The following is a 53,900-nucleotide window of genomic DNA, read 5'->3' as shown; positions in this document are numbered from 1 at the left end:
TATTTTGTGTCTTTTGCTAGTTGTTCTTCAAATTCTTTTTTGGCCTTTCTAGTTCTATTTTTACACTTGGGTTGCAAGAGTTTTCTTCTTTCAATTTGATATCCAATTTTTAAAGATGTCTCTGTCTCTAACCACCTCTTTTACCCTGTTGTTTAACCAGGGGGCATACAAATAGTTGAGCCTCTATTTATGGTGTTTTTTAAAAAGTTTCCATGCAGCTTGCAGGCATTGCACTCTTGTGACTATTTCCTTTTAATTTCCATAGAACTAGCTTCCTCATGTTTGTGTCATTCCCCTTTTTGGAGTTAAATGCTACTGCTATGGTATTTCCCCCCCTCCAACAATGTTAAATTTAAATCACATTATGGTCACTATTACCGAGCGGTTCAGTTACATTCACCTCTTGGACTGAACCAGATCCTCTGCTCCATTTAGGACTAAATCAAGAGCACTAAAAACTAAACTATCCAAACTAAAAACTATTTACAGATTCAAAGAGCAGAACGCTGGAGAGTAGAAAAACAGACACAGGAGGTTCTGGCCCAGATGATGAGCAGTAGAAAAGGAACTGCAGAGGCGGTTGGTCTATGCTGCCCTTATACCCTCACTTTGAGCCAGGGCCGGCTCCAGGGTTTTGGCCGCCCCAAGCAGCCAAAAAAAAAAAAAAAAAAAAAAAGCGCCGCGATCTGCAGCAGCACTTCCGCTCGGAGCAAAGGACTTCCCGCCGGAGTGAGGGACCGTCTGCCGAATTGCCGCTGAATAGCTGGACCTGCCGCCCCTCTCCGAAGTGGCCGCCCCAAGCACCTGCTTGCCAAGCTGGTGCCTGGAGCCGGCCCTGCTTGGAGCACAAGAAAATGCTGGCATGGACCACCAGGCACAGCTGTTGAAGAATTTCTGGTCTTGGGCACACAGAGCACATATGCGCCCACGGTGAATACCCATAGGGATTAACACTCGAAGAAAAACCTAAATTTTTAACAATTGATTTAGCTGACATATTGTTAACAACCCCAGGCAGTTAATTCTTCATAGAAAATATTTAAAATATTTTCCTAATGTAGACCTGGACCAAAGGGATAAAAGTAAATTATGAGAAGTGTGCTGTTGAAAATGCAAGTGAGTTACCGCTGGTCGCTGAATCTTGGAGCTGCTTCCCTATGGGGATGGTTGGTGCAGGCCTTTGTCTCTTTAGGGCATAGAGCCTCTATGAGAAGAGTGGCTCAGACTTGACCCCTTCTGTTGCAGAAAGCAGAGGACCGTGCAATTCTGCTAGCTTACATAGGAGCTGTGATTTTTGGTTTTAAAAAAAAAAAAAAATTTTTTTAAAGAAAGTTGCTGCACCTGCCCAAGTGCCCAGATGATGGCACTGCACCGTCAGGAGTGTTTCAATGAGTAAGATACTCCTGGGGGGATTCTGCGTGACTGCAGAAAATGGCAGGGAAGTAAAGGGAAGATGGGCTGAGCTGGGGTAAGGGGGCAACCATGGGTGCAGTTTTTTGGGGGGATTGCCCCCCCAACCACAGGCAATGCATGGGGGGGGGTATATGGGGTTATGTGCCACTGCCCTTCCCCCCCCCATTTCTGCAAGTGCAGCGCTGCCCAGCTGAAGGAGGCTGCCAGTGGGCACTGCTGACTCTGCAGCTGAACGCCACCTCCTCGGTCCTAGTGCCAGTCGTGCTCCCCTTCTGCGTGCTGGGAGCCTTCCTGTTTTCTGTGCAACAGTGAGTGGCCATGATGGGGCTGGGTAAGGGGGGGGGAAAATGAGGTAAGGGGGGTGAGGGGAAGAGGCAGTGGGGAAGGAAGGGGGGTAGAATAGTGTAGGGGGAGGGGAATGTGGGACTGAGGGTGGGGGATAGAGAAGAAAAGGGGATGGGGGAATCGCAGGGGGGGGGGGAAGTGGGAGCCCAGCATGCAGTGTCCCCTTGGCAGCAGCTGGGGCTCCCCCATTAAGCAGGCCCATTGAACCCCCATCCTTACTAGCCCTACCCCTGCCTACACCTGGACCCCTGATGAGCCCCCCATACCCTGACCCCCACCCCACTGATCCTCAACCAGCTGCACCTGGACCCTCACCCCATCAAGCTCCACTCCCCCCAGCCCCCCACACTGAGCCCCATCTCCCCACACCCAGTGCCCCCCTGAGCTCCACCTGAATCCCCTGCAGAACCCCATTGCCTCTGTGCATCCAGATCTCCTACTGAGCTGCCCACACCTAGATTGCCCCCACACAAACCTCTCACCCCACACCTGGATCCCTCCCCACTTGGATCCTGCTGGGTGGCGCCTGCCCACCCACACCTGGCACAGAGGGGCAGGGCCCTGGAGTGTTTCTGGAGCAGGCCCAGCCCTTGCACTGTGTCAGGATCAGGTGCAGCCTTACTACCGAGTCCCTGTACTGGGGGAGGTGGGGGCTTCAGGGTGATCTCCCATCTCAATGCAGCCAGTGGCCTCTGCTCCCCACGACCCTGCTGGAGCCACATTTATTTAATCGACAAAATTTGCAGAATTTTTAATTTTTGGGTGCAGAATTCCCTCAGAAGTAGCTACTGTTTAATACAGGGGTGGCCAACCTGTGGCTCTAGAGCCACATGCGGCTCTTCAGAATTTAATATGCGGCTCCTTGTATAGGCACCGACTCTGGGGCTGGAGCTACAGGTGTTCACTGCTCAATCCCTGGCTCTGCCACAGGCCCTGCCCCCACTCCCCCCCTTCCCTGAGCCTGCCATGTCCTTGCTCCTCCCCCTCACCCCCAGAGCCTCCTGCACGCCACGAAACAGCTGATCAGGAGGTGGGGGGAGGGAGGGGAAGGCGCTGATTGGCAGGGCTGCCGGTGGGTGGGAGGTGCTGGGGGGGAGGAGGGGGAAGAGGACTGATGGGGGAGGTTGCTGATGTATTACTGTGGCTCTTTGGCAACATCCATTGGTAAATTCTGGCTCTTTCTCAGGCTCAGGTTGGCTTCCCCTGCCTTAATAAATCTATTACAGGTCCACCAGCAGGCTTCTTAGAGTTCTATAGGCCTTGTAACGGGGAGATGGTAATTTAAAAAAAAAAAAAAAAAAAGGGGGTATGGGGTAGGATTAGGTAAAGAAATTGCCAGCAACCATTTAAATAAACAACTTTGAAACAAACACCTTAAGTTTATTTTTAACTCTGTGGTATAGGTTGTATTGTTGGATTAGGGAGGTGGTAGAAAGTTACACACCCGAGCAAAGCCATGACTGCTTACCATATCTAGGGTATGACTGTAGGAAATCTAAAGGGTGAGCGGTGTCCCATCTGATACAGCACCAGTCAGTGCAAAGTGGTTGGTGCTGATTTAAGAACCTAGACGACAGTTAAAAAGGAGCCACATCATTTAGAATGTGAAACAGTAACAGTGCCCACTGAGTCCATCGCAGCTGATGTTAAGAATGCAGGGTGAGCAGAACGTCTCTGCTACTCAAATCAGGGAGCAAACATACTGGTCATTCTGAAAATGCTGGTACAGCTACTCTGCAATAAGCTGTACAAAGAGGGCAGTGTATTAAAATTGAGCCTCCTGAGCACAAGGAGGGGTACAGCTGTTTTGAAGTCAACATGTTTTAAGAGCAGGTTAGACAAACACCTGTCAGGAATGGTTTAGATGATACTTAGTCCTGCCATGAATACAAGGGACTGGACTAGATGACCTCTTGAGGTCCCTTCCAGTCCTATGAGTCTGAAATATTTTCATATCAGTCCCACATGGTTCTTCAGAGAATGGTCATGACTGAGACACAAAGATTATTAACAGGATTCACTACGGTCAATCTCATTAACAAGCAGTGACCCAAACTAGGCACAAGTGTCATCTTAACAACTGCAACCTATCCTGCATGGAGTTCTATATAGCAAAGTTGACCTGAACTAACTTTAAAGAATGTAACTACATAAAGTAGTATAAATAATCTAGAGAGTTTATTTTAAAGCTGGGATATATATATCCACCGTGACACAAGATCACTTTGTCAGGCAGCTACTACACACTATTAGCTCAACCGTTAGCTCAATATGTAGAAATATGCCATTGTAGATTGTAAAAACTGACCTTACAGTTTCTTTAGAAAATCTAAACTTTTATTATACAGACTGTAGTACACTGAAAATACGTACCCGAAGACAGAAGATCTTGAATTTACAACTGTACAAAAAACAATAGAAAACATATGGGCTATGCTATAGAATAGATGTAACATTTTACAAAATGACATTTCTTGTTAAAGGCACCAGATTCCCAGTGGGCTCTGGCTTAACATTTTTCAGTCTTTTTTCTAGTCAGATCTTGCTATGGAAGTGCGAGCCAACCTCAAGCTCTACAATGTCAAAGTATCAAGCTGCTTCTTTCTATGTAAGTGGTCTGCACTTTGATGTGATTAAGTGGGGGAAATTAGCAACTTCACATGGGCCTATTTTATTAACTATTCCAAAGAAGATTTTCCCCGTCACATCCAGCATCCTATTTTATTTGACTGAAAGGTTAATAGCAAACCTACAAATAAAAACTGATCCAGAACTACAGAGTTAGTCATCCTAAGAACTGGGCAGTGTTTTGGGGGGGTTGGATGGGAATTACTAGAGAATGCTTTGTCAGGAAAAGGTGTTTCCTCACCTCAGAAGAGATGAAAGCTAGGGGGAGAGAAAGGAGCCATGTTACCTGTTTCTATCCTATACTTCACCTTAGAATCCTAAATAAGAGAAACTAATTCTGAGTGGCCCCTCAGTAACCAGGCTGGGGGGGCTTTCACAACCTTAAAAAAACAAAAAACAAAAAAACAAAAAAAAACAAGAGGTCTCCTTCTTGCTCCCAGCGTAAAATTCCCCAGGGCATTCGTTTGCTGAAGCTGCCCCACAATGCACATGTGAAGTTCTGGCTCACAGACTAGGGCCTAGAATGTTGGGCTACAGTAAAGGGAAACAAGAAAACGGATTTTAAGAACGTTAGCCCTGAACAATGTGCGCCCCTCCCACGCCTAGTTAGTGGGGGCTTCAGCACATTATTCTAGAGTTAACTTGGGTTTTGTTTAGCTTTGCAATGCACTGCTGAGCCTCATGTACAAAATCCACCTAGCATCTAAATGACTGAAAAGTTAAGACAAAGAATATCAAGCTCAAGGAGTCAGTTTTGCCTTGTAAAATAAAGATTAAGTAATATACAGGAATTCAAGTGCTTGCTTTGCTGTTTCCTGAGCTGTCTGGCACTAGCTGTACTCTTCTCAAAGTACTGGTTCAGTGTTTCCAAGCCATGATGCAGGGCTCTCCATGTAGTTTAGTTTCTCAGCAGTGTAATGATTCTAAAAACATTTAAATGGCTACTGTCATTTCATTTTTTGTTTTTTAAAAGGACACTAGATACACAGAGCTAGTTGAAATAAATTTGCAGTCCTTAGGGCTAGATCCAGCCAAGAGAAAGAAGCTTTTGTATTTAAAAATAAGACTGCTAATTATTTTAGCAATGTTAAACTGTCTCAGTTCTAGTGAGAATGAATTTAAAATATTTTGTTATTATTTAAAAACTAATTGGTTTAGTGCATATGACTAGTCTTAGCTGAATAGGCTTGGAGAGTGAAGTCTGTCCATCAATACAGTAAGTACAGAGCAGGTAGCAGCAGCGTAAGTTTCCCCCATCCTGCTTCATTCTAATGCTTCAACTGAGTTCTGGAGGGACTACTTAGAGAGAGGGGGCATCTCCTTGCCCATGCAGTCCTCGTCCTTGCTGCTGATAGCTGAATTTTGGGGATGTGGACGTATGTCCACTAGACACTGGACTGAGAACCCCAACTCATCTCATGTAAATTGAAGAGCCATCAAATGACAGCTTCTGATCACTACCAAACGGGGCTGAGTTTTGAACCAGTAACTTGGGATGGGAGTGCACATCCCCTGAGGTGTCCAGTCCTCTAAACACTGATTCTTATAAAACAAAACAAACCCCTCATCTAATTTCTGATTAGATTTCTAATTAGCAGAAGACAAAATGTATTAAAGCAGTAGCAGTTAAGACAGAAGTGTCACACTGGTTTAGTTTATAGAAAACTAGTTATCACATGGACTATTTTAAAACCTGAAAGCAAACGAGATTGAAAAGGAATGCAATTTATTCCTTACACATTTTTAAAAAGACAAATACTTCTTTCATACTCTGACTTTAGCCCTTCACTTGTAATGTATTAAGTCAAAGAAGTTATAACCATTGTGAATGCACCTTAGTGAATTCATTCTAAAAACTAAAACACTCATCTTAACTTATTCCTGTTGCTTGTTTGGCTGATTTCTATCAGTTGGAAAATAGTCTACCTCGCTGCAGAAATGGAGTAATTAAGTAGAGGGCACTTTCCAGAGTGACAGTTATGCTGAGAAGTTCCATGCAGGTACCAACAGTACAACTCAACCACTAAGTGTTAGAATAGTTAATTTAGGATATTCTGGACCTTAATTTTGTTGGAGCAAATATACATACTTTTGATCAAATCACAATAAAATGATGTAAATACATTTCCTCATTAATGCTCGCCCTGTTCTGATAGGCACATAGCTGGATAATCTGAAAATAAAAATGCCCAATATAAAAATAAAAATCTAAATGACAGTATCTATAGGTCGTGTCGGCACATGGATGTATCACTTAGGGGATATTTGCTTTTATCTTAGAAAAAGATCTTGTGTTGGCCTAAAAGTCACAGATTAACATTCCTTTTTAAGACCAACCCTGAGTCATCACAAGGCCCCATGTCAGTCTCACACAATGCTATGTGACTTATCTTTGTACTTCTCCCTCCCCAGCATCGCTTTCCCAGGCAAGTGCAACCCCACACGAGATTGGCTGAAAGAAATTTAAACATGAACATTTAACGCAAGTCTCCATTAAGGGCCAAATTCTGAAGTCACTACTTACGCCTGGTCTACACACAAGCTGTACTGCTTTAACTGTACCAGTTCAGTTAAAGTGGTACAATCCTCCTAGTTTGGTACAATTCTATTGGTATGTGTGCATGTATGGTATAGCTATTCCTGTATGGGAAAGGGAATAAGCTATACAAGCACAAGACCTCTTTATGCTGGTATAACCGCATTCATGCTAGAGGTTGTACTGGTATAACTAGATCAGTTTTCAAGAAAGTCACACCCAACAGTTGTGCCAGTACAAAAACTGTGTGTAGCCCAGGCCTTGATCATCAAGTGCCCAGTGGCTGCTTAGTGAAACTTGCACTGAAGAAGAAAAGGGGGAAGAAAAAAAAAAATCCGGAATTTGCCATAAAGGCAGTCTCGCTAACCTTCCACATTCACAGATGTGACAGTAACTCACTTTGTGGCTGGAAGAGCCACTCTTAAGACTGCAGTAACACTCAACTGCTCTTGAGAGGCATGTAAGCACAAAACAAGAGAAAGGTATGTTGCCCAGGAGGCCTGCTGTACAAAAGCCAGAGATTAATCTCCACTGTGCACCTCATGTGGTAGCAAAGAGCCAAAATCCCTAAGCAGCCCATAAGCAAGGTGGGAATTTTTTTTGGCAATCTTAAGTTTGACACTAAAGGAAGTTATAAATTTTGCTCCATAAAAGGTTAAGATATTCAGTTCCCCTCCATCTCAATTGATTACAGATTAACTCGTGCTGGGCATTAATATTCGCAATACAGCAAGATTAACAAAGCTTCTCAAACCCACCCTCTGACCCTGGAAAAGACAAGCTAAACACACAGTGGGTGCCATTAGACATCTACCACTCACAGTAGTTAGATTTACTGCAATTAAATTGCACGAATAACTGCAAATACCTGTGGTGGTGCAAGTGTCCATATGTAGATGGAACCCATGTAGTCCAAGTAAATATTTCTGCAATAAAATCTGTGCCCTTGCTTAGTGGTAAACTGTGATTCTGTAATTGTCCTTTCCTCAGTGCTTGGAACTGAAATGCTCTCAAAGTGAAAAGCAAATTTTCAGCTGTGATCTCAATTTCTGGCACCTTGAATCACAGAACAAATGTTAACTTTTCCGCCACCTTAAAAAAAAAAACACATCTGTCAGTTTGACAGTATCTTCGTACTGCATTCACCTGAGCTCAGTTAGTTTGGACAGCCACAACTTGTCTTCTGGAAGGGAATAAGAAACCTACACATGAATGCCATTTTGTACGACTGACGCACTCTACAGGAGCTGGCGGATTCTAGTCTTGGTTTGGTCCGCAGTTTGTGGTTACTGAATCTCTTAGGAAACATTCGTTATAGGTTTGTACTTCTTGAGTCTGGTCCACTGGCCTGTAGCATAGTTCATTTCAAAGACTGTGTCAACTAACATGGTGGTGCTCCCAGTGCCATCGGCCTTTGGTAAAACTTCTGTATGCTCGCTAAGCTTAATCTGAATGATGTCGCCTTGCTCTTGGCAAGGATTCTCTGTGGAGAGGAGAATAAAAAATAGTCAGACTGCAAGTTAAGACATATTTCAACACAGCCTGTTAGCAAAATTAAAGGGTAAGGAAAAGCTTTGGATCTGCCAGGGCCAGAGGGAGGAGGAAACCAAAAACCTGACGAGCTACAGTATCACTAGCACCTGGAACAAGGCAGGAAGCCACATGCTTTCACAGATCATGGTTTGAGTTCATGAAGTGTAACAAAGGGAACTGAACCCCGAGGGACCAAACTAAGGACGGGGGGAACAAGGTTTGCAAAACTTTCAGTGTGTCATTCTTATTTCTGTAGGTAATGATTTGGCTTAATGAAGAGATCTTTGGGAGCTTAATGTCAGTTCAGCTTTAAGCTTCAGAAAACTAAGAAAATTATTATAGTGCTAACACACACAGTTTGCTGCAAGTCTTAACAGATTTCATTTGTTTTGGACGATGGGATGAACATTGCTTCAGTGAAAACCTCTCTCAAACCAACACTGCAGTACCACCAGTAGGAAGAATATTGCATGTTACATTTATGCCATGAATTGGAGAGAATACAGATAGAAGCTAAGAAATATGGTCATGTCGTTTGCAGCCACTTAACCAACTCCATTGTAAAGGTCAGGTATCACTACAGAATATACATCTCCAAATAGTTTGCATCCTATTATAGATACACAATAACTCCAGCATTGCAAAAATTGTCCATGAAGCTCAGTTTGGAGGTGCTCTACAAACGAATGCCATTTTGTACAACTGACGCACTCTACGTGAGTTGGCGGATTCTAAACTTGATTTGGTCCGCAGTTGTTACTGAATCTCTTAAGAAACATTAGTGGTAGGTTTGTACTTCTTGAGTTTGGCCCACAGGGAGCCTCTTGTTCCTGGAATCCCAGGAGCAGGCTAGGGCCAAGAGCACCTTTCCTCCCCTGTGCCTGGCAAGGTGCACAAGACTTTCTTTCAAATCCAGTCCTCACCGCAGTATTTCATACCTTTGTCATCTTGAGACAGGATTACTGTAATGCATTCTACATGGGCTACGCTTCAGAATGCTCACACTATGGGGATGAGAGCCTTATGTACTAAGACAGAAGTTACACCTGGTGCAGGAGGTGAAGTTAGCTCACGGACAACTGCATCAGTTCTCAAGAACTGCAGTGGCACTGAATTCTCCTCTGGGTACTATCCAAGGTGTTAACTTTTGGTTTATAAAGCCCCGTATACCTTAGGACCAGGCCTGCTCTCCCTGAGATTTATCATAGCATTTGAGGTCACCTGATGTGCTTGAGTCAATATTTGCTACATTTAAAACATTAAATAATTGGTGAAGAGGCTCTGTACTCTTTAGGGTTACCATATTTAAAAAATAAAAAAAGAGGACACTCCACGGGGCCCCGCCCCCACCCCTTTCCCGCCCCTGCCCCAACTCCGCCCATTCCCCGCCCCTTCCCCAAAGTCCCCGCCCTAACTCCCCCTCCTCCCTCCCAGCCACGCGAAAAGGGCTGCCCAAGCGCTACCAGCTTCACGGTTTGCCGGGCAGCCCCCAGACCCTGCGCCCCTGGCCGGCGCTTCCCCAGCGCAGCTGGAGCCCGGGAGGGGAAGCGCCCAGCCGGGGACGCAGGGTCTGGAGGCTGCCCGGCAAACCGTGAAGCCGGTAGCGCTCGGGCTTCGGGCAGCCCCCCTGCCTCCGGACCCTGCGCCCCCGGCCGGGCACTTCCCCTCCCGGGCTCCGGCTGCTGTGCTCCTCCCCGACTCTTCGGCTCTGTTTAAGAACCGAGCTGCCCGAGCGCTCCGGCTTCGGGCAGCCCCCATGCCTCCGGACCCCAGCCGCCGGAGCCCGGGAGGGGAAGTGCCCGGCCGGCGGCTGGGGTCCGGAGGCAAGGGGGCTGCCCGAAGCCGGTAGCGGTTGGGCAGCTCGGCTCTTAAACAGAGCCGAAGAGTCAGGGGAGGAGCAGAGCAGCCGCGGGAGGGGAAGTGCCCGGCCGGTATTTTTCCCGGACATGTTCGGCTTTTTGGCAATTCCCCCCAGACGGGGGTTTGATTACCAAAAAGCCGGACATGTCCAGGAAAAACTGGACATATGGTAACCCTAGTACTTTTGAGCTCCCTCCTTATCCTGGTCTGACAGCACCCACTCTCACTGACCTTCTGAGCACAGCGCAAGGCCTATTCACAAGTATTTTCACCTGACGAGAGTGTGGACTAGTTTGGTCTGTAGGGGTGGGTGCCCCCTGAGGTCCACCACATGCTTGTGTACGAGCAATGGTATTATGGTTATGTGTTATTTACTGAAGTATGTGCATGTCCTGAAGGGTACATTTTATAACTACAAAAATACAGTTTGTCAGAGCAGTCAGATGTCAGCACCCCTCCAACCACCACTCACAAGACTTTAGACTTCAGCTGGTATGTTGACACAGCCATGCCATGCATTGTTGTAGGGGCAACTGAATAGTTCAGCTGTTGCAAGAAAGCGCAGTGAGGCACTCCATACCTTTAGAACAGACTCTTTCCCTGCTCCTCCCAATTTTTACATTTAAGCCATAAAATAAGATCCTGCCCAGATTATCACTAAAGCAGCACATGTTTACATTTTAGTGGTGCTTCATAGCATCTACTGGTCCTCAAAATAACGCTAGTTGTAATACATGCCTCTGGATCCTGCCATGAACCCAAGGATCAGAGCCTTTTCTGGCCTGGTAACTTTGTTTGCAGTCTTGAACATTTCCTGCGCGGCATACATTTGCTCCCTCTGCAACATATTAAAGCAAGTGTATATTTCAGTGGAGAAAGTGCTATTGAAGAACACAGTAAGTTACATTCAACATCCAAAGATAAGACACAGGCTACATGGTGATCTTTAGTCTTACAGAAAATAAGTCCACTCATTCCTTTTCATAACAGGCACATAGTGGCACACATTGTTGCGGTTGCAAAAGAGTTCACATTATAAGCCCCATTTTCACACAATTTTAAGGCAGTCACTTTTTGTGACAGAGCACAGACCTCCCAGGGACACCTCCGCTCCACTTTTCCTTAAGGACTACCCCAACACATTTCAAACTTCAGCTGCTTCTGCTGTAAAAGTTTTTTAAGGGGAAAAAACCCCATGTGTTGAAGAATTTCTTTTTTATATGGCGAGGGAAGAGTCCGCTTCGCTGACTTGTGTGTGTGCAGAGGTGGCAAGGGAACAAAGTGTTAAAATTGTATGTGAATGAAAAAAAATCACTGAGGATGTTCAGGAGCATCTGCTTCTTCCATCCCTTTTGTGACGTTACAGATTCTTCCTACCCAGACTGGCAGGCCATGGGGCTGCTGCTGGGACAGCTTCCATTAAAGAGATTTTTTTAAGAGAGACTTAATATAGCAAAATCATTGAAAAGAAAGGGGGGGGGGAAATAAAAAATAAAAGGTCACACAACCCTTTCTTAAGGCTATGATTCTTCCAACACTTATGCACATGCTTAACTTAACACTGAAGACCTAAAAGCTCATGTTTGAGGGCTTCAGCCAGTCACCTGCAGGGTTCAGGAAGGAATTCCAGCTCCCAACCCCAAATATACTCGGTTTTGTTTGATCTCCTACCTCCGAAGCATCAGAGAGGGCCACAGCTGGAGGTGGGACACTGGATGGGGGCAGGCCTGTGCTCTGAGGTGGTACTGAACATTTTCCCCTCTCACATGCTTAGCTGGCCGGTTCTTGCTGAGGGTCTAACTGATTGCCATATGTGGGGTCAAGAAGGAATTTCCCCCCAGGTTAGAGAGAGAGAGAGAGAGAATGTGTCTCTCTGTCTAGCATTCCTCTGCAGCATGAAACGTCACTTGCCCAGATTATCTGGGTCTCTCTCACTTAAACCATTTCCCTTCCATTGCAGGGGTCTTGGGTATTGATGCACCTTAGTCCCTCCCATTCTGCCTGTGGCACATAATAGTCTAGTCCCCTTGTAGGCTGTAATACTTTGGTCTAAGTTTAGTTGTTGGGTTTAGCGTGCAGCTGCTGGATGGTGTTGGTGGTCTGTGACATACAGGATGTCAGACTAGGGATCTGATGGTGCCTTCTGACCTTAGAACCCTATGACCTGGGACTACTCATGTACTTAACTTCAGGCATGTGCATTAGAGTTTACAGGATTGTGACCTTAATCAGCATCAGAAAAGAGATGTAGTCCAGCAATTTGAGTGTCTGACATTTCCTGTATTTTACAATATCTGACCATTCAAAACTTTCACTTTAGGACGATCAATTGCTATCTTCTTCCACTGTACAGTCACTGCCATCTGTGTCAGTTTATATTATAAGTCCTCTTCAGACAAACATGAGTACCAGTTATGGTGGAAACACACCCCCATCCCTCACCCCATTTGTCTCAATGTGTGACTGTAACAACCTCACTGGGACCATATACTGTTACGAAACACAAATGACAGGTTTTGTTGTTTTTTAAACTTAAAAAACAAGGAAATAGGGTAAAGAAATCTACCTTACTGAACCATTATGTTTGCACAGATAGAAATCACAAGACACATGAAAACATCCAATAGCAATGTTAACTAGATGGCAGAGCACTTCTATTTTCTTTGGTTAAAAGATGTACTTTCCACAGCCTCCTGAATCCCAAAACCCAGCATTTGCCAACCCATCAAAGAAGAATTAATATACTACTGAGGTTAATAGTAAAGATTTGTGATCCTGAATGAAAACTGCTTTTCATCTACAGATACATTATTACTTACCGTGAGAGAAAGGCTTTTCTTGGGTGGTGGCTGCTGCGGAGTTTGGGGGGCTACTTGTGGAGGTTGTGCGGCAGGGGAAATGGCAGGAGGCGTAGTAGGTGTTAGGGGTGAAGTAGGTGTGGCTGCAGCTGGATTTGAGTTACTGTTATACATGGGTGTTCGTTGTTTGAACTGAGCAGGAAGAGGAGTAGTGTTTGGAGCTGTAGGCTCTTCGGGTTGCCTGTTAGTCTGTATGGCCTCTCGCACAGATCCAGCTGCATGAACAAACATAATTAAAAAAACCACACCTGCAATTGGATAAGGGTCTCAGAGACATTTAAAGATTCTTGGAAGAGAGAGATCTATGCAACTTCCAATGATAGTAAACCAAAATATTTGGTCTTCATTATATGTACTTTAATTAAACAAGACCATGTTAAACTCCCTGGCTACAAAATACAGATATCACACATGATCCAAAAGGAATAGTTAGAAAGGAAAAATAAAATGCAACTAGCAAGGCTCAGAACTTCACGTGAGGTTTTTTCTGCAGTTAGATACAACGCTAATACAGAAAATAACACTAGCAGCTGACACTGCTGATGCTTCAGGCCATGTACTTTCCAGAGCTGCCAAGCTGCAGCCAGAGAGATTTATACAGGGCTTCTGAGAGATTTGGAACTCTGTTTCTGAGCCAAGCTTGTGTAAATTCTACATGTGCCCGTCTGCAGTGACCACTGTGCCAAAGTTCCTGAACTGAAAAGTAAACATTGCTACGGTAGGAATCTGTACACAGGCACCAGGGTAAAGAATGTTGCATATAATTGAAATGTCAGTTCTTTGTTGACTGTGAATTTATCCCAAAGTGCTTTGTTAACGAATCACTATTATTTAGGTGCAATAGATATCTTACAGACCTGTATGATGACAAGTACTTGCTCCGTTGTGCGTGTGGGAGGGAGGGGGAGTGTTAAACCTTTTGATCCCATGGCTAATTCTGCACTTATTTTAACCCTTCCCTATTTTCTATTATTGAATGTAATTTGATTTTTGAAAAATTTAAGCACTCAACTGTACCTAATAGACCTTCATAAAAACGGAAAGGAAAAAGGTGAGAGTGTGGACAGAAAGATAGGTTGTGGTTGAACACCATGTGTTAAAGTAGTAAGCCTTTAATAATTTATACAATTATTGTTTAGCACTTGAGAAAGTACCTCTCTCTCTTTCACACACCCAGGCCACAAGGCAATCTTTGGACTACTGTACATTGCTAATGGCTTACAATCAGATTGCCTATAAAAAGGCCAAGCAAACGAACCATTTAAGGGGATAAGAGTACCTTAGCCTTAGTCAGATCTATAATTAAAAGTGATTTCATAGCTACTTTTAAAGTAAGAATTTTCTTTTAAAAATAATGTAAATGATGTGTCTTTTGTTACTAAAAACTACAAGCCTTCTCCTGCAACCCTTACACAAATAGTCCTGTTGAAGTCAGTGAGAATACTTACACCAGGGAGGGTTGAAGGATTGTGTCCTGCATTTGTAATTACAAATGAATGGCAGCGAAAATATATACGAGAACCAATGTATTAATAAAGTGCCAGTAGCAAAAATGATTATTTTACCTGGCTGCACTTCGGAGCTTGGGATATAGGAGGAAGATGGAACCACGCTGGGGGTTGCAGGCAAATAGCTTGTAGAAGGTAGTGCAGACTCATTGTTCAGAGGGCCAAGTTTCTGTAAAACAGTAAATGGTTTTGCAGTTTTGCAACCATATATAACATGACTGCATGGAAATTCTGACCTTTTACATACAATGTCAACTTTGTCATTTCTCCATTAGCGCTTTCTTTTTTGGCACTTGCTTAAGAATTTATCTACATGGGAGATTTTTCCAATTATAGTTAACTGCTATAATTATATATCAGGAACTCCTCCAGAATAAGAGCGCCTTATCTTAAATGGCTTCCAACGCAATATAACTAAACTGGAAAAAGGCACTCTTATTCTGGTATAACAGTGTCCATACAGGGACTTATGCTGGTGTAACTAGTGCAGTTTGAATTCACAGCCTACCTTTTACTGGTATAATTTCCCTGTGCAGATAAGTCGTAGAACACCAGAAACTCCCTGAGATGTTGTCAGTCATTCCAAGTTTATACAGAATTAGCAGCTTGCAATGATAATCCACCTTTCGGCTTCCACAAACTCCTCGCATCCCCTTCTAACCCTCAGAAGAGAAGATCGACCCTAAAAGCTCTCACTAGTTTTCCTAGAACACATTTAAGTGTTCATTCTGCATTGTATATGGTTAGCAAAAGACATCAAGAATAGAACAATATTTTGTGGAATCATTACACAATAATTATTCACTTAGAGGTAAGCTTTAAAGGTGATACAGAACTAGCCTTTAGAATAAAATATCCCAGCATTATGCAGCACAATTTCACTGCAACTTAAAGTCTTACCTGGGTAGACACAAGGCCAGCAGCATAATCTGGAGTTGCATTTTCCACTACTGTTTCCTCTTTGGCTTGTTTTTCCACCACTTCTGTATCTATTGGATAGAAAAGATGGAGTTAGTTCAAGTTAACTTTCCTAATTCCTGAACTAAATTTTTTTAGAGTGATCCATGTAAAAGATTAAAAGAAAATTTTGACAAAAATTACTTAAAAAAAACCAAAAAACAAAAACAAAACAAAAAAAACCACGTGTTACAATGCTGGTAAAATCAACGTTTTTCATATAAAATATCCAAATGGTTTCATAATCAAGCTGATGCTTAAATTAACCACAAAATTTACATTTCACCAAGATACGGAATCTGAGCAATCAGACAGAACAGGCCAGCTTCAGAGAAATCAAGCACAGCTATCCATCACAACACTTATTACAATTGTGATTTCGTTCATAAAAATGTATTTAACTTGTTTTGTATCTTACAAAAATGAATTGAGATTTGTTTTCATTTAGCAAATTGCAAAATAAAGAAAGTGTTCCAGGAAAAACTTGCCACCTAATTTGTTTTCTGCATGTGTTTAAGTAGCCCAGTCTTTTCATTCAGGATGATTATTAAATAATGCTTAACATGTTTTTTCATTCTTTTAAGATCATTCAACATAAATCTTGAAGACCCTTTATATCATATAGATAATGATTCAAAATTAAGCCTTTAAAAATTTCACTTAGTTATGCAATAACTATAGAATACACAAAAATATTTCAGAACTTTTTTTTAACTGCAACACAAAAGGAAAAGCTAATGTCATTCATCTTTGTTGAGATGTTTATATGTTCACAGGGGCACAGATAGTTAGTTCAACCCTCTCAACATATTTCAAGGGCACATGGCATTTTAATTAGTGGAAATCAGAAACAAACATGGCTACCTTTAATTCTTCAAGTGCTTGCCCATGTCCATTCCAAAGTAGGTGTGTGCTCACCCCGAGCACAGCCACTGGAAAGTTTTTCCCTCAGTGGTATCCGTCAGGTTGGCTTCGGTGCCCCCTGGAGTTGTGTGCTCATAGCGCCGCTATAAAGGGTTCTACCGATCTTTCTTACCACCTGTGACAGTTGCTGGAACTTCAGCTCGTTCTTGCATTTCCCCACAAGTACCCCTCTCAGTGGATTTTGTTCTTCCATCGTACATAATTATTTGTAGTGGTTAAGTTTCAGTTATTTAGATTACTGTACCCTGCCTAGCAGTTTTGCAGTTTTGCAACCATATATAACATGACTGCATGGAAATTCTGACCTTTTACATACAATGTCAACTTTGTCATTTCTCCATTAGCGCTTTCTTTTTTGGCACTTGCGTGCACTAGCCTACACAGAAAGACTAAATCATTTAAAAAAAAAAAATCTACTTGGCTTTATGTAGCCATTGCAGACAGAACAAAAGGCCTTCTAGTCTTGGCCCAGAGAATTTTATCATCACGTATCCACACATGCTACGACCTGGCAAAGGTCCCTGCTTCTCCTGCCCTGACGGCGCATTCTACGAGGGCTCAAGCATCTTCGATGGTGTCTGTAGCTCCAGTTCCTAATCAGGACATCTGTTGAGCGGCAATGTGGTCGTCAATTCACTATTTTGCATCCCATTACGCCATCACCCAACAGGCTAGAGATGATGTGGGTTTCAGCCAAGCAGTATTAACAATCAGCATGCCAATAAACTCCAAATCCTCCACCTGCGCCATGGCTTGGGAGTCATCTTCTTTGGAATGGACATGAACAACACATCTCAAAGAACAGTTATGGAAGGTTAGTAGCCATTTTTTCAAAGGGAGGAACCTCCCCTCAAGTTTAAACCCATCTGAGTTGATGTTAATTTTAATTAAAAGTTGGATTTAAGAAAATGAAATTGATAGGATATATCTGGATCTTGTTCTCAAGGTAGTTTCAGTTATTAACATTTATACACCTTACAGACATGCTGTACCAACCTAAAGTCTTTCTTCTTCTCTTTGCTTCACGACCAGCACCAACCATATCCAACTCTGAGATATCTAGTAGCTACCCAAAAAAAAAAAATTATTATTGAATTGAAATGCCTTACAAAAGGTATTTCATAGAATCACAGAAATGCAGGGCTGGAAGGGACCTTGAGAGGTCATCAAGTCTAGTCCCCTTTGTCAAGGCAGGACCAAGTATACCTAAACCACTTCTAAAGGGTGTTTGTCTAACCTGTTCTTAAAAACCTTCAATTCCACAGCCTCTTTTGAAGAGTATTCCAGAGCTAAACTATCCTTACAGTTGGAATGTTCTTTCTAATATCTAATCTAAATCTTCTTTGCTGCAGATTAAGCCCATTACTTCTTGTCCTACTTTCAGTAGACACGGAGAACAATTAATCACTGTCTTCTTTAAAGCAGCCCTTAACATATTTGGAAACTTATCAGATCCCCTCTCTCCCGCCCCCCGTCTTCTTTTCTCAAGACTAAACTTGCCCAGTTTTTTAACCTTTCATCATCGATCAGGCTTTCTAAACCTTTTATCATTTTTGTTGTGGATTCTCTCCAATTTAGCCACATCTTCCCTAAAGTGCGCTGCCCAGAAGTGGACATGATACTGCAGCTGAGATCTCACCAGTGTTGAGCACAGCAAGACAATTACCTCCTGTGTCTTATCTAGAACATTCCTGTTAATACACCCCAGAATATTAGCCTTTTTTGCAACTGCATCACTTTGTCAGCTTATATTCAATTTGTGATCCACTACAACCACCAGATAGATCCTTTTCAGCAGTACTGCAACCTAGCCAGTTATTCCACATTTTGTAATTGTGCATTTGATTTTTCCTTTTTAAAAGAGTAGTATTTGATTTGTAGTATCTGATGAAATACTTTGGAAACTAACAAAAAAATATTAACTGCTCTATAACCCATGTCAGCAAACTATAGTTCACTTTTGATTAGAGGTTGGGGACTAATGGGAAAATGCAAGAGTATTTAAAAAGGCTATTACCTACCTTCACTCCTCTTTCTTTGCGCAGAGGTGTTCTTGAAGGAGGTATAGGGGTTCTGTTTCCAGCAGGGCTAAATACACTAGGTGCTGTGGGACTCCTGAATGGAGCTTGTTTTGGTATTCCTTTGAGCGGGGCTTTGAAAAAAATAAATAAATCAGCAACATCAGTTGTAATGAACGTCCACTTAGTTGAAAAGAATGATGAGATCTGGACTCCTAGAGACTTCTCATTTCTTGTACTGTAGCTTTAAAAGCTTCTTGGATGGAATTGACTATAGATATACATCAGATGCACCTCAGAGGTTTATTTTAGCCTGCAAAAATGTTAATAAAAGGAGTTCACTGGGTCAGAGTTTGTGACCCAAAGGTTTAAGGATGAGCCACTATTATTACACAGTTAGGTGCATACAGATATCTTTTCATGCACAAGAATTTAAATAAAGCAGTCTATTAAAAGAGACATATTGCTACCGAACTACATCAAGCTCTGCTTACTGCTAAGGGCTGTATTTAATCAAGGTGAATTATAGGCGCAGCTGGTAGCACCTCCTATAGTTAAGACTGCCTGACATTTTCCGTGATAGGATGAGTTTTCAGTTGCTTATAACTTGACCATGCTTTAACCTTTTGAGATGAAATTTACCATGTTATTTGTGTATCTCTGGTTGAACTACACAGGGAACTGCAGGAGCCAGAGGATGGGGAGGGTCAGAGGGGTGCAGCAGCTGGTGATGAGGGTGGATAGGAGCAGAGGCTGATGGTGGGATTGCATAAGAGAAGAGGTATAGAGGGAATGTGGAGGATAAAAGAAACATGGAGTGACTACCCATTCCCTGAATGAGACCGAGACCCTGTGGAAAATAATAGTATGTAATCATGTAATTAAAGTCTAAATCATAATGCAAGGGTGCCAAATGAAGCTTTAACACAAGCAGCTTTAATTCGAACATTTCCTAACTTTTGAGTCCTTGACTTTGCAACCTTAATATGCTTTAAGATGTGTTTTGGATGCATATATAAATAAAACAGGAAAGCACTTAGCTTAATTTTCATAAGCTATTAAGAAGTTAAGCTATGGGAAGGGGCAACGTATTGGTTAGCAACTTCCCTCAAACAAGCAGTTAGAAGCCATCTTGAGGTCTCCAACCTTCCCCTTTCTTAGAAAGAGGACAAAAGTAACTGGTGTTCTACTTGACTTTCCTGCTTTCAATCAGGTTTTTGGCCTGGATTTAACAGAGTGTACCCATTCATTTTGTTGGCTGATTATCTTCTTCTATGGATGGAGGGAACTCAGGTTTCCATGTAGAGATTTTATTTTAATTGTCCAGCGACCTTTGATGCTATTGACCATAACCTTTTGAGACTCTCCTGCAGATCCTGATGATGGGGGTAGATAAGATTGCATTTTGATGCTTCTCTTCTTTCCTCTCAGAGATCCAAGCATGATTTTGAGAAGCTGTTCAGATGTTCTGAAGGTTCTCATGTGTTATGCAGAAGTCTGTTCTATCACCTTCCCTTTTCTTGTGAGGGCACTTGGGCAGACAATAACATGTCTCTACATCTCCCTGTCACCAGACACTGCCAATGCAGCCTCACTGCCTTCCAACTGCCTGGTTGAGAAAAGGCAGATAAGAGCACAGATAACTGTAGTTCCAGAAAACATCTATTGTAGGTAGGAGAGGAAATAGAGATGGAGAAACTGCATTGCCTGAAACTGCTTCCAGCTGCATAGATGTTCCTGAAGGTGTGAGAGGGTGCAGTGTGCCTCATTAGCTACATAGAGGAGAATAGGTGTTTGTCTCTAACATTCTATCACTGTTGAAAAAAGTTATTGAAAGTAACTATGCCAAAAACAACCAGCTGTATTTAGCAGTGATGATAATCTGTCAGCCAGAGTAATCCTCTGCGAAGGAGTCTACACCATCACTCGCTTCCTAAAAAATGCCACAGCCTAACCTGCACTTCTGGAAGTTGCATACAGGCAGGAGTGGCTGCAGGAGCAGGGTGCATGTCTGCACTCCAACAGCAGGTCTGGCTACCATGCTCCTTCTCTGGATGCATCCTCAATGTGACCCAATCTGAAGCACACCTCTCTACCTTGGTCTCCTACACATACTGGTAGAGTTCACTCGTCTGGTTTTATATGAGGCAGTCCTCTTTTTGGCTAGTTTGTCCCCCATCCAGTACTGGGACAAAACTGGACATGGTTTTGTCTAGTGCTGGATGGGGGATGCCATTTTGAAGAGTGCGCCACTCCATCCCTGCCAGCGTGATCTTGCATGCACTGTGAATGCAGGGTCACACAAGCAGGGGTGGGGTCATGCAGTTCCCAGAAGTGCTGGGATGCCCAGTATTCTGGGAATCTGTGGATGGCCACATTAAGTGTGTGACACCAGCACTTAACATGTGACAAATGCCCAAAATGTTTACTAAACTTTCCGCCTCAGCAGTTGTGCGGTGTGACCCAGGACGTCTTGGTGCCAACTGGCAGAGGGCAAAGGGGTGCATAAGTGATACAGGGATTCACTGGGTCTTATGTCTTCATATTAGTTTGCCAAGGGTGCAATGTAACCCTAGTGATCATAATCACTGTGAAATGTATACATGGATAATATGTAAGGAGTCATATATATATATATATATATATATATATATATATATATATATATATATATATATATATATATATATATATATATTTTATTGAAAATTAGGTTCCTAAGGTTTGTGAATTGGAGCTGGTCACCAGAAGGTGATAAAGACTTTTCTTTCAGGCAAGAGATGTTTGTCTGTCTGGCTATATGTAAACTGAGTATTGTGTGGTTCACAATGGATACCCATTTACAGTCTGAGCTGAACAGTAATGAAGGGATTTACAGGAAGAAATAACCCAGCAGAAGGGAATCCAGTTTACAAGTGAAGACAATAGATTTTTGGACTAGAACTGTAGAAAGAGGAACTCACTCTGCATCCTTCATGTAGGAAGTAAGCTGACAGCATGTGTGCTTTATGAAAAAAAGATCACAGCCAGGCTTCATTGAAAAATGCTGGGAAGACTTTGGGGTGAACTAAACTTAGACACCCCTTGGCCAATAAAGTAAGTCTACGTTCTAGAATGCATATTATGAACTTTGTTATATGTAACCCTTTGCTTCCAATATTTCTACTTGCTATCACTTGGATCTGTTCTTCGTTAAATAAATATCTTCTTTTTACTGTAAGCATATCTAACTGCTGGGTGTTAAGGAGAGCTGCGATCTAAGGTATAACTGGTAAGCTGAGATGTACTGTTCTTTTGGGAGCAGAGGCTCTGGGAATTCTGTGAGCATCCAGAGATCAGAGGTTGGGCACTCCAGGGGGACACGTGGAGAACTCGGGGGTTGGACTATGCCTATTGTTAACCTGTAAAGACAGCAGTGCTTGTGGAGCCTGGAAGTCAGTGATTGTATTTCCAGAGGCTGGTGAAGCTGGGGAACTGACCCATAGATGAGGGCAGGTAGTATGGTTGTGAGGCACACCTCTATGTACCCCCAAGAAGTGTCACATGTGGATTAAATGTAACATGTATCTTTGTGAAAATCTTAAGTGACCTACAACACATTTCTGCTGGCATCCCTTCCTGGGATCACAGGCACATCTGAGCTTACTGAAGCTTCTCAATCTGCCAGAGGAAGCCGGGGGCTGGGTGAAAAAGAGGCCAGAATCAGGAAGTCAGACAGAGGAAGGCACATGCACGGGGGCTCTTGCAGGTGAGACTAGCTCCTGCACACAAGGCAAGACCAATAGTGACTGACAGTGATGACATTTGTTATGTATGACCAAAGTATTAAACTGTTTAATACACTGTTTGAACCCTAGGCCACGTCTGATGGCACAAGGATTCAGAATACACTGACACCATTTTGTCCCCCACCACTTGTAAGATATAACCTATTTTAAAATGCCCTGAACCACCACCTCTACAAAACAATGTGTAACCAATGCTAACCCTGTAAGACTCTGTTTCCTACAGTGGCTACCCCACATACTAAGCTTTTAGAGTCTGCCCCTGCCTTTGCCCAAATGGCCTAATCCTCTAGCTCAAACAATAGCTTTAAAATTCAGAGGTCCTGGGCTTATTTCACACTAGAAAAGCCTGACGAGTGGGATACAAAGAGAAACACTGTAAGCCTGGATTACACTCTGGCCAGGGAAGCTTGGGACAAACTTCTGAGGTTGACAGGAGTTTCAATCCCCACATGTATCCAGGGGATTGAACCTGAGACTTCTGGATCTAAAAATATGAGCCACTAGTGCTTGAGCTAAAGAGACAGCTTTATTAGCTCCAAGTCTAGAGTAGACAAACCACTATCTGTAGTCTGTCCTCTACCTGGGGACAAAGAGCCACACTTCATTAGGGTCGGAACCCCTGTAGTGTGGTTGTAAGCAGTATGTCTGATAAATTAGATCATCCTAAACCCCTTGTCATTGTTCTGAGATAACTCCAACACTACCATTATAACTTGTATCTTCAGCAAATTGTGTCCAAATAGCTTCTGTGCTACCAATATACCTTATCTTATACCAGTGTCAACCTTGATCAGTACTACTATATCAATAAAAAGCAACAGAGGGTCCTGTGGCACCTTTAAGACTAACCCAAGTATTGGGAGCATAAGCTTTCGTGGGTAAGAACCTCACTTCTTCAGATGCAAGACACAGGACCCTCTGTTGCTTTTTACAGATTCAGACTAACACGGCTACCCCTCTGATACTATATCAATGTCAACATTCAAGCAGTAACATTTTAAAGCTTAAATAACTATTAATTTAAAAAAAAAATGCAACTTTTAACAAATATTCTTCCAAACTACTCAGAGCAAAGAATCAGACCAATTTTCACACTTCAGATTGCTGTAGGAAGGCCCTGAAGGAAAATCTTCAGGCACTAACATTGTTTAGTTGCATAGCAGTTTCAAAAACTGGCATAACTGTCCTTAATTTTTTTTCCCCACTACAAACTGATACAGAAAATTGAAGCAGTTCAGAAATTACAACAAACCCTTGGAATTGATCCTCTCAGAGCACTGACATTTTTTAGACTCTTTTCATCTCATTAAAATGGAAATCTTTTGAGTGCAATTTTAACTGTAGTGGTGCTACTGCTACCCTAAAATATTGAAGGTACTGATGCCTCAAGAAAATGGTACATTTATAGTTATTTACATTTAGAAAACAACTATTCTCAATTACTACAATATCCTTAGTAAGAGTTAGGCATTCTTTGCATCTCTCTGAGTCAGTGTTTGATAGGCTTTATCTGCATTTTCCTTTCTAATGCACAGAACTGTTTATGTTCTTGGTAATTATGTTTGACAGTTTTGTACCTTATTTTAAGAATTACAATAAAATATACTATTTTTATATATAACCTCATCTATACATGTAAGAAAAAAAATTCCAAGCAGGAATTTCAAACTATTTCACCTGGAATAATTACCCCATATTATGCTTATCACATGTTCTCCTTTCCATATGTGAAAGTCAATTTAAGATTACTTCACTAAAGTGCATCATTATTTTTCTATTTTCATGTTTCCATAGAGCTTCATTTCCCTCCTCTCTGAAATCCAGTTTTTAAAAATATAAACCTTGCAATTTTATTCTTTGCAAACACTATTTTACCTACATATGAGCTGTATAGACATATAAATTATTCTCTACTGAGTAGTAATATAAAATGAGTCATACTTGTTGTATCTATTTTTTTGACCAGCCCCCTCCCTTTGGCATGGAAAGGCACTCCTGCAGTCTTCTTGAGCTGTTGTGCGGTTTCTGTTGCTATAAAGAGAAATGCTTTAGTTATTTCAAAATTTGTATTTGAAATGAAATGTACTGCACATCCTACCTAAAATTCTTTTAGGACCCAATCTAGTACAAGATGGGAAACTGTATCTTTAATTGACACAGGTCATCAATGTTTGACAAATCACATAATGCACTATTTGGAAAAAAAACAAAACAATTAGATTATCTGTTACATAATCCTTTTAAGTTACAGAAGTATGCAAAGTAACAAAAATAAACAATCTACCGTATATACTCGTTCATAAGCCAAATATTTTTGTAAAAATGTGACACATCAAAGAGCAGAGGGTCGGCTTATAAACGGGTCTACACCAAAATTTGATGATTTTAAACTCTATGGAATCATTGAATTGAATATCTAATACAAGGATCGGCAACCTTTGGCCCGCGGCCCGCCAGGGTAAGCGCCCTGGTGGGCTGGGCCGGTTTGTTTACCTGCCGTGTTCACAGGTTTGGCCGATCGCGGCTCCCACTGGCCGCGGTTTGCCGCTCCAGGCCAATGAGGGTGGCGGGAAGCGGCGGCCAGCACATCCCTCAGCCTGCGCTGCTTCCCGCCATTGGCCTGGCGCAGCAAACCGCGGCCAGTGGGAGCCGCGATCAGCTGAACCTGTGGATGCGGCAGGTAAACAAACCGGCCCAGCCCGCCAGGGTGGGCCAAAGGTTGCCGATCCCTGATCTAATACACTGTCGTTTTGTTTACCTGGAGCGTCTGCAGGCATGGAGCCCCTCAGCTCCCTGTGGCCGCGGTTCGCCGTTCCGGCTCCCGCAGCTCCCATTGGCTGGGAACGGCGAACCGTGGCCACAGGGAGCTGAGGGGCTCCATGCCTGCAGACGCTCCAGGTAAACAAAACGTCCTGACCCGCCAGCGGCTTACCCTGACGGGTCGGGAGCCAAAGTTTTCCAACCCCTGAAATACAGGGTCGGCTTAAGAAAGGGTCATACAGTTTTTGCTATTTTTACCTATCCATTTTGGGGGGTCAGCTTATAAATGAACGGGCTAATGAACGAGTATATATGGTACTTGCATGGGAAAGTAGAAAGTTAAAAAATGTAAAAATTTCATTCAAAATGCTTAGCTACTCAAGTTGATATTTTAATTCAATCCAATTAACTAATCAACTCAAAGAAAGGTAAAAGCAAGTTGCTACAGCAAAGTGCAGTGTACAGTACAATATTTTAAGTTCACTCAGTTAAAGAATGGCTGTGGCTAGACTTCCTGCCTTCTGTTAATGAAAATCCTCTTGGCTTTCACTCACAGTAGGCACACTGAGCAAGGGAAAGCATGCACTGGCTGCCTCTGCTCCCTGTTGCAAAAACATATGACAATAAAGCTCAGCTAGGTTCCAATTTCATTTTTGTGGTAAGAGCCCCAAGCATCTTAACCAAAGCTCTCCCTGATGAGTCTCTAAAACTGATTACTAAATATAACCACCAGAGAATCTAACCTTGCTTGTTTAGGGGGGAAAAAAAACCACAGATTTTTTTAGTGCCTTCAAATCTGAATAGCATTTAAGATTACAAAAACAAGACTAGCATATTAACATGGTGACAGCCAGAATGGCTTCGATAGGCTTAGTCCTGATCTTCTGCACATTGTTGTGTATTGTGGGAAAACATCCAGCGCATATTCTTGTAAGAAGGGAAGATACGATATGTGTTCCTGTACTGAAGAACCAGACTGAATTCTATGCCTTCCTTTTACAATCTTATCTGTAACTGTATCTGATCAACTAGCTGGTTTACTACTTACATTTCTGCAAGAGTTCTGCTCGAAGAGTGGCACTTTTGGGTTTTCTTTTCAGCTGGAAGTGTTTCACTGGGGGAGTAAGTGGCCCAGCTAGTGTTGTCAAGGCATTTTTGTTTAAGTACTGGCACTCCAACGGCAACATAGCTGATGTTTCACATTCACTTACTGTATAAAGAGTTAACATAATGCATGTGGGTAAAAGGACCTCTTGCACAGATAATTACAAGACAATTTCTATATAGTTTGTGCAGGTGATTTTTAACTTCAAAATATTTATTCAGGCACTGAGGGTAACTTCTGTTTTGCTCATAATCAGTATTCCAGAAACCTGCCAACTCTAGCTATGTTATAGCAAATAACCCTTCACCAGGATTTAACAGGAAATATATTATTTTTAAAACGGCCATGTTAGATTTGTCTAGTCAAGTGTAAAATATTTTAAAAGTATTGTACATATTTCAGTACCCTGGAAAAAACAGCTGAAGATTAATCCTCAGAAGCTACATTTAAAAAAAACAAAAAACAGAAAACACAATCTGGCAGACCACAAAATACCGAGAGGTGAAGATTTCTACCAGCAAATGATCACTCCTATTTTCAAGCACGAGGAAGTACTCTTTCCAAGGAGTTTTTCTATTACTTTGCTGCATCCTGGCTCCTATGACCATTTCTGTCCATTACAGTCGGTGGCTTTTCTACACTTCCAACGTTTGGGATAGTTCCTGTATTGCACTAACACTGGTACTGCATCACTGGTAGTACTAGCATATACATGGCCCAGGCATTTTAACTGCCTCAGTCTAGTCTACACTAATGCACTCACTGCTGCCATCAGTAGTGAAGCTGCACCAGTGGGACACGTCCTAAGAACTGCTAGTATAGTTGCAGTCCATCTATATAGCACAATAGTTGGCTCCTCGAAGTACAGATGTACACCCTCATCTTTAATGAGGCTCCATACGGGGGTTTGCCCACACAAAGCTCATTGCTTTGGGATCAGGGGCTTAGAGAGAAAGCGTAATATCATGCTATGGAAACTATGAACAAGTGCACAGAGCCTCCCTCCTAATGTGACAGTTTTAAATAACAAATAGACAACAGGAAGTCCCTTGAAGATTAGTAAAAAAAATGCAAGACAGGAATAAAACAATGTTTAATTTATGATCTTTTAAACGTTTATACAAGTTTAATCCCAAAGTAATATTTATTAAATTATACATCAGTTTTATTTCACTTCAGGCACTCCTAACATAGTCCTATTGCCTTACATGGAACAGTTCCTGGGGCAAAGAGCTGCTGGATTAGACCCACATTTATTGCTTCCCATTAGATTCTTAAACATATAGGGTGTGATCCTGGCCTCTCTGACTTTCACCCACAGTGGTTTGAATGCAAAAATGTCAAATATGCAGTGCAATTTTAGACAACAACAACAACAACAAAAAAAGATTTGCTTACCTTTTTCCCTAAGTTCTCCTAAAATATCTTGAACATTGGGATTCTGTTCTTCAAGATCAAGGTTAAGGGAGCCAGTATCTGGAAAGGATTTTAAAATATCAGCTACCATTAAGACCCAGGGGTCTGAATCCAAGGTAGCGAGCTGGATAATTTCAGTCAGTGCACCTTTCATCTAACAAAAAAGAGAAAAGAAAATCAACAAATTGGAAGCAATTCTAAGAAGGTTACTTTGTATTTGGAAATATTTTCAGAAACCAGCACAAACAAGCACAATATTTACTTCCTGTGGGGAACCCATATAAATTATTGTGCTCTAACACAGCTAAACAAGGCCTTTAAGCCACATGTCCAGGGTCATCTTTTTTGTTACAGTTATAACACAAAGAAAAGATGATTTTTAAAAACTTATTTCAGGGGGTTCAACTGGGGGAAAAGGGAAGAAGTCACAAGATTGTAGTGGGGGAAAGTAAGTTTATTTCAGCTACTAATCAAAATATCTATGAGTTGGTAGCATAAATAAATAAAAATAAATAAATCAAATACAATCATCTCACTGAAATTACATATTGAAATTTGGTTTTAATCATTATACTTTATTCACAGGTAGCTCAGTCCCTGAGAAAGTTGAAAATTCAGATTTAAAAACTTGTTTTAATGTCTTATTTGAACATTAAAAATGGACTTTTTAAAATCTCTCCAGTCTTTTGCAGAGCTAAGATGTGAGCACAAGAAAAAAATAGAATCAACATAAACTATGTGACCACTATTAAGACATACTGGCAATACAGGGCCCTAACACTAAGGGTTTTAAGATCAAGTGCAAGGAAACTAAGAGTTAATACTGAGACGTGGCCCTTTCCATATCCCATTGTGATCACATATTGCAGTACATATAGCACAATTTACACTGTTTTGGGGTATCCAAACACAACAAGACAAGTCAAGGAGAGATCTTCATCCTTAACTCTATATTTCCTCTCTCTTATTAATTTACAACAGGCCTTTTATTATTTGAACATATTTTGCTTGTTAAAAAAACATATTACACCAAAATAGTAGATTATTAAATTATAACCCAGTTCTCCCTTCCTTTTCCAAGCACCTTTAGACCTCAGAAATAAAGTCAATGGTCCTTTTGATTTTGCTGATTATATAGTGATCCCCCTGCCCCAACACACACCCCCTAAATTACAGAAAGCTAATTTAGTGTCTCATTTATGCTGTGCACAGAAGTCTCCACAAGTTTCTAATCCCTGCTCCCCCCAAAGCCTCCCTCTCCCAAATCCTCACAAGAAACAGTGCTTAATTTGTAATGAAAGAGGTGCCGGGGCTCAAGCAACTAGTTGTGGGGCTCAAGCAATTTTTTTACTTTCATAACCGATGCAGCAAGCCCAGAGGTGCCAGGGCTATGAACTGCCAAGCCTACAGGTGCTGGACTCAGCCCTGCCACAAATTAAGCACTGCAAAAAACCCAGTGTCAGCCTAGAACAGAGGGCAAGACAGCCAAATTGGGCTTCACCCTCCACCAGAAGCTGCTTCCGCTACATTTAAAAAAAGGAATGAAGTAGGGAATGGGAGGGAAGAGTATGATACTTCTCAGGACAAAGGGCTGCTTTGACATCTCCAGTCCACAATACAAATTCTAGAACTTGAATAGAGATTTTCTGGGATTGTAAGTGTGAACACAGAACAGTCAATAACACTTTCAGTAGGTTTGAGTAATATGGGAAGGATGCTAGAACCTGACTAAGCTGCCTATATTATGATTTCCACCAGTTTTAACACTGGTTCAGCTGACCTGATGGTAATTTTTTCCGTAATCTTGACACTGAGGAAACTCTTTTGTCTCCTCTTCCCACCATTCTGTTAGTGCTTTTTCTTCAGGCTGCTTTCTACATATGGCCAAGCACCCTCAATGCCCTCCTTTATATATCTTCTCAAACTCCTCTTTTCTCTAGTTTTGTATCAGGAAGACCACCACTGGACTCTGATCCCAGATTAAGTTTACAGGTCAGGCAGTTAGAAAAATATGTATTTATTTGCAAACTGAGCATATCTGATATCCAAGTCAGAGGCGCACAGAATCTCACATGCCATTTTTACAGTTACTTTTCAAAGCAGAACTACATTTCAACATTGTTAATTTCATTATGGACCAAATCTTGAAATCCTTACTTAGGCAAATCTCTCACTGACTCCAACGAGAGTCTTGTTAAGCATAGACTTCAGGATCAGGTCCAACACAGTTTGTCAGTTGTCCTTATGGGTCTTGCCTGAAACATCAATGCTTAGCAAAAATACTTTAAAAAAAGGAGTGAAATTAGTACTCGTGGAAATGAGAAGCTAATTACATTTTGTACAGACAGCCAAAAATATGGCAAGGCTTTAACTTGGACAAACACTGCTATAAAGATTAACATGAGGAAAGAAAACCCAACTAATTTTCACTAGTAACAAACAGCCATCGGAATTTTAAATAATCATAGCATTTGGGGATGGGAGGGAAGGGACAAGTTATTGGCAGCAGACAAGAAAACCAGACAAGAGCTCCAGGACTTCATCCAAGTAGTTCCTATTAATTTTCTTTCCACTTCTACCACTAATGCAGTGTGGATTAAATAGAATTATAAAGTGGTTTCACTACTGGCTAAGAAACCTAAACTGTTTTTAATGGTTCAGTGTCCATTAAGAAGGTGATGTTGAACAGGAGTCCACAAAGGTCTATTATTAATCAGCTTTTTCATTAATCTGAAGAATGGAGTGGAGAGTATATTAATATCTGCGGATGATAAATGTCAAAAGGATAACATATATTCTAGTGGCAAGGAATTAAAATACAGTATATATTTAATAAAATGGGAAAATGGCCAAGATCAATATAAAATCAGATTCAATAAACTGCAAGATAGGAAATATGAGTGAGGGCCAGGGAAATGTAAAGGATGACAAATTAATACAGATAGTGATTGTCTTACATGCAGCTCAAAGAACTAAGGTGGCATAATATACCCCCCTTACTCCCGTATGCTGGTGCTTTATACCATCACTTCTAGTGTGCAGGAAGCAGCTGGCTTCCCACCCATGAAGGTGGATGGAGGTAGAGGGGGGCGGAGCCTTGACTCCGCACCCTTCAGTGTAGTTATGCTAGTGCAGTTTTACTCAGACTTTTGTACTGGTGACCCCTTTCACATAGCAAGCCTCTGAGTGCGACCCTCCCTTATGAATTAAAAACACGTTTTTATATATTTAACGCCATTATAAATGCTGGAGGCAAAGTGGGGTTTGGGGTGGAGGCTGACAGCTCGCGACCCCCCATGTAATCACCTCGTGACTCCCTGAGGGTCACAGTTTGAGAACCCCTGTGCTAGTGCATCAGGGAGTGCAAACACTACTCCAGGTTTAGACAATCTCTCTCCCAGGGTACTCCAGAGGCAGCACAACAACACATTGCCCAAACTGCAGGGCTAGATCATAATGACACAACCTAGCCATAAAGGAGTAAATACAATCCTGGCAAAAAAATGCACATGCCGCTATGGGTCATGTTAACAGGAGTATATTGTGCAAAATAAATAAGGATAATTATTCCTCAGAACTGCATTGAGCTTTCGATATCATTTCAAAACTCTGATTAACTGCAAAGGGTTTAGAAGAAAAAGAACAAAAGGTTAGGGAAATGAATCCATTAGGGAATGGTTAGGCGAGCTGCCACGTTCAGCTTAGAGAAAAGCAGTATGAAGGATGAATTAAACAACTGCCTACAAATACACAGAGATGTTAAGAAGACAGGCACCAATTATTCTCATTAGTCAGTAAGGACAAACAAGTAGTAATGGGTTTATGGTGTGGTAAGGAAAATGTAGGTTAATTACCTACCCCACAGGAGTGCTGGAAGAATTAATTCATTAATACTTGTAAAACACTTGGTACCTTTCCTGAATGAAAGGTACCAAGGAAGTTGCAAAATATTTTTTGGGGGGGGGGGGAAGAGCAGAACACTTAAGCAATGGATCAAGCTGCCAAGGGAGGTTTGTGTATCACCTTCACTGGATATATTCTTAGATAAACCTCTCTTGGAAGTGTCAAGTCTAGGGATTAAGAATGGACAAGTGACCATCAAAAATCCTTTTTAAACCAAACAACACCATGTATTCTATTAATCCCCACATTCATTGTAGTTCAGAAGTGGTTTCCAAATTATCCTGTTCCACTGTTAACCAATATACTTCACCCAGTGCTTATTTTAGAAGGATGAAAAATACTGTCTCTTTAAAAAGCCTATATTCAACCTACCAGCCACAGAGCACAATATAATTTGATGTTTAAAACCTATAGTACACGATACAGCAGTTACACACACTGTACACACCATTCAGAGCCACAAAGCTGATGCAACATTGTTTCTAATCTCATAATATTTTCAGACACCAGGTCAATGCTCTGAGTCCTAACACCTGATCAGGGCAGACATGTACATGCGGAATAAAGAAAAACATGAGTACACTAATGAAGTCCAATCACACTGAATCTAAGTCATTTTCACAGGTCAATTCAACTCATAATACAACCTAATTCAAAAAAAATCAGTCTGAATATACATTAAGACTTTTCACTCTTAGATAGCCACAGCTCTCCTATATTAAAGTAATTTATTATTATTATTACTATTAGTTGTTGTTAAGGGATGACATTGTCTCAGTGCTGTACCATATATTAAAATGAATACTGTTCTGGCCCAAAAGACTAAGAAATTGTAAGGTTTTATGCTAAATAGCAGCTGTTACTTGTTTTAAAGTAATCCTATAACAAGTGTGATTGTAACATTGTTTGACATGACTTCCTTAGCATCATCATTTAATTTGAGCAAGTTTATTATAAAACAATGCACTTTTGGTGTAACAATTGTTCCTTCTCAATGAACTCATCACTAAATTCCCTTTGGTTAATAGCTTTGTTCCATTGGGTTACTTTATTAACAATACAAAACTAATGCAAAAAGTTTTTGGATCTGACTATACAATTTTTCATCTTCAACTGAATTTACCTATATAATGATTTTTTTTATGTTTATATTTTAAGGGGGGTGAAAATGGAGGAAAAAGTCACTTACCCTAACAGTTTTAACAGATCACAAGTACTCTGCAAAGGGACTAAAAAATTACATTGTGCAAGTCTCTCTCAAGACCAAGCTTGCTCAGTTTACAAGTCAAACAATAATATTTGTAGCTACTAGCTCCACAAACTCCATCTAGAATCTGAAAAAGCCAGCACTTCTGCCTCTGTCAATAACACCAGTACAAGTTTTTATATTCAGAACTTAGCTGGCTGTTTTGACAATACATGAGGTAGAATAGAAACTAGCTCACTCTTCAATAGTTTAAAGGAGTCTGCAAGGCTAACAAAAGTCAAAATGAGTAAAGTGACCTGCCAAGCCTAATTAAATTTGGATTAATTTTAAGGCAGTATTTTAATAAAAAGTATCTCAGAAGTACTGTTCTTTGCAGCATTTCAATGGATTATTTTACAGTGCCACTTGAGCTGAAGCTCCATCAGTTTGAGACAAGAGCCAGTCAAGTGTTCTCCATGAAGAGCCCCAAATGTTTCAATTCACTCCTCTTGGTCCAAAATACCTCTAATCTGGTAACTTTCAGGGCACACAACAAGTCTCTTTCTTTACCTAAGCTTTCTGGGGCTTTTATGCTAGTTCTGGGTGTAATGAGAGCTAGGGTCTTGATATGGAGGGATCATGTGTGACTGGGGTGAGTGATTCTTATTTTCTGGTTTTGGGGAGGCCGCTTTATTTTGTTTGTATTAGTATAATTGAATTTGTAATGTGAGAAAGACACAGAGCTGGGACAGTATGTCTCAAAGATACACAGGAAGCAGATATGCTAAGAAGGCGCCCTTTTTAAAGCAGACTGCAGCGACATATAACAGAGTGAATGACTGCACAGAAAATCCTACAAGAGCCACTCTGAGTCACACTACTCTGAAACCAATTGGTTAAAACACTTGATGCTTGTGCATATACCTTTTTTGGGACATTTGGTTGTAACTTCTCAAGAGTGCAGTGTCCATTAATCCATGTTATTTACAATTTCCCCCACACCATGTTTAGAATACTACTATCACACCTCAACAACAAACATCTCCTATCTGACAATGGCATCCATAAACATGAGTCTCTTGCAAAGGGCACATCTACTGGGAAAAGGTGAGACTCAAGCTGAACCTGCACACTAGCTGCATTGGTGTTGTCAGGAAACAGAACAATGTGGGCCATGAAGTAGACTGCAAATCCCTCAAGACTCAAGTTGTGGAAATGTATGCTCCAGAATACCCTCCCATTGTCAAACTATTCCCTCACAAATCAGCAGATTCCTGACTTCAAAACAGCCCACTCAGACTGTTAGCATCCTCCTATCTCCAGTTAGCCATGCCAACTCTGATTTCCTAGCCCCTAGACATTTGAGCTTCAACATCCCCCCGCTACCCCCCCTAGAGACCCCTGCTCTTCCCCTTTCCGAGTTTCAGCACTTACTGCTGTCCTCCCTAGGGTAAGGCTCTTAAACTATGTTTACACTACAAGTGCTACAGCAGCATAGCTGCAGTGCTGCATTATAGACCAGTGGTGTGCAAACTGGGGGGGAGGGAGGGGAGGATACAGGGAGCAAGAGGTTCTCGGGGTGGGGGGGGGGAAGAAATGGGACATGAAGAAACTGGGATCCCACAGGATGCGCTGCCATAATAATGGGAACAGGATAAAAATAGAGTGGGTACTGTGGGATAAAAATAGAGTAGGTAATGCAGGTTGGGATGCAAGCAGGATTAAAAAAAATAGTCCTCCTGTGCCACAAACAACACGAATGCTCCAACCAGTAGACACCGCTGTCCGGCCACCCAGCTCTGAAGGCAGCGCCACTGCCAGCAGCAGTGCAGAAGTAAGGGCAGCAATGTCTGGCCAGCAGTTGCTGCTCTTCGGCCGCCCAGCTCTGAAGGCAGCAACACAGACGTAAGGGTGGCAATGGGCTGGGGGCAACAAATTCCATGAATGGTAAAGGGGGGGGGAGGTGCGACTGGAAAAGTTTGCACACCACTGCTGTAGAAGACAGCAATGGAAGGGGGTTTTCCATTGCTGTGGTAAATCCACCCCCTTGTGAGGTTTTCAAAAAAGTTATTCCATCAACCTAGTGGTATCTATAAGGGGCTTAGGTCAGCTTAACTATGCCTCTGAAGGGTGTGAATTTTTCACAGCCCTGAACAGCCTAAGTTTTAGGTGTAAACCAAGCCTTAGACTTAGCTTCTGTGCAGATGGCAGTTGAGGGAAGAGAGATATAGGGAATAGGCTATACCAAATTGCCTTCATCAGTGGTTTTCAACCTTTTTTTCCATTTACGGATTCCTAAAAAATTTCAAATGGAGGAGCAGTCCCCTTTGGAAATTTCAGACTGTGCAGACCACTGCCCTATATAGTTTGCTCCTCTGGCCTACTTCCAAGCACAGGTGCTGGCCCAGAGACACAATCCCCCAAAAGGAAGCCAATAGCACTAGCAGTTGTACCTGGTGAAAGTCTCCCAGTTCATAACTCATCAGCCTAAAGATGAAAAACACCCTCCCCCCCCCCCACACACACACATTTTAGACAAGAGGGCAACGCTGTGACTTTTTAAGACTGATTGTATGGCACCCACATGGGTGCCACACACAAGTAACAGTTATGATTACATTTTACTTTCTATTAGGAAAGTCTCTGGGCACATCACAGATTGAAACCTCAAAGTACTGGCTAAACAAATAATACTAAATGCCTAGGTCTTCCATAGCACTTTCATCAAAGGAGGACAGTACCAATATCCCCATTTTACAGATGAGCAAACTGAGGCACAGAGGTGGGGAAGGGATTTGGCCAAGGTCACCCATCAGGCAGAGGCTCCCAGCGCGGTCTCAACGGGCTGGCCACTCAATCCAGAACAGCTATTTCAGTGTAAACTGGGGAGGCTGGTCGGGTTGGGGAAGTGTGGGAGGGCTTGGCAGGTATGCATCCTAAGGACCCCCTGGGAGTGGATGTAGGGAGCGGGCAGCTGGGGCATTCTGGGTTATAACTGTGTGGAGTCAGATCAGGTGGGTACTGAGTGTAACACCCCAGGGGGCAGGAGCGGGGGGGAGGGGGAGATGCAGTACTGATACCCCCTCTCCGGCCCGAGGGTATACACAGCGGGCTGTTACTGAGTGTAACGCCCGGGGGGGAGAGAAGAGCATTGATACCCCCTCCCCGACCCGGGGGTGTGTCCGGCGAGCGGGGGCGAGACTCGGCGCGCGGCTCCTCAGACGCCATTTAACGGGGAAGGGGCGGGTACCGCTGCCGTCGCCACACGGGGGCGTTTGCCGCCCTCCTCGCCGGGCTCGCCCAGCCTCCGCCTGCCGGGGCAGCTGGCCCCAGGCACCCCACCCCCCGCGGCAGGCCAGGAGCCGCCCAGTGGGGCCGGCCCCGACCCTCCCGGTTCCCATACAGTCCCTGCCCCGCTCTCACCTCATCCACCGCCCGGCGGGGCAGGTGCAGCATCCCCAGCAGCAGTTTGAGCTTGACGGCCGAGGAGAGGCCGTGGAAGCAGAGGCGGATGTTATCGATCACCGAGGCCGTGAGCAGCGAGGCGATGCTCGGCGGCGCCCACAGCTCGTCCGTGGAGCCCAGCTTGTTGTGTAGCCACAGGCCAGTGTCGCTCTCCCGCATCGACGCCATCTTGAGAGCGGGGCGAAAAAATAGGGGATTCTCAGCGGGCATTTTATGAAGACACCTAAACGAAGGGAGGGTGAGGACCCCTGTGGGTTGCCGTTTCGTTCGTAACCCAAAATGGCGGCGCCCTAGTGGAGAACCTCCACCACTGGGGGGCCAGGAATTCCGTAATCTAAAATGGCGGCGCCCTGTTGGAGAGGAAGAGCCAGCAAATCTTCCGTGATGCAAAATGGCGCCTCTCTTCCGTATTGCAATATGGCGGCTCCCTACTGGGGGGAAGCGTCACAATTGACTGGCTTCCCACCCTTCTCCGCGGGCTAGTTGTGTCCTCAATACTCCCTTTTGGTAGTAAAGGGCCAAGGGACGGGACTGAAGGTCAAGCGTCTTGGAGAGAGTCGCACAGCCAGGCCCCTGCCATGTGCCCGTTCCCTCTGCCCTTCTCTCTCCCTTCCCTTATTCATTTCTCTTCCCCCCGGCTCTTGTCTCCCCGCCCCTCTTCTCCGTCCATCCGCTCTCCTCCGTCCTTCCACTTCAGCCCCGCACCTCACTGGCCAATATCCAGCACAGCTGTTGCCAGCCAAAGCGTAAGAACTCTGCTCTCGACCCTGCGCGGAGCTACTACCCCGGACCAGGCTCCACAGCGCCTGGGGTTGTGCTGTGCCCATTGGACGGTACCCACCGTTTCTGATTCGGTGGCAGCCTGTTGTATGCTAGAGCTGGCAGGAAACGTTTGAAATGTATATTAAAAAGAAAAAGACCCTTCTCCAACCTCTCCCCATCTTTTGACCAGTCAGCGCAATGCTCTAATCCAGTGGTCTCTGAACTTTTGCGCACCCCTATCAGTAAAAAATTTTTGAGCACGCACCTTCTGCCGTGCCGGCTCTACCATTTTTGCCAAAGCGCCCAACAACAACAACAAAAAAAGCGCTCCTCCTGCTGTGCACCCCCAAGGATCCTCTTGTGCACCCCACTTTGGAGACCACTGCTCTAATCTACACCCTCCACTGTGGTATCTGGGCAACTCATTTCTCCTTTGGTCCCATTTGTTCTCCCTCTTTCCTTCCTTTTAAAACAACAACCCCAACTTGCCACCAAATTGATAGATGATGAAATCAACTTGCAATGCTGTGCTTTGACAGAAGCAAAGTTAACTGCCTTTTTCATCATCTCCCCAAAGATTTTAGTATGGTGACAGGAGGAAGACATCTCAGTGTACACGCTAAAAGCAGGAGAAATTAGGAAACATAGGCCCCTTTCATAGAAATACACACATTCTTAACTTCATGTGCCACAAGGGGGTCTCTGCTTTCCACACCTGAGTAATGATAAACACATGCTCAAGTCTCTGCAGGTTCAGGGCCTTATAAATACAGCTTAAAATGCTTATTTTAGTATAGCAATAAACTAAATTAAAATGGGGGAATCTTTCTGGGGATGCATGGAGACAGAATGAATTTGGTGAACCTGCCACACTTAGGGATTTTTGGAAAACCATGCTCATTACAATTGTGAAACCTTTACAACAAGACAATCTGACTTCTCTGTGGGAGCTGAGCTGATTGGTATGAGGCGCTCTAGGCACAAACTCTTCTGATATCTCTACAGTTGTGGAATTTGCTATTTGTTAATATCTGAAATGCTGTGTGTCTCTAAAATTTCTGCACACGCAGTGCTGATTTGTATGTGCTTTGTAAAGTACTTTGGGGCAAAAAGGGGCGATGTGAATGGATTTTATTATAAATCAGCACAAGGGAAAGTCATGCTTTTTTTCTTTGTTCTTAAGCAGTAATTTCTGAAATGAGTGCAAGTAACAGATGTAGCTTGCTAATGCCATAAAAGTGTAGGGAGAAACTGTCCTGTACAATATTTTAATTTGATATCACAATAAATTATTATTTTAAAAAAGAATAAGTCTGAGGGATGCTGCATAGTAAGATTTAACATAAGAACGGCCATTCTGGGTCAGACCACAGGTCCATCTAGCTCAGTATCCTGTCTTCCGACAGCTGCCAATGCCGGATGCTTCAGAGGGAATGAACAGAACAGGTAATCGCCAAATGATCCATCCCCTGTTGCGCATTCCTAGTTTCTGGCAAACGGAGGCTAAGCACACTGTCCCTGTCCATCCTGGCTAATATCCATTGATGGACCTATTCTCCATGAACTCATCTAGTTCTTTTTTGAACCCTGTTATAGTCTTGGCCTTCACAACATCCTGTGGCAAAGAGTTCCACGGGTTGACTGTGTGTTGTGTGAAGAAGTACTTCCTTTTGTTGGTTTTAAACCTGCTGCCTATTAATTTAATTTGGTGATTCCTAGCTTTTTGTGTTATGAGGAGTAAATAACACTTCCTTATTTACTTTCTCCACACCAGTCATGATTTTATAGACCTCTATCTATCTCTATGATTTTTATAGACACCCACCCCTTAGTTGTCTCTTTTCTAAGCTGAAAAGTCCCATTATTATTAATCTCTTCTCATATGAAAGTTGTTCCATACCTCTAATCGTTTTAGCTGCCCTTTTCTGAACCTCTTCCAATTCCAATATATCCTTTTGGAGATGGGGTGACCAGATCTGCATGAAGTATTCAAGATATGGGCATACCATGGATTAATATAGAGGCAATATGATATTTTCTGTTGTCTTATCTGTCCCCTTCCTAATGATTCCCAACATTGTTAGCTTTTTTGACTGCTGCTGCACATTGAGTGGCTGTTTTCAGAGAACTATCCACAACAACTCCAAAATCTTTCTTGACTGATAACAGCTAATTTAGACCCCATCATTTTATATTTATAGTTGGGATTATGTTTTCCAACGTGCATTACTTTGCATTTATCAACATTGAATTTCATCTGCCACTTTGTTGCCCAATCATCCAGTTTTGTGAGGTCCCTTTGTACCTCTTCGCAGTCTCCTATGGACTTAACTATCTTGAATAGTTTTGTATCTGCAGATTTTGCCATCTCACAGTTTACCTCTTTTTCCAGACCATTTATGAATATATTGGTCCCAGTACAGACTCCTAGGGCACCACTATTGACCTCTCTCCATTCTGAAAACTGACCATTTATTCCTACCTTTTGTTTCCTATCTTTTAACCAATTACTGATCCATGAAGAGCCTTTGGTGAGGGAACTTGACAAAGACTTTCTGAAAATCTAAGTACGCTATATCCACTGGATCCCCCTTGTCCACATGCTTGTTGACCCCCTCAAAGAATTCTAGTAGCTTTGTGAGGCATGATTTCCCCCTTTACAAAAACCATGTTGACTCTTCCCCAACAAATCATGTTCATCTATGTGTCTGATCATTCTGTTTTTTACTATAGTTTCCAATCAGTTTGCCCAGTACTGAAGTTAGGCTCACCGGCCTGTAATTGCTGGGATCGTCTCTGGAGCCTTTTAAAAATATTGATGCTACATTAGCTATCCTCCAGTCATCTGGTACAGAAGCAGATTTAAATGATAGGTTACGTAACCACAGTTAGTAGTTGTGCAATTTCACATTTAAGTTCCTTCAGAACTCCAGGGTGATTGCCATCTGATCCTGGTGACTTATTACTGATCAATTTGTTCCAAAACCTCCTCTAATAACATCTTAATCTGGGACAGTTCCTCAGATTTGTCACCTAAAAAGAATGGCTCAGGTTCGGGAATCTCCCTCCATGAAGACTGATGCAAATAATTCATTTAGTTTCTCCGCAGTGGCCTTAAGGGGGATACGTGCTCCTTTAGCATCTCGATTGTCCAGTGGTTCCACTGGTTGTTTAGAAAGGCTTCCTGCTTCTGATATACTTAGGGTTTTTTGCTATTACTTTTTGAGTCTTTGGCTAGCTATTCTTCAGATTCTTTTTTGGCCTTCCTAATTACATTTTTACACTTCACTTGCCAGAGTTTATGCTCAAATTCTATTGAGGAAAATAGAAAGAACTCCCACTTTTTAAAGGATGCCTTTTTGCCTCTAACTGCTTCTTTGACTTTGTTTAGCCACGGTGGCACTTTTTTGGTCCTCTTACTACATTTTTTAATTTGGGGGTATACATTTAATTTGAGCCTCTATTATAGTGTCTTTAAAAAGTTTTCATATAGTTTGCAGAGATTTCACTTTTGGCACTGCACCTTTTCATTTTTGTTTAACTGACTTCCGCATTTTTGTGTAATTCCCCTTTCTGAAATTAAATGTTATGGGCTGCTGTGGTAGTTTCCCCCCCACAGGGATGTTAAATTTTATTATGTTAAGGTCACTATTACCAAGCGGTTCAGCTATATTCACTTCTTGGACCAGATTTTGTGCTCCACTTAGGACTAAATCGAGAATTGCCTTTCCTCTTGAGGGTTCCAGGACTAGCTGCTCCAAGAAGCAGTCATTTAAGGTGTCAAGAAACTTTGTCTCTGCATCCGGTCCTGAGGTGACAAGTACCCAGTCAATATCTTGCCACCTGCATCAGCATACCTTTGTGATAGATGGTCCCTTTCACCAAGAATCACAGCAATATTCAGATTATTCCTACTCCCAAAGGACCAGTCACTTACCCTAGCTCAATTGCATCTCAGATCTCACAGCAAAGACAATGCGTGTAGCCAATCCTAATAAACTATATAAAGATTTATTAAATAGGAAAAGGAAATTAGAGAGTTATTTACATGATTAAAGCAGGTAATCTACATGTATGGCTTGTCTTCATGGGGGACGGAGGGCAGAACAACAAAGTCTTTCATCCGCTGTAACTTCCCACAATAGTCCAGACCTTTCCTGTTGGGCAGGATATAACACCTTCTGTTGAAGATCAGCACTTCACTATAGTTAATGTGGTTCTCCTGTCTTGTGATTTACACAGTCAGAGAGGTTCACAATACAGGCTCAAATACTACCTTACAATAAGGGATGCAGATGTTATAAATGAGATTAATGCATGTGCAACTGACTAGCAATCAGTAAAGTCTAAATACATTCTTATAATCCTAATTCCTATTTTAATACTAATAACACATAAGTAAGGCTACGATTTAATCATGGGTATTTTTAGTAAAAGTCATGGACAGGTCATGGGCAAGAAACAAAAAATCACGGCCTGTGATCTGTCCATGACTTATACCATAAATACCTCGGATTGAATCTTGGGGAGGGAGGGTGTTTGCACTGCCTGAGGGGGAGCCCGCGGCAGGAGCTGCCAGGGAGGGAGCCCCAGGGGGCCTGTGGCTGCTCCAGCCACCACCAGGGGGGCTCCCAGGGGCCAGCCGCTGCTCCCACCACCCTGGACCACTGCTCAGGCATTCCCCAGGGCCAGCTACATTGGCTGCTGTTCAGGCGGTCCCCGGGGCCAGCTTCCCAGGGCCTCCAGAGCAGCGGCTGGTGCTGCTGGCCCTGGGGCCGGGGCCGCTCTAGCAGCAGCTGGTGAGACTGGCTGTGGGACTACCTGAGTGACTGGCCCCAGGGCCAGCTGCTTAGGCGGCCACACTGGCTGCTGCAGAAATCATGGAAGTCACAGGATGTCACAGAATCTGTGACTTCCACGACCTCCATGACAAACACAGAGCCCTACATGTAAGTAAGCCAGACTGATTCCTGCTATGTACTTGTCACTGTTCCACTGAGACACAGGGACTTTGGCATGAGCTGGCAGCTGGTTTGCCAGCATCACAGGCACTGTTGGAATCTTTGGATCTGTAACACAGACCTCTGCCACTTGAGCTAAGGGAGAAACTGATAGCAGTAGTAGGTGTCATCATCAGCCCAATAGGGGATGGATACTTTGCCAGGAGGTTTCACAAATCTTTGCCGGCAGCAGAGGAATGGTGAGTCTCAGGAATCTTGGATACCATGCCGGACTCTGGAGGGGAGCATGCTGTGAGTACAGTCTTCTTCCCATCCCTTCCAAGCGTGACCCCTTCTGCCCCAACACCTCTAATCTGTCTTTGTCCCAGTCCAAGTCCCATTCCTCTTGCCTAGCCAGTTCCAGTCTCCACTCCACTCCTTAGGCTTCTCATCCCAGTTCCAGTCCCCCTTCAGCTGCCCACCACACCCACATTCCCAGTGGCTCCCAATCCCAATCTCCTTCCCTGGGCTCCTCACCCAATCTCAGTGTCTTCTCCCCCAGTTTCTTGTCTCAAGGGAGGGATAGCTCAGTGGTTTGAGCATTGGCCTGCTAAACCCAGGGTTGTGAATTCAATCCTTGAGGGGGCCATTTAGGGATCTGGGGCAAAAATCTGTCTGGGGATTGGTCCTGCTTTGAGCAGGGGGTTGGACTAGATGACCTCCTGAGGTCCCTTCCAACCCTGATATTCTATGATCTCTTTGTCCAGCCCATTCCAGTCTTTTCCCACACCCTGGCCCCTCTTCAGATCAGTCTCCTCTTCCCAGTTAACACCTTCCCCTCTTCTGCAGAGGCTCCCAGTCTCATTGGCCAGGCAGTCCGAGTTTCCCTCTTCAGTTCCTCACGAGATCTCATTTTGTCCACTCCACCTACTGGCTTGTAGTTATCCTCCTCCCACCTACTGGTGCACGCGCACACACACACACTCTCTCTCTCTCTCTCTCTCTCTCTCTCTCTCCTTCTGCATCCCCTGAGCAATCTGCTCCTAGAAGTCAACATTTCTACACCTGGTTTGGAGCTGTGCCTGCCTAGTCTCTTCCCCCAACAGGCCCAGGAGATCCAATACCTCCTGTCCACTCCAGCCAGGAGCATATCTGGAGCATGTAGCCAGCATGGTCAGCTGGGCACTTACACTCAACAATGGAGAGCTGCTATGTGTGCTTGCTAAGCCAGGCAATCAGCAAAAAGAATTTTAAAAATGTGCGGGGCTTTAAAGGGGATGTGGGGACTTCTGGTCTCCATGACACCTGGGCAGTGGAGTTCACAATGGTGACCAGAGTGGTCAGTGTGGGACACTATGGGACAGCTGCTGGAGGACAGTCAGGGTTGATATAACTAACATAAGAACAGCCATACTGGGTCAGACCAATGGTTCATCTAGCCCAGAATCCTGTCTTCTGACAGTGGCCAGTGCCAGATGTTTCAGAGGGAATGAACAGAACAGACAATCATCGAGTGATCCATCCACGGTCATCCACTCCCTGCTTCTGGAAAACTGAAGTTAGGGGCACTCAGAGAATGGGGTGTCTACACTTGCACTGCATCAACCTAAGTACATCGACCGTGGTTCTGTGCTGCTCATGGAGGTGGTGTTGCTATGTCGGCGTAATGGGCCGCTTGCATTGGTGGGAGACAAATTTAAGTGTAGACACATGCACAACTAGGTTGACGTAAGCTGCCTGGCATCACCCTAACTTTGTAGTGTAGACCTGGCTTAAGAAGTGTCGACTGAGCATGTGCAAACTGTATTTTATTTGTTTTTTTCTGAATATTTAAAATTTGGCCACATTTGGGCAGATTTTCATGGGTTGGCAAAAGGCACATCCTAACTTAAAGGCCAACCCCCCTGCCAAAATTGAAGGCCGTGCTTCAAAGCATGGAGGTCCCAGAGCCTTTCAAAGAAAAGGTCACCAGAATTTAACATGGGCAAAACAACTTATTTTTCTTTAGCCTCAGTCTTGGAAATGGCTGAACTGTTTTGGCTGAAATTATCCAGAAAATTCAGCTAGAGGCTGACATCCCGCATAGAAAACTTCAGCCCTAGCAGTTACAGTTTGGCAAACAACAGCAACTGTGAATACATGGTCTTACAATGAAAAGTGTTGGGCAGTCTTAATAATAGGTGGTGCTACTACCAACCCTGCCTATAATCCAGTACCTGCCTATAATCTAAATAGCAATGTTGCAAAATTGTGCTATGTTGTATCAATGCCCATGGCTTTTGCTTTACTACTCTTTGCAGTAATAGAAGTACAAAATCACACGGGGGCACATGCAAATTAACACCCTAATTTATGTTGGTCCTGCCCTGACCTGTGACAGTTTGGGAGTGAGATTCACAAAATGGAGTGGCTATGACTTCTTAAATATCTCACTGAAACACACTGCAACGCCTTTTAACACTGAAATGAAATGCCTCAAAACTGCATAACAATGAAGTCCTAATAAAGGATTCTAACTCACTTATGCGTGAGGTGCAGCCATGTGGAGAGGTTGCTGGTTGGGCTAAGATGATAAGTACTGTAGCATACTTGTTTTTTCACATTAGCCCTATGATTAATCTTCAGTTTTTATTTGCTCCATCCGTGAGTTCGGCCATTTTGGTGTTAAGTGAATTCAAGTAGTGAATCATTAAAATGGTGGCTGTCTCATGCCTGCTCCCAGGCTCCCTTTCTTTAAAGTGCTTCTAGCTTTCTTTCCTGCTGCCATTTCTCTCCCTCCCAAATCTCCCTTAATCAACAAACTCCCTCTCTTCCTTTCTCTGGACCTCCACTCACTTTGTCCCTCATGTCAGAGGACTCCCCTACACCCTGATCACTTGGTCCCTCCCTCCACGCTGGCTATAGTCACATTCAGTATTTGATGAACACAGTAAGTCATGCCTTTTTTTTTTCTCTTTTAATGTGGATGAGCTGAAAAACACGTCCCTAGCAAAAATGTAGGGAAAAAAGTTTGAAACCTTGAAAATCATTTGAAGAAGAAATGAATGGAATTTCTCTCCGGTTTGCAAATGTAAGTTGTTTGCTATGTGTTTTGTTTTACGGGGTAAGAAGGTAGGTTTCCATGGAAATGGAAACATGGACACATGGGGGGCTGGACTTTTGAACTGACCACCCAATATGTACCCAGCATGCTAAGCTCTTCTGAAAATATGGCCCTACGGCTTGCTGTGGTAAGGATCGAAGGGTTCTTCATTTAAGGGAAAATGTGCCTTGTTTTTAAAAATGTTCCAGGGGAATCTTCTAATTTCTAACCTCCCAAAGAGCCAGTCTTTCAAAAGAAGATAGAAAGCCACCTACTGTGACAATCAAAGACCACTGCTGGTGTGGCAAAGCTCTGATCAGAGTAGAGCTGCGTTATGGCCCACTCACTTGTTTCATTTGCAGCAGGGCACCTATTGGCAGCGCTGCAGGAGCTCTCCTGCATTGTGTGAGGACCATGCTGGGTATGAATGTTGAGGCCTATGTATTATTATTATTGTTGTTGTTGTTACTCAGTCCCACAGTGTCTTGCATTGCAGATCTGTATCTGATTGTCCTGGATTGTCATGAATTATACTTTCAGATAAATAATTGCAAAAGCTTTAAGTGTCAGGACACTAGAAAAATAAAGTTTAATAGATTTTCAAATAGCTTATAAAGGTGATTTCAAAGTTCTGTTGCTAGTGGCTAGTTTGTACATCTCCTTTAATGATGCTTTTGGAAACAATCTGGTTCACCTTTTTGTATGATGATGAAAGTCATGTCAATTAAATGGTATAACTGTCTAGATAAATGGTTCTTTTCTGCATGTGTGCCTCGTCTATATCACAACTAGCAGGCATAGTAGAGCGCTTTCAAACATTCTAAAAACCCACCCATTCTGACTAAAGCTGCCTCTCACAAGAGGCCTGATAAATGAATCCTAGATTATCCTGTTACGGAGATCGAATAGAATACGTTTTTTTCAATTTTTATAATTTAAAATATCTTAATCCATTTTTTATTTTTCCTAGATTTCAGAACTTCTGCCACTTGTTACCTTGCTGCTCCAGCAATGCATATATTTCAGGATCCTAAGATAGATGTTCCATAGACCCAAGGGCTAGGGCAGCATGGATCATAATGTGGTATTCATCCTATAGTAATCCCTTTAAACCAAAAACAATATTAAAGACCCCAAGAGTAATCCTTGTGTCTCTATGTAACACTTACTACAGACATAAATTAAGACTAGAGAGCAAAGGCTACTTGGACAGAACCAAGTAGGACAGCCCTGCAGAACCTACCTGCTCCTTGGGTCTTCTTAATGGAGATTGAGAGAAACCCAGATTATAATACAGCCCTCCAAGATCTGAACTTCCCCTACAAACCCAATCTAGTAACACATCCTTTGGCAGATCTTACTAATTAAGTGTAAAGGAGTGTTTTCCACCCCTCTGCTGCTTTCTCGGTGGCCTTCTCCTTTCACCCAATCAAAATTAACCCCCCTCCCTTTCTTGTCTACTTTTTATAATGAAGGATCAATCATTTAAAAAGGGAGACTACTAGACCCGTCTTGAAACTCTCTGCTATAACATTACAGAAACCAGGTAGGCAAACCTTTGCCTGAGAATAGAGCCAAACACAAAGAGATTATTTGGTGGCAGGAGATGTCACTTTTAACTTTTCCTCAAAGTCAAGCACTAAATTCACTTGTTAAGGTCACCTCTTAGGTCTGCTGTGATACAGCCTGTCACTTCCCCTACAAGGCAAGGCCTTTTAGACACTGATAACAAATGGCACTTTGTCTCCATCACTGCTGGTAAATTCCCAACTATGAAGATGCATAGGGCTAGAGTCTCCAGTTAGGATTCAGACATTGCTTTGAGAACTGGCCCTTTCTCTTAAAATACAGATGATAGAGAAAACAAGGACAAGGGAGCTGCAAGGAATGAAAGCAGCTGTTATTTTAAGGGGGCATTGTCAACTTGAAATCTAGTTACTTAAAAAGAAAATGAGTTAAATGTTTTGTTGTTGTTGTTGTTGTTTTCAGATTATTTTCCATGCCATTGATTCTCTCTACCACTTTTGTGTGGTCCTACAGTCACATTTTCCTATTATATTAAATGTTTTCCCTCCCCTGTTGCTGTGAGACAGATTCCCACAAACAGAGAAAAATGATTGACCCTGTTAGGTGGTGGGTGTGTGTGAAGAACAGTGAAAATGGCTATATATTCTCTTATCACTTCCAGTTATGACTAATCTTAAATTCTACTTATGAAGGATCCAATATTTTGCTAGACTACAGAGGGATGCACTTTAGTACATCCCACCTAATATACCATTTCTTATCTCCAGCATTCATAGCCAAGTGTTTCTTGTAAATACTTTTATTTTTCAACACAGATTTAGACTGTGAGGTTGGATTTACTCCAGGGGAAGAGTAATAACCTATAATGTTGTGGTTTCTCAGATGAACTTACAGGATTTAGTATGTAATTATTTATGAATTATTCAGAAATCACTGTTCCCACTTACAAGCTGGGAATATTGTGTTGTTATAAGCAGAATGGAAACTGCTTTGTGCTCACTGACACTTTATCCTGCCCCAAGAGTGTCTGTGCCACAAATGTTTTATTTCGTTGAATGAGAAAGGGAATCTGTGGAAAAATTAGTATGTGATCATGTAAATAAAGACTATTAGAATACATGCGCACACAGGGTCCTAAATTATATTACACAGGCAGTCTTAATTTTGGCATTTCCTATCTTTTGAGTGCTTGATTTGCCCCCTTAATGCTCTTTTAACATGTTTTTGGTTAGGGAGACTAGGTGGGTGAGGTAATGTCTTTCATTGGGCCAATTTCTGTTGGTGAGAGAGACTTGCTTTCAAGCTTACACTGAGCTCTTCCTCAGGTCACTGTGTAGCTCGAAAGCTTGTCTCTCTCACCAACAGAAGTTGGTCCAATAAAAGATATTACTTCACCCACCTTGTCTCTCTAATATCCTGAGAGGAACTTGGCTACAACAACACTGCATAAACATGTTTTGTTTGTAATTTCTTAGGTTTATAAAACAGCAAAGTGAAAAAAAAATCCATCATGTGGAAACATAGACATTAACACGGGCCATCATCAGGGTTGGAACTTTTACCTCCATAGCACAGACCTCTGACATTTCAGCTAACTGATAGCAGTAGTAGGTTATCATCCTGCAGGCTGACTGGCCACTAGACAAGGATGAGACACACACTTGCCAGTGGGTTTCACAGACGTTTGTTATAGCAGAGGAATAGCAAGCTGCAGGTATAGAATTATAGAAATGTAGGACTGGAAGGGACCACAATAGGTCAACTGATCCAGTCCCTTGCACCAAGAGATGACTAAGTATTATCTGGACGATGCCTGACAGGTGTTTTTCTGACCTGTTCTTAAAAACCTCCAATCACAGAGGTTCCACAATCTCCCTAAGGTAATTTGTTCTAGTGCTTAACTATCCACACAGTTAGTAAGTTTTTCTTTATGTCTAATCTAAATCTCTTGCTGCAATTTAAGCCCATTACTTCTTGTCCTTTCCACAGTGGCTAAGGAGAACAATTTATCACCCTCCTCTTTGTAACAATCTTTTAGGTACTAGAAGACTATCATTATGTACCTCTCCAGTCTTCTCTTCTGCAGACTAAACAAACCCATTTTTTTTCAGTCTTTCCTCATAGGTCATATTTTCTAGCTCTTTAGTCATTTTGTTGCTCTCCTCTGCACTTTCTCCAATTTGTCCACATCTTTCCTGAAGTGTGGTGCCCAGAACTGGACACAGTACTCCAGCTGAGGCCTCATCAGTGCTGAGTAGTGTGGAAGAATTACTTCTCATGTCTTGGTTCCAACACTCCCACTTATACATTCCAGAATTATGTCTGGCAATTTTTTTGGCAACAGTATTACATTGTTAACTCATATTTAGTTTGTGATCCACTGTAACTATATAGTGGACCTTAGGTTCCATTCCAGGTTCTGGAAAGGTGTGTCCTCTAGTGGTCACAGACCCTTCTGCCCCTTTCTCTCTCCCCCCAAAAGCCTGACCCCTTTGCCCCTGTCCCAGACCTCTCTTTCGTCCCCTAATTCCCAATCCTAGCCTGGACCCTGGGCTCCTTGTCCCAATCTACCCCATCATATGGTTCTTTTCCCTTCTGGATTCATTAGATTGGTTTCTCCTCTTTGTTCCCTGGGTACCAGAAGAGAGACAGTCTCCCTGCCCTCAGGACCACAGAGGCCTGCCCAAGCTGGAAGAAGCAATTGCAAAGGAAGTCCTTCTCATCCCCAGAACCCAAGATGGAGTATGCTCAGTTGCTCTGTGGGGATGGTATGTGCAAAGTTTTGTTGGCACATAGAAGATGTGAGGGGGTGGAGCAGGTCCAGTACAGACCGATTCTTCAGAGAATTTAGCTGCCAACCTTTTAACAAGTCTGGACTGAGAATGTGTGAAACGAGATTTTTTTCTAAGGCTTATAACTTGGCCAGGGTTTCTCACAGAAACATCCTTGATACAAAGGCCACATTTCAAACCTCTTCTCCAAAGCATGGAGGTGCAAGAGCATTTCAACAAAATGGTTGTATGAATTTTTTCTAACGTGGACAAAACAAAACATTTTACCCTAGGTTGGTTCTCAGAAGCACATGGTTTCAGCAAAAATAGTCTAACTAAATTCAGCCTGAGGCAGACAGCTGACATGGAAAATGTCAGCCCAAATGGTTAAAGACTGGCAAAGTTATAAGAGCCTAATAACAGATCTTATGCTGGAAAGTGTCAGGATACCTTAAGTATAAGCATCACTACCTGTGCCACCGATAATGAACAATAAAATTGAACCTTGGTAAAATTAATCTTCAAAATTTATTTCAAATGCTATACAGCATTTGTTGTTTTAAATGAGTTTTTCCAATGGTCCATACAGCTGTTCATATGCATTAGAATGATTGCAAGAAATGAAGGAAGCAGAAAAGGGGAGCAGGGAGAACCAAGTCTCAACTTAAACTCCCCACCCACAAAGGCCAGGAAAAGTAGAGCTGGGTGCACTTTTTCAACCAAAACTTTTTTTTTTAGTAAAAAATGCAGGTTTGGCAAACAGAATTTGTATCAATTTCACCAAATTGTTTAAGTAAAAAAATCTTAAAAGAAAATTAAAAAAAAAATCTAAATGTTTCAACATTTTTGGAACAGGGCATTTTGATTTTTCAGTTTGAAATTACTTTGTTTAGAAATTTCCTTTAATTTTATTTAATAATTTACAAAACCCCTCAAAATTAAAATGAAACATTTTGTTTTGGGTTAAACAAAATGTCTTGCTCAACCCAAACCAATTTTTTGAAATTTTTTGATGTGCCAAAATTTTTTGGTTTTGGTTCAACCTGAAACTCCTCCCCTATCCCTCCCGCCCCGATATTTTCAGAATTGCTAGTGAACCAAAAAATCCATTATTCATCCACCTCTACAGCAAAAGAAACTGTAGGACTCAGCCTCTTCTGTTGTTTGATGAGATGGTCTAGCTGAAATTTTGGAAAACATTTTGAAGTCTGTGTTTGCTATAAATAGTATTTTAAACGTTATCACATTCAGTAATTTATTTTTCCAAGCTCTTGTTGCAGGAGAACCTGTGCTCTTCCATTCTGGCAGTTATTTTTTGCCCAACATCAGTGCAATACAGTTTTTTTTTTTTTTTTTTTTTTTTTTTTTTTTAAAGCTACACATATTTATGTCCTCAGGTCCCTCTCAATACCAAACTTGATGTAGGGATACATTTTGTAATAAGTAGATTGTTAACATACAGGAAGTTATTTTTTAAGTTTTGTCCAATGACCAAACAGCCAGGAAGCGTGTGTGATAATTTTGAGTAGAGTGGTTAGAACGTGAAGGGATGCTTTCCTCCAGCCTGTGAACTTTCAGAATGTTTCACTGTGGCAAATGGGTGCAGCTTTATTTTAATTTCCATTAAAGAAACCTTTCCAGGCAATACCTGGTCCCATAACTGTAACCAAAAGGTGGCAGCATATTGTTTGCTATTCCTTTTCTCTCACTTTATGGAAACACTAGCAATGAGCAACTCAACTTTACTCCATCAGTCTGCAGAGATGCCAGGAAGACTGGCATAATCATGCTGACTAAGGCATGTAGGTGATGACTAATGTAAACTCAGCTGTTTGTTTAAAAGAAAGGTGGGAATGGAATGCATTCCCATGGAATACAGGCCTGTTATCTCAGTTGGTTCAATGGTTTGCACCTCATTTGTTAGGCTTTTGGCACAAGACAGGAAACACCTCTGAAGAAAGGTTACATTTTAGCTCACTGTTAGTCTGCTGAGGTAGCTTCAGGAAAAACATGTCCTTTACTGCTTGTTAATTAATCTAGGCATCCTAAACAGACTATTTGAAAAGCCTCAGGTGTGTTATTGAGCTGTGAGACTTGTGCCGAATTTTGTCCCTAGTGCCCACCTTGGATAACTGGGCTGGGTGCTGGTGACCTCTCCAGGACCAGGGAGGGGAGGAGGAGTCTTCATGCAGAAGTATACAAGAGTGAAACGGTATGAATATACCAGTCAAGGTTTTGCTGAATGACTGCATCTGTTTAAAGGCTTCCTATACTCCTGAAAGATATGCAGATATCCAGTTCCAGCTTCAGAGGTAAGGGGCATGTGTGTGTATGTGTTCTGGACATCACTTGCTCTTTGGACTACAGCAATGAAATGTATCTGGGCATGAAGCCAGCAGCCCTTAGGAACTCCAACTAGTACAGAACACTGCAGCATGACTCCTCAGCAACACGGGCCAGCGAGAGCACAGGAGCCTTGTCTTTCATGTCCTCTGCTGGCTTCCCACAGACTATCGAGTTCAGTTCCAGGTCTCAGCCTTTACCTTCAAGGCTCTCAGTGGCCTGGGCCTAGGATATTTAAAATATCACCTAATGCTCTGGGATGAGGACAGGAGCGGCGCCAGGGTTTTTGCCGCCCTAGGCGGCAGCGCTCCTCCTCAGAGCATTCGGCGGCGGGGGTCCTTCCGCTCCTCGTCTTCGGGGTGCTTCGGCGGCAGGTCCTGGAGCGAGTGAAGGACCCGTCGCCGAAGCGCTCCGAAGACGCGGAGCGGAAGGACCCCCGCTGCCGAATTGCCGCCGAGGACGGCAAAATGCTGCCCCCCAAATCCTGCCGCCCTAGGTGACCGCCTAGGGTTGCCTAGTGGAAGCGCTGGCCCTGGATGAGGACCACTGTTGACAACTCTACTCCCCAGACACAATGGAGCTTTCTAACACAGGGGTAAAGCTTGTCTGTGCAAGAGACAGTTTTCTCAGGTGAGGTTCACAGACTGTGGAACAAACTCCCACAGGAACCAAGAACCATCATAAACATCACCCCTTTCTGTACTAAGTGCCAGGTGCACTCCTTCGACCTGCCTTCTCTTACATAACCACAGAGCGATGGGTGCATGTGTAAAAAAAAAAAAAAAAAAAAATCCCTCAAAATATTATACTGAACAAATAAATCTTCCCCTGCTTTTTTTGTGCATGCAAATATATTGGGGGAGGAGGCGAGATGAGAATTACTTCATGAAGTGTCTTATTTATTTAATTGCTGTCATAGGTATGAGTTAATACAAATTTCACTGTGCCAGCATGAGCAGATTTCAAAGCTGTTTGACTGTTGCTTTCTCTATTTCCCGTCTCTTGCTGAACAGCTGGTCTCTAGAAACAGAGGAAATGTTTCCATTGGGAGATTTCAAAGCCAGCTTGAAAGAAAAGGGACAGAGGGTACATCAATATGTTCTCTCCCCTCACTCTTTCCCTCCCTGCACTATTAAAACACTCCAATTTGGGAATTGTCTTTGTATCACTGACTAATTTCATGCCTTCATGGACCCAGAGTCATGTGTTCAGCTCAGTCTGTCTTTGACCTTTAATTAGCTGAGCCACTGTGAACAGAAATTCTATTTTCCTTTATCCTTTACTTCAAAAGCATCTGCAGCACAAAGTTATTCATAAAACACACAAAACTTACAAGTCTGCATGTGAGAATGAGAATGCCAATGCAATTTGGGATAGCATGGGCAGTGTCCCAATACTGCTCTATTACATTTGTTGTGGGGATGAAGGTACTTTTTGAAGTTGCTGTCCTTGTGTCTGATCTAAATGAAGATGGCTTAATTGGGATCTTAAGGCTGCCTTTTCTTTACTCTGAAGTTATTTCTGCTCCCTAGTCCTTTTATACTTTTCTCATTCTCTCCACTGACATGTACAATCTTCTCTCTCTCTTTTTGGGTTGGGAAGGTAGGTCAGAATTAATATTCCTTCAAGAATGTCATTCTATCAATAAAACACTCAGAGGTGCACCTGTCCATTAAGATACTGGGTGCTAGTCATTACTACTCTGAGCCAGATTTAAATCACTAACCTTGAGTTAAAAGGTTTTTCATGTCGTTACCAAGCTTTTGAGCCACCTGGTTCCCTGACTTCACTCTTAGGAAAAAGTGACAATTTAGTATTTTCCTTTTTAAGTTAAGGCTATGTCTACACTATGCAGCTTTTAGCGACACAGCTACGCCGCTACAGCCGTGCCGCTAAAAGGTGCACAGTTTTGTCGCTGTTTGTTAGCCAGAGAGAGCTCTCCTGCCAACAAAAAACTTCCACCCCAACGAGCAGCAATAGTGACAAAGCGCTGTTCACACCGGTGCTTTTCATTGGCAAAACTTTTGTCGTTCGGGGGCGTGTGTGTTTTTTTTCACACCCCTGAATGACAAAAGTTTTGTCCTTCACGTTCCAGTGTAGACAAAGCCTAAGTTTTGAATATTTAGTAAAAGGCAGGTAGAAAAGTTTTCAAAAGGGCCTAAGTCCCAATTAGTCAGTGAGTGGCTTGCATTGTCTAAGCCACTCTTAAAAACAAACAAAACAATCAGCAACAACCCCAAGCCAAAAATTCTACTGTGCATGTGAAAAAAAC

The 53,900-nt window shown here is 42.7% G+C and overlaps 1 protein-coding gene across 1 annotated transcript; it reads right to left on the bottom strand.

Annotated features, from left to right (window-relative positions):
• Window positions 1–8,212: 8,212 nt before the first annotated feature.
• On the bottom strand, window positions 8,213–37,218 carry NELFA (negative elongation factor complex member A). The gene is made up of 11 exons (XM_065404790.1): window positions 36,162–37,218; window positions 27,632–27,803; window positions 26,177–26,338; window positions 24,310–24,399; window positions 18,584–18,714; window positions 17,559–17,628; window positions 15,582–15,670; window positions 14,739–14,850; window positions 13,135–13,388; window positions 11,054–11,153; window positions 8,213–8,405 (listed from the first exon to the last, which is right to left on the bottom strand). The coding sequence occupies exons 1-11, from the start codon at window positions 36,411–36,413 to the stop codon at window positions 8,221–8,223; spliced, it is 1,617 nt and encodes a 538-aa protein (XP_065260862.1). The 5' UTR covers window positions 36,414–37,218; the 3' UTR covers window positions 8,213–8,220.
• Between the last annotated feature and the right edge of the window lie 16,682 nt (window positions 37,219–53,900).

This window comes from Emys orbicularis, chromosome 5 (genome assembly GCF_028017835.1).
Source record: "Emys orbicularis isolate rEmyOrb1 chromosome 5, rEmyOrb1.hap1, whole genome shotgun sequence".
NCBI classification, from domain to species: domain Eukaryota; kingdom Metazoa; phylum Chordata; order Testudines; family Emydidae; genus Emys; species Emys orbicularis.
The sequence above is the reverse complement of the archived record's forward strand: the minus strand, read 5'-3'. Positions and strand labels throughout refer to the sequence as shown.

Coding starts and splice junctions, on each gene's coding strand:
- NELFA (XM_065404790.1), bottom strand. CDS start 36,413: ATGCCCGCTGAGAATCCCCTATTTTTTCGCCCCGCTCTCAAGATGGCG. Junction 26,339..27,631: donor AGGAGAACTTAGGGAAAAAG/GTAAGCAAATCT, acceptor CTCTTTATACAG/TAAGTGAATGTGAAACATCA. Junction 14,851..15,581: donor CTGGCCTTGTGTCTACCCAG/GTAAGACTTTAA, acceptor ACTGTTTTACAG/AAACTTGGCCCTCTGAACAA.